Genomic DNA, 72089 nt, shown 5'->3' with positions numbered 1-72089 from the left:
TGGCAAAATGAGTCCTGGAGGCACAGCTGATAAACGGAATGGATGGGGGTAAACACTTAACAGTAAACTCGTCGACTAGTTCAGTGACGTGTGCTGGCCAGCCAATTATGTTAAATGTCTACCGTGTTAATATAATAGTGTGTTTGATATATTTAAGAAAATTTGACGACATTCAATAATCGGATATTTTAACGTTCCGTTTTGAAAATGACAACTTAGTAGTCGAAACTAGGCAAGGGGAAGTTCGACTGAGGAATTGTGGACGTGTACGTAACCTGTTATAAAAATAATTTGAATAATTTTTCTTTCAAAAATAGCGTCTATCTACTTAAAATAAAATTCCAAATTACTAATTATATTTTCACAAAGTTTAAAGATATTAGCTTTAAAACTTTGGACATCTTTCTATCAAGGGGATTTTCGGTTTAGTATTTGTGTAATGTTATTAGTGAATTTGTGAAATATGTCATATTTAATTGAAACCCCGTTCAATTAAAATGAATCCTTAGCTTTTAATTGATGTTACTCTTGCAAAGTAATTAATATTTGCACAATGAAAGTTCGCAATAAGGAAACGTCGCTACTTAACAACAATATTTTGATTAAATCTTTTCAAATGAATGGATTATAGTCCCATGAGACCTAGTTCATTCTCACTTTTTTAATCCATGTAAAACATCTTTACCATTCAAAATAATTACTACAGTTTTGTATGGAACAAAAGTAAACTAAATTGTTTTTAATCGTAAGAGAATGATGGCTTTAAATGATTATTTTCTTTTTCAAAGCTACGTACGATTTTGAACAAAAATGTCACGTTGAGGGAAACTACTCAGTCATTAAAGATCAAAGTTTCTAGTACAAATTTTACTGAATTAAATATTAACATTAAATAATAATAAATATTCAATCCACTCGCAGGACTTTAACTATCTGCAATTAGTTAAAATCAGTATAATGTGTTTTACAGTAAAACTATTTGCAATTAACTATGTATTTTCAATCGTTTAAGATTATTTTTCAGTATTTTAAGATGAAAAATCATGTCTCGAATATATGATGATTTTACGTTTCGTAGCAAAAAATCTTGTTACCAACAAAATTTAAAGTTACGTACGCAATTGTGTATGAGAATGCACCCCAGTACATGATATCATTCTATGATATGTAAGTTTTTTTCCACTCCAAACACGTAAGTGCCACAGCGGTGTTCAAGTTCCCATATTCATAGTGTGGCTGATTATTATACATGAACCCTTTAAAAACTATGCCTCTCAATGATTATGGACGTAAATGAATTCTTGGAAATCAACATAAGTATTATTTTGTTTTTAGACATCAGTGGCAAACGATGGTTTGCAATAACAGATTTGCTTTGCATTTAAAACCACAAGCAGCATTAATAAATTCTCTTTAATCACAAGACCGAGTGATCTGTTAGTGTGACGTAATGGGTTCCTAAGCCACATGATGTTTAAGTCGCGTATTCAGTGTGGTAATAGAATATGATTAGCTTTATGTATTTATGCTACATTTAACATATATTCACGTGTTATTTATGTGCAAATCCCTCTACCATATCGAAATTGCATCATCCTTTTACTTGTTGTCTTGTAATAACAGTACAAACGTCTACTGTGCATCACACTTCTCCTCTTTTTGAGACAACTTTTCACTCAATAACCAAAAACACAAAATATTTCTGTCATGCAAACACATTTGACGATTGTGTAGGGTAAAAAAAGTAAATACAAAAAGTGAAGGAACCCCATTATTATGTTGTTATTATTATTTCTATTATTATTATATGACATTATTATTTGTTGTATTATGTTATTATTTTACTGAAAAAAGGTAAATAGATTTTTCCTACTACTGCAAGGAAATGATCATACTACCACATCTATGAACAGTACGAAAAATAGCTCATTTTCACTTTACTCATTTCCGCTCCTGCTTGCGTGTGAGAATAAACTTTCCCGCTTGATCAGCTGATTTCACTGTTGGGGATTTCACTGATATTACACTAATATCCAGCCAGGAAATAAAATAACCTAAAAATCAAGCATAGCCTAAATGACATGTTAGCCTGTACAACTAAAAAGTGAATCTGTTTATTGTGATAAGCTAATTATGATGGTTGGGATACTCTTGTGTGTATTACGAGCACAGAAATTCATTGCCGCTCTCGAAATGTATGGCCGAGCTCAATTAACGCATCGAGCGGCACCTCTACAGTTCTCGAGCGGCAATGTCGTACTTTGCGCTCTTAGTACACACATATTTCATACACATATTCATACACATATTTCGGACACATTTGACGAGTAGGCCTATGTAAAGTAAAAAAATACAAATGTAAAGGAGCGTATACTTATTGTGCTGCATTATTTTACTGAAACATTGTGGAAATTAAGCTTAAATAGGGGTTTCCTCCTACCATGACGAAGAAATTATCGTACTGCCACACCTGTAAACAGTACAAGAAATATAGCTTATTTCCGCTGAATATTCCTGCTCACTGAATCAGCTGATTTCACTGTTGGTGTTTCTGCAAAACACTATCAACCAAAGCAAATATCAAAGCCTAAAAAACACAACATAAATGAAATTTTATTAACAAAAAAGTCAGTCTTTGTGTTACTATAAGCTAATTATGGTGGTAGGAAAAACCTTGCGTGTATCATGAGCACAAACATTCGTTGTACACTAAGCTAAAACTTCGTGCGGCCATCTACAGTTACCGATAAGCAATGACGTACTTTGCGCTCTAAATATACAAACTGCTATTCTGTTGGTGTCAACTTATTGATATCGAAATCAATTTCCCAGCAGTTGAATAGTTAATGGACACTTGCAAGAAGAATTTCTTCTTTGAAGTAGGTTAAAAGTTATAAAATCAATGCTGATAATTTATGTAACAATTTTTATCCACACCTGGTTCAAGCCTCACTACTTAGCACAGTTCTCAAGTTCAGACGAGTTGTAACCATGAAGAACGAGTTAGTGAAGAAATATTTTCAGTTAATCTCAATGGCCATGTATGCTACTGGTGTGTTGCCGGGCGAGATAAAGCTGAAAACCAAACTAGGAACTTACTTGTTCAACAGATGGTGGCCTCGAGTGTTCCTATTGATTTGGATACCTTTAGTTCCGATGGTCACTATCAAGGTGTATCAATTTTTCAAGAACAGCGAATGGGAGGATCTTATGGACACGATGCACATGTACATATTTGGCTGTAACACATTATATGTCATGTATGCAATTCAAAGAACTCCTATGCTGTACAAAACCATTATGAATAACGTGATAGAAAAATTTGGCAGCTGCGACGACATCACTTTACAGGATTTCAACTTGATCATAGTTTTGTTCATCGCCCTTTGCTGCTCCTTTTCAAGCTACACAGCTGTTTCGTTATACTATGCAGAGGTGATGGTGCCAGTTTGGATCCCATTTGTTGACGACGGTCAGCTACATTCTCCTTTGATTGTTGGGTTTGTATTAGTGTATGAGATATTGTGCGGGATTGTCATGGTTACTGTTTACGGCGTTTTGTCACCATTTGTCATCTTAGTGACTTCAATCATCATAAAGGAACTCAACTACTTGATAGAGACTGTGCAAGATTTAAAATTCTATCACTTTGAATCCAACAAAAGTTTAGTTGGAATTACATTTTGGAGAGATATTTTCTACACTTTCCCAAGGGCTCTGGGAATTAACGGGTTACATAGTTTTAAAACACTGATAACGGATCCAAACAATTTGGAGAATAGTGTGTGTCGTGATACTAATACATATATCATTTCTGAGTCAGATGGTAAAGAATTTATCAGAAGATTTGTAGCTCATCATCAAATGATCAAAAGGTAAGTTTTATATTAAGTCATTATTAATTTATTAGCTACTGTACCCATGCTTCACATTGTGGAGAAAATTATTTAGAGAAAACTAACCTACATAAAAGAAATGAATTTAATTCTATGATTTCTCGATGACCGGTTATGGTCCGGCAACTACATCGTGGTCACCAACAGTGTTTTTGTTTTTTTTTTCTCGCAATTTACCAACAGATAGAAATAGCATGAACTAATGTTAATCCATACCGAACCTCTTTTAAGAACATAAAAGTAATTAATAAAAAAATCTGACAAAAATATAAACAAACAAACAGAGGGTTGTGTTACTTGGTATTAAATCCTACGCTAAGAAGTTAATAATTTGTTCTGTTAACTCTTTCGCACTTTGTTTCAGAGTAATTGCTGAAGTGTCGTCAATTCACTTCAACATCTTCCTGACACAAGCTATTATAACTGTTACCCAATCATGTTTTGTAGCTTTCAATATGTATTACGTATGTGTTTACAGTATTCCTCCTTACATAGTTGTATATAGTTTTAGGAATTTTGGATAATTATTTACCCTTTATTTTAAAATAAATAATCGTTTACTATTATGTTACAAACGTTAGGATACAGTATTAAAACATCTGTTTGAATTACTAAAAACAAATAACATGTGGCAATTGGCTTAAGGAATGGAAAAAGAAATGATTGAATAACAAATATAACATTAATATTACATGCACGGTACAGATAAGATCAATTGATAAAATAGTATGTTTTTAAACCCACATAAAATTAATAAAGTACAACAAATACTCTAGGTGAGATATATAGATAACAGAATGCTTGGCCAAAAAAGTTAAAAACCAAGCATTAGTATACAACTAATATCCACACTTTGATTTTAGTAATAGCTTCACTATGCAGTTAATTATAGTTAATTGTTACTTAGTGATTACTGGTGTCGAAACTTCCTTGATGATTTGTAGGAGTAATACTTAGTACAGAAAAGTATTTCGTTCAATTAGTTCAACGCTTGGATTTAACCTAACCTAAAAACGTGTTGTATCGTGTTTACAAGACTTATTATTTTTGCTATATAGTAACTGTATGAAAATGTAATGTGTTAATAGCTACACAAATAACTATTCTACCTACGACCAGGTTTTAAAGTAGCCCTTTCAGTTCAGTTCATAGAATTGAAAAGATTCACTCAGCATTGTTTACTTACTTAACAGCATCGTTGTTTTACTTAACAACACGAGTAACGGGCCAATGTGGTTCAAGGATTAAGAGAAAAGAAGTAAAATTTTAATGTTACGAACGTCAACTAATCAGCTGTTTACCAATTTAATTGTTAATGAATGTTGCAATTAGTGTTTGGTACAATAATTCGTTGCATCACTGAGAGGCTATATACGAAAACAACCTCTCTTTAGAAGTAATGAGTAGTGGTTGTTAGTAATTTAAGTACTGTCATAGGTAAAGTAGTGTATGCTGCTCACGAAAATAAGGCTAACCTTAAATTTTCTACCCGTGTCGTCAACACTATATTTACGCGATCTTTGCTTAAACTACTATTACAACAAAATAAGTCATACATACCATAAGAGTTCAGGGTTACTGTAGTTCGACAAAATAAAATACTGAACAATCTAAAAAAATAACTTGAATTGCATTACGAGAAATCATAACAATGTTTAAAAATTTGCAGACGAAACGCTTAAACAAAGTGATAGCCAAATCTACTCCAGCGTTTTTCCTGTCTTATTACATGCTGTACATTTACTGCTGGAACGGCCAACGACTTACAGTTACGGTAAGTCAATTTATTACAACAAAATAGGTTTGCTATAATCATTCCATAAAGAAATATGTAGTCAATTATCTTCATTAAAATCTTTGGCTGTTCTAAGAGGTTACCTCGTAAAAGAATTATAAAAACAAAAGTTTTAGCTTTTGTGGACAACGTAATGGAAGGTGAGCTTTCGTTTGCGATGATAACTCAAAATATATGCTATAATTTGAGACATTGTTTCTTAGCAAAGCAAAATAGAGCAATTTCGTCCCCATTGGCCTAAAGGTCACTATCGTCACTATTGGTCACTAGGGCCTAAAGCTACTCCTTGGCCTGAGCTCAAGTTTAACCAACGCCAAGGCAAAGCCAAAGTCTCACAAATGGGCAAGGTCCGAAAGATACTTTTCATTGTTCCGTGGAGAAAGTAGCTTTTTTCGACAACAGCTGAGATAAATAAATGTTTCCCGAGATGTAATTCAGAGCAAGGTAAAAACGATCAGCTGATTTTCTTGTTCTAAATTTACTTTCCCTCGCTCTCAATAAGTTCTCCATTTACCAACCACGCGCGCTAGCGTGTATAAAATTTTTTTTATTAAGTAAGATTATTTTATTGTTCGTCAATGTAAATGTAAACAGGAGTAGATATAAGCTATTATTGTTGTGATTTATCATAGTGTGTGTTTACTGTACAGTAAATAACCTTAAATATATAATTTTTTTATTGATAGGTTTGTTCGCTGTTGTTGTGCTTGTACCCATTTGCTTTATTTTCTATTACACATTTTAATTAGGAAATATAAATAGTTTTATTTTACTGAGGCCTGTTGTAATTCTGTTTTTGAGTATTTTTCATCGTAATGAGAATTAACTTAATTAAACTTTTACCGAAAGTAACTTTCTGGCACTCGCTCCAACAGTCTTCACCTCGTACTTGAAACTCGTTCTACACACTGCGCCGTATTTTAAATTTAAATAATTCGATACCCTTAAAAGTAAAACATTATTTATCTTTGTTTGAGCTCCCAAAATACTCTTCTTCTTGTTTTGCTATTACATACGTAAATGCATAAACATATAATGTACTTGAAACAGCCATTTTTGCTGCAGTATGATGAAAAATAATTATTGTTTTACAGTGTGAAAGGCTGTTTCGAGCCCTGTACGAATGCGAGTGGTACAACTTCCCTCAGAGCTTCAAGACCTCTCTACTGACTCTGATGGGATTTTGTATAAAACCAGTCATGTTTACAGGAGGGGGAATCTTTCAAGCTCGTTTTGACACTTTCTTGACTGTAGGTATTGTATTAGTCAAGGACTAAGAAAAATAATTTTTAAGTCGTTAGTTTTGCATAATTGCACCAATAATAACATTTCCATTCTACAGTTGTACTTTATATTATATGAGAGCGATGTAATAGCTATTTACATTACAAGTGTAGTAAGAGCGTTTTTACATCACGCAGGTGAATGTTGTGCAACGAGCGGAAGCGAGTTGCATAATTCACCTAAGAGATGTAAACACGCTCTTGCGTAACGTGTAACGTACAAGATTTTACCTGGTCCGACAATATACATGGGTTTACGTACAATATTTGTCATTATCCATTTCACTAATCGTCTAAGAGTAACGTTCTTTGACAAACAAAAGCTAGGTTAGGAAAATACTTTAAAGCATAACAATAACATTCAAGCGCACAGCTGATTTCTAGCGTTGAACGTCGATGCCTCCATAGAGGTATAATTTTTTAAGTTAAGCACTCAATGTTATTTAAATGGGTTTTATTACATCACCGAGTGAGTTTTTTTCAACTTTACATCACTCGAGAGGTAAGGAAGTTGTATACATCACGCTTGGGATAGGGAAGTTTAACATGGCGGGTTAGGTAAAAATAATAATAGATATTGTTTGGGCGGAGTTGCGGTATTTGTGTCAGACTGTCTACTATGTCACGTGAAACCTGACCTTGACATTGAAACAGCTGACTGCTTACATTTATCAATAATTGTTTCCCACAAATGTACACTCGATGTGGCAGCGGTTTAAATATTACAGTATTTTGCAGTAGACGGATTCGTAAATAAAATAATTTATTTAGCCAGAATATTAACAACACAAGTTGCATTAGCTAAGTCAAAGCATTATTACAAAAACATGCCTTATATGAGGGGCTACATATACAGAGATTTACAAAATGGCTTATATAATACTTACAAATAACAGCAGAGTCTTATAAAAAAAAATTACAAAGTCATTCCTAGATGTGAGGTCAGTTAAGAATTCCTGGACGCTGTAAGAGGAAAAATTTATCAAAAGAGCTTTTTTTAATTGTTATGAACATTTTATTAGTTTTTAAAATTTTAAAAGGTTTGGTTCTAGCTTGAGAAAGTGGAAGTGAATTTAAACTTTTAATGCTATTGTACTGTAAGTGTCTTTTTTAAAAAGTTTTAGAATGTTTAGGGATTGTAAGTCAATGTGTGTAAGTTTCACAATGTGTGGTGGTTTTTGACAGAAAAGATAAGGATTCAAAAATAAAAATAAAAGGAAATGTAAACATTTTTTAATTTGCAAAATATTTACGGGAGGACTTACGCTTTTGCAGAAAGGAAATAGTCATCACAGCCATTTTTTTTTAGTTTAAACAAAATTTTGGTCTGCTCACACCCACATCCCCAAATAGGATTGGCGTATGCTAAATGGGGATGAATGCAGGGAGGACTGGAGGGCTTTTTAGTATGCAGTTAGCAGTACCTTCAGATTTTCGTTGTTCTTGAGGTTACACAAAGCGAAAATACCAGAACTAAATTTCTTTTGAATATCTTTGATATGGTGATAAAAATTATAAGTCTCTCGTCTAAGGTCAATCCAAGGAACTTGAAATTCGGTGCAAGGCGACCTTCAGTTTCGTCGAGAAGGATACTTAAACCACTATTCTATAGATTTGGTAAAAGGAAGTTAATGAGTTGTGTTTTTTTGTGTTGATTTTCAATAAGCTGTCACCAAACCATTGAATTATTCTGTTTGTTAAAAAAACTAATTTGTTCTAAGCTTAGAAAATCAGAGCTAGAAATCGAGAAAGGGTTGATTGCTAGCATCGCTCTTTTTTGGGGATGTGTAGAATGCATCGCTCTTATCTTGGGGATGTGTAGAATGCATCGCTCTTATCTTGGGGATGTGTAGAATGCATCGCTCTTATCTTGGGGATGTGTAGAATGCATCGCTCTCATCTTGGGGATGTGTAGAATATTGTGAAACATTTAGGTGACTCCGTTATAGCCAACTGATACGTCCTTTTACTACCGTAAACCCCAGAATATCTGGGAATCTATCAGTGTGTTGAGAGCCTATAACCAGCAGATGGATTCGAAGCGTTCCCAACCGAGTTAATGGCCTTAAAGGGTTTTTTTTTGTTCCTTGTGCCAAGTCATTTACACCATTTACATCGCTCAACTGATTTCCAAAACACAATCCAAAATGGGAATCATTTCTGACCGCAATTTAGAGAGGTTACCAAGAGAGTTACAGTAGTTACTGATCTCTGTTATAAGCTTCACTTCTTATGTTCCTACCCTGTTCCACTGGTTGTTGTAGAGCTGACTGTGAACAGTTAAAGATCTAATAGATCAAATTGTAGAAGTGTTCCTGTACTAAACTATTGTTTACACTTCGGGATCATCATCGTGCAAGTCATCAAAGATCAATAAATGTTACCTCTGTCAATGGTTTGTTTCTACCGCTATAACTATTACAAATTTTTTTGTCCTAAAGTAAAAAACTTAAAATACAAATTCGACATGCCAATGAATTTTTTTTATTATATTGATTTCAATCGATAGCTTTTATTAGGATGTGGTCATAACAACAAAGGATCAGTTAGCTTCAATAACGTGAGACAAATCGTAAACGAAAAAAACATGAATAAAAAGGTAAAAAAATCATTCGTAAACTTATTTCGTTGAAACATAATATCACAATAAATCATACTTTTATCTGTTCCTTAATTTAGGAACCAACTTTTAAGACGCAATATATGCGCTTCATTGTAACCTGAAATATTTATAAAATACAAAAATGGTGTATGAATAAAATATTCGTCCCACACAAGCAATTACAATTTATGAAATAACAAACAATTGTGGGTAAATAGTGATCTTCAAATGCGTGCTCCTAGAAGTCAACTTACATGAGTTTGATGCTAAAATGTTAAGTTTTTAATAAACAGTTCGATAATCTACTGATAGATTTCGCTCAAGTATTCGTAACAAAACATGCTCCTTGAAACTAGTACTTCCAAATTCCATTATCTAAATCATTGTTCTTTTCAACGAAATGTTTTATTTTACAGGCTTTGCAGCAATCGTTTACTTACATTTTACTACTGAAGCAGCTAACGCCAGACAAGAAAATGTAATGTGCTACCAAGAACCAACTCAAAAAATATTATTTATAGATTGTTAACACACCAAATTAAATATAGTAAAGCTGGATTGTTATTGTTATTGATGCATCAGCATACGTGGCTGGGTGGTTTTTTATAGACGGTTTTAATAATCTAAACTATATAAGGTTATGTTTGTATAAAATCCTTATATAATAATACAAATTATATTTAAATTTTTCATATTTTTATTTAAAGCTTTTTGTATATTTATAGAGTTTACTATTTGCGAAGAATGTAAATTTAAAGTTAAAAATTTGATGAAAAAGCACGTTCCTTGACATTTATATAAAATAAATAATATTAAGTTTGTCTGAGGTCTAGGTGGAATAAATGCAATAAATAAATTGCATTAAATATGCAAAAATTGCATTAAATTGCAATAAATAAATGGAATAAATGGAATGCATGCACTTTTAATTAAGAACCTACCATAAAGAAATCATTTATAAACTAATTTTTTTATATACATAAACTCCTAATTAATTGCATAATGTTTTCTACAGACGAAATAGTGTTTCTGGGACATGTTTTATTAATTACACTAAAACATAAGGAATTTATTCAACACTTACCCGTTGATATACAAATGTGTAACTAACAAACAAAATGTATCATTATTAGTGATGTTTGCTGAAACGAGAAAATACAAGTAAAAAACTTATTTGTCACACAAAAGTTTTACGAATCGCCAAACGAGGTGTGCTTGATATTGAAAAAATGGGCAAAAAGTTGGCTTGATATTGAAAAGGTTAAGAGTAACGATTTTGTGAAGTAGACTTTCCGTTGTAAAATATTTACAAAAACGCTTACATTCTTCACAAAATGAAATGTTTAAACTTAATTGCAATATTCAACATATATATTTACTGACTTATATAAACTTTGTCTGTGGAAATAAACCAAAATTCACGTAAATAACCTTTTATAAATCTACCCTTGTCCTTTGTTCAATGCTCCGTCGTCTTAGAAACCTTTACTGTAAAAATAGCTATAGATATTAATATATATTTTCAAATTTATTTTGAACCATTACACAGTATTCTCTCTTAACATGTTTCTGAAAGTATGGCTGTAAATAGTTGTAACATACCTTCTTTTTTCATGTATTACAAAATACATATTTTATTTCTTATAAATGTAATTTTTAGTGGGCTGTTTGGAAAATCTCAAATTTTTTTGAATCATTTCCTGTAGTGGGACTCGTAATAGCTTAAAAAAGCATAGCTCACTCGTTAATCCACTCTCACAACATTCACACCGACATTACAACCAGAAAGCCATCAAGTACATAGTAAATTTAATATCTTTTTATTTGGACGAATTCTTTCATATGAAATCCCTAAAGATACTTTATAATTAATATTATTTTAACACACTAAGATCAAGTTTTAATATCCGAATGTGCCGTTGGGAACTAAGAAGAAGAAAAACAGAATGTATTAATTGCATTGAGAGTCCCAATTGCAGGGACAACGCTGCAATGTAGCTTAATTATTGCTCAATCAAGGATATTATCCAATTACATTATTCAATTTAGATCCATCTAAAATAGATTACAACTATATCCTCATTGGGATTACTACATTGATATTTAAATAGTTTTGATTTATTAGGAAAGTTCTTTGATAAATTAATTGAACTTTACTGATATTTTATTACTGAACCTGACGCACGGAATCGATCTCAATCTAAACACAGGAAAATAGGCTAAGCTTTTTATTAGTATTTTTTACTAGCCGTTTTCGGGGTTTTGGTTTTGTTGGAAAATTGAAATGGTGGGAGGCCTAACTGAGTCCACAATTTACCACCTCAAATAGTCAAATGTACGTATTTCACAATTCCACACATCTTTTAATTATTTATTATTCATTCATGAGGTGAGAAATAGATAACAATTTAATAGACCTCCATTTATAGATATTGGAATTTATATAGTTTTGTTGACAAAACTGTTGAGTTTAATTTGAAAAAAAAATATATTAAAGAAAGAAAACTTAAATACATAAAAAAATTTTAAAATAGCTCTTTCATAAGACATGAAATATTTTTATACCTAGCTATTTAAAATTTGGAATTTTCAGCTTTTTTTGTACTCTTAAAGTTTGAGGTATTTTTATTACACGAAAATGCCCTTACTCCAAGTTATCTAAAAGAGTAGCTCAACATTAAGCTTGGATACTATAGTAAACGTCAAAGTCCTTTTTTTTTTAACTTTTTGGCCCAACCTGTAAATCGGTTAAAGATAATTAAATTTTTGCACCAAAATGATCGGGGCAATAAGACCTTTAAATTGATGTATCACACGACCCATGTTTACATATAAAAAGCACCCCTACCCCCTCCCCAATTGGGTCCTTTTGGGGAATTTTCCAACATTTAAAATAATTTTATTGGATTCGGCAAGGCCAAATTAAGTGTACGGTAGATGAGAACGAACAAGCGTTAAAAGCCATACGTTTATACACGACAGATACGGAAAGTTTTCAAATGAACACCCTGTATAATGAGCTGCACGTAAAATGAAGAGGTTAGGTAAAACATATCTATTTTATGAGACATTGACTTCAACTAACAGACTTTTTTGCTTGACTACTATCGCCTTTGTCGTACGGTTCTTTTCACTTATTAAATTTAAATGCTGAGAGGTTTTTTTAACGTTTTATTGAGCGTAATTATAAAATTGAATCACGTGTAGTACACACATGCACCTCTTGTCATTCGCACTAGCACCCCTAATAAGCTAGTCTAAATTTAAGGGAAATCATTAAACTAACGATAGCAGATGAGTATTTTTTCTAAACAGCAGGTTCAAATAACTATTTTTTTCTTTCAACATCTTCTCTTTGTTACGAAGTACGGGTGTAAGGGTCAATAAAGAGAGTTGCAGTAACTCAATGATTCGAAGAACCATTAGAAACATAAGTTTGGATGATTCTCTAAAATTATTGAGGAAAATTAACTCTTCAGAGCAAAGCGATGGTTTAATATGATTTAATATAGGTTGTTTTGACGGCAAAATTCCAAGTTCTGTGTAAGTAATTAAAACTTGACGTTGTCAAACAATTAGGCGTCGAGATGAGAGTTTCTGAAGTATTATAATCTAGTTTTTATGAGCAATAACTACAATATTGTGTACCAGCCAACAACTCTACAACTTATAAAACCTAAATTATAATGCACTTAGCTAGAGTTGGAATTTAGATAGGAAAAACTAAATTCCTGTCAAGAAGAAATTTGTACACCACACTGTTATAAAGAAAATCCTCAATTTTCTAATTTTAATAAGAATAATTATAAATTGGGGAAAATTCAATGTCCCTATTGGAGCAAATATGTATAATCTCTAACCTACACTTTTGTAAACTTGAGCAAATAAAATTTAGTTTGAGTGTCCTCAAGTTTACCACTATTGCGAAACGTCTGTAAAAGAAAAGGTCGTACTCTAAATTGTCAAAGCTGTTTTGATATACGTGTTATTACAACTATTTTTTGTATTTCCGGACCAGATATTTTACTAATAAAAAAGTCTAGTAGATTTTTTATGCCTATTTGTACAACAATAAATTATCTTACTGTTAACTTCCTACAAAAATAGTAGGAACGACTAGAAATATTGAGGAATCCTAATTCCACTTATGCATACCAATTTTAATCCAAACAGATTCATTAGAGTGCATTCGTAGTTTATGTACTTAACCATCAGCATCTATGTGTAACTGAGCATTTAGGTTTACATCATCATATATGTGTACCTGAGCATTTAGGTCCACATCAGCATATATGTGTACCTGAACATTTAAGTTTACTTTGGATATGTATATCTGATACGTTCATTCAAAACCCATTATCAAAGATAGTAAGGTAAATGTTTTGAGTGTCTTATTGTCTATGTCTGTGGCATTTTCAAAGGAGGAATCGAATGTATACACATCATTAGGGAAAACACAAACATCTTTTCCCTCCCTAGAAGCAGCAAAACTAAGTACGTTATGCCAATAAAATATGGAAATCCAGACAGAGAGCCTGAAATTCGCCTAGTCTTGAGAAGATATTGTGTCATACCAATTTATAAGTAGCTGTGCAGGACACTGACTTAAACAAATATTCTAATACAAGATAACGGTGATATAGCCAAAATTTGCTTGGTAATCCTTTCTGCGTTCATAAAAATACAAATTCTTTAAACAAAGAGTCCTTTGGTCGATTGCCTTAATAATCCAGATCTTTCAACTAACTGCAGACGAGTGTTGGACATATTTTGACTAGGAAGTCTAAAATGCCTCAATTGTAATGATTGTTTTTTATCTTTGTAAACCCTTCTAAGGTAAGGTAAAGCGTTGCCATTATGTTGAGTTTTCCTTCCCTTTGATAAAATTATACTGATTATAACTACTGTTGTAGAATAATGCAACAGTAATGACGTAACTTTAGAGTGTTTGTTGAACAATTGTTTAATGAAACTATATTATACTATAATCCTGTACTCACATCAATATTTCACATCTGCTGTGGGCTTCGAGTAAAATTTAAATAGAGACGGTAACACCAGTAAATAAAGCTGTATCTACGTAAATAAACAGTATTGTAAGTTTAAAATAACTCTAAAAACAAGTAAGCAGTTCTACATAACAAGGTAAAAGAGAAGTTAACAGTATACAATTCTGAATATTGTGTACTTTCTGCTGACCGTCTTTTCCTAATTTGTATTTTTAAGACAACGAGATTATACGAAGACAAATTGAAAATAAAGATTTACTTTTGAATATAATTAGCCTAATTTATATTCAATTCAAATTGATTTAAGAACTAAGGAGTGAGATAATAATGGCTGATCGGGTATCTGCTAAAGCTTAAAACTTGGGAAAAGTTAATCCTAGAGTAATAATTTCTCCTCCTAGAATTACTTTAAATTCTATCAGCGTTTAGTCGTTTAAAATTTAAGTGTTGTTTAGTTTAGCGCTAAGAGAGTTTATTAGTTACATCAAAAGTTTTAAATATAAATTTTTTTTAATACACTATAAACTAAACTAATTTACACGGTTCTTAAAACTTTAAACTTTAAACTTTATCTTAGATTGTTTAGTCAATATATATGTATCTTTTAGTATTTTAGTTATTATAATTTACACAACATTGACTTTAAACATTAATTATACAGGTCCATAGTAGTAACTTTGCAAATATTTTAGTTTAATATCATTTGACTTCCCTCTTTTATAAAAAATATATTTTAAACATCAGTAATCATGATTAGTTAAAGATTGCCCTCCCTTTAAGTGAAGCATCTTTGAAAGAGATAAGAGCAAAGCTTTGTTAACGATTTATATCCACATAAAACAACGAAACACATAATTCTAAAACAGCTAAGCCGCTTTTGGATGTAAACATAAAATAGTGGATTAATGTCTTACACAGCCTTCAAAGTAAAGCTTTTACAAACCAAAGGTCTATCGCTCCCATTTGACGACTTTACTGTGGGCAAATTGGACTGACTGTAAACAGAGTAAGGTCATTGTAAATTCATGAAGATAAAAAAAACTAGATTAATTATATATTCTATTTCCGGGGATCAGTCCTGGGACCATTTTTGTTCATTTTGAAAGTCTTTCGAATCGAAAATTGAATAATAATATATGTATTTTTGCAGAATATATTAATCCAACGATAGTTGGGAACAAGTAAATTGGTGCTTGATCAATTATCTCTAGCAACAGTCTAAGTATAAGTAACTTAAAACTCTCCCCGATAACAAATAATACCACAATTAATTATCAGATATCCTTGTGAAAACGACGATTCAAGTAAGATTTCAAAACCAACTGACTGCCTTACAAATCTGTTAATCTGGTTGAAAAATCAACGTCCCTTGGTATTCTATTGGAAAGAAAACTTTTCTGAGTCATATTAATGAGATCTGTTGAAGAAGAGTCTTTGTTATGAACTGATTTTCGTCTTTTTGTGACATCAAAATATGCGATCGATATTATTAAATATATGCATAATCGGGTATGATCCTGAACTTTATAGAACAACAACCTAAACTATATTCATATCTCCATAACGTTTTACATAATCAGACAAAATCAGGAATATAAATGCTTTAAAATTACATTTGATGACCACTGTAAAAACAGTTTATTATGTTGGGCATTATGAACGTTTATAGTCCTTACATATAACAAAACTACACTTCATGTTAAATGTAATGGTTCAACCTTGACTGGGAACATTGGTACATCGTACAACACAAGTAACCGACATAATAATAAGCATAAAATGATCTTTAAACAAAAGCCAATACATTGGAATAAACTTTTCATCAATTACTAATTTTAAAATAATGAAACGGATAACAGCAGATTTAAACCTTTATAAAATTACATTTGACGAAATTTGCTCTATACAAATTAAAAACTTTTATATTTTAGCATTTTTTAAGGTTTTATTCCTCCGGAATACACAAATTAAATAGAATAATAGTTTTAAAAATGTCGTACAAATAACTTTAAAACTTCTCAAATGCGTCACTGAAAAAGGAGACCCTTCAGACAAAATAGGAAGATTATTGTTTGTTGAACACTTGGCTTTGAAACTTGATCTGCGGGCTGCACCAAGAACTCTGTTATAACAATCAGAACATTTCTTTACAATTCAAGAACTCAATTGTTTCAGACATGACGTTCTTAGATCAAGACTGGTTCTAATAAATAAAAATCCTTAACCATTCAACTATAAGTTATTCAAGTATTGAATACAGAAAATATTATCACGCCTTTGAACCTAAGAATTCACGCGCTTTTGAATAGAAATAGTAATTAAAATCCATATTTTTTAGCCCCTGAGCTGATCTTGTGACTAAATCAATAAAGGATTTAGTCACACATATATGAATGATGTGTAGCGGCCCAGTCAGCTACTTGCTCTTGTGCGGATATGTCTAATCAACAGGCCTGTTTAGTAAAAAAACCCCGTTTATGTTTATGTATGTGTACGTCGCGTGTGACAGTTTGTGTTTTTGTATATTAACGACGCCACTTGGCTGAACGTCTGATGATGGCATGGATATGCTGAAACGGCCGTAACAATGTTTCAACTTCTATGAGCTGATTGACGAAGGTAACCTTATTTATTGATTTAGAAATAGTAAACATTTACAGCCTCAACTCTCATTCGTTTACTGTGATTTTTAGAGGTGAGTGTAAACAATATAAGCTGGAGATCCCTAAGAAAATATAATTATTGTTATTACAATATAGACCAAGCAACGTAAATAGATATATTAAAGAATCTATTGATCGATGGGGTAGTACATTATTACTTGTTTAAATGAATTCACTTGTATCAATTTTTCTTGGATTATTTCACCATGAACACAGGAGTTAATATATTAGACAGCAAACATAAGCCCTAACATTACAATGTGAAAAGGATTAGGTTTCGGATTCTAAAATCATTAAATAATCCAAACTTTGTTTTATTTTTAAAATGTATCTGTAAAACTCGACACGACTACCATTGACTTAATAATAGTCAAAGCTACTACTTAAATCGGGCATTGAATCAGTACATGTATATTTCTGTATGTATTTAATATATTTATATATATATATATATTTATTTATAAAACAGTGAAAATTATAACTGTAGAACCACCCCTTCACCTTTTTTTAGGACCTATATGGTGTGGTATCAATATTGAATTCAGCTACCAATTGACGGAAAGTAATAAGCGACTTATTTCACCTGATTGATCAGTGTTACTTGACTATTTTTATTAAACTCAAAAATATTTTGTCAAAAGACAATCTTATCTTAGTAACTATTTTGAGAAAAATATTGTTTGTATAAAGATATTTTTATAAATGTTAATAAGTAGATATTGGTGTTGAAATCATATGAAAATTAATATCATTACAAAGAACTTGACAGTTCTTAGAACTCTTAAACAATCTAATTTTAAAAAGCTTCCAACACTCGGATGTGGAAAACAAACATGTTTCTGATTTGAAATGTATTCCAGAAACCTGGTAATTATAAAAAGTATAAAAACACCCATTCTATAGTATTTAGAGTGCATCAAAGCTCATGGTACAAATATTTAAGTAAAGCTGTCAAAAGCCGTCGGTCTTCGCTTAGTTGATTCATCCAAGTAATTTATTTTGCACTGCATATCTCTCAAATAAAACTGAAAAAGTACTTGTTACGGTAAACTAAGCTCGCTTTATATTCTTTGTTTGAACAGTATTGCATCCTCTATGGACCCCTGGGGCTTGTCTAGTTTTTTCATTTCAAAAGTGTTTATTCAAACACTGTTTAAGGGGTGTTTGCTTTTATTGAAGTTAACATTGTTTGAGCTGGATTGCGGTTTGGAGTGGGAGAATTATATATGGAAGGTTCAAATAAACAGTACAATAAGTAAGACGAAAAACCAACGCAGCTGTAATAATATAATAACAGGGTACCATGTATTACTTTGCACTTGTTGTAAGTTTGCTTTTATCTTGTTTGTAAACTTATTTGGCTACCATTAGTTTAATGACTGCCATCCAATACGTGTATTGTACATAGGGCTTACGATGACCAACTCTTGATTTTTCAGTGGTTAAAGTTCTTGCCAATGACAAGGTGTCCGGATCAAACCAGAAAAATATGAGTGCCCTTTTGATGGTTCGAAACTGGAGATGTTCGTGATTATTGGGCTTTTAGTAGTTAATGGTCCTAATTAAAAACAGCTCATAGTTTGTAACAAAGCTACAAAGATCATCTTACTGTTACTCCGTTTTAAACTCACTCCGCACTCATATTTTGGCTCATAGGCTTTGTGTCCATTTCAACTGATAATGAAAATAATAATTATAATATAAATATTACTAAATCATAAGTCTCAAAACAAATGAAAACATAAGATCAACCACACACTGTTAACTTTGTGTGAATATATCTTTTTGTAAAAAAATTTAAGCAATAATATTACGTATAAGATCTTATATGTATCAATGTCTGCCGTTTTATTTGTTTACTATACTTCAAAATGTCACAAAAGGGACACTTTAATTCAGAATCTGACTCTAAAAGATGTTTCTGATCGGGGCATGCAGGATGGTAGAATAAGCATACATGTATTTTTGAAAGAGGTTGGACATTAAGTATTTATAGTATGAAGATAAATAAATTTAGGAAACTAAATTCATCCACTTTTACACTATCTAGTCCCAGATACTTCTACAAAAAATTGGGAAATAAAGCTTTAACCATTCACAAACTGGCCAATACAACACACCCTCTTTCTCACTCAACAATTCTATCAGTAAGGTTGGCAACAACGTCAACTTAACTATCGTTAATACTACATAAGCCACAGTAAAACGAGAGGACAACTTCGTTTTTCAAATCAATGTTTATTTTAAATTTATACAAATATTTCACACAAATCACAAGTATAAAATCATCAAAACATTGTATTTACATTGCATATTGTTGTTTATTTTACAGCTTAGAAAACACGTTTACTAGCACAGGGTGTATGCAAGAGCTTATTCACAAACTCTGTTACAGCAATATAAACAATATACTGAAATTATATATATTTTAAAGATTTAATGTTTTACTATTAAGAGAGCAAATGTTAAACGTGAGAATGTTATTGTTAAAGTCTTATATTCAACCATACACTAAATATAGCATTGCAGGCATCTTGAACATCTTTTGTCCCTTCTTTTAGGTACTCAGCAGAAGATTATTTATTCTGGCTTATTAAGCTTCAAGAGTATATTTTCAATTAAGACATTTTTTTCTACTTATTTGCTATATGATTGACATTTCTAATAATAATTGTAAATCGTAGGAAACTGCATTCAATAGCATTTACATCATGCCTCTATTTACGTAATCCGTATATAGTAATATTTTTAATTTATTTTCATATTCTCTAACGTTCGATGTATAAAAAACATGGATACTATTTCAATAGATGTTTCATTTTTATATAATTATACAAGAATTTGGGACAATACAACGTCTTAAATTATTTACTCATAACTTGGAAACACGGATTGGTGTATTTAATATAAAACAACATACACAGAATAAAAGGCACATCGTACAATTCTTTTTAAAAGGTTAATATGTGTACAACAGTTTTGGGGGAATAAACAGATAAGTAGTTTTTTTACAAAAACAAAAATTAGGATGACACATGTCATTATTATAAAGTGGGTTTAAACTCTTATAAACCTAAATATATACAGTACTGCTAGAAATTTTTTAATCTTACCCACATTTTAGTTGGATTTAAACAGTCTTTTCCTAAACTGAGCGAGGTAAAAACGGCTTTGAACTGAGTTTCAAACTGTATGTAACAATCAATGGTTACATTTAATCAAAACAAAATATTTAATTAGGAAGATTAAAATCACCTTTTGAATATCCAGTATAGTGATTAAAATTAGCTATACTATATAAATAATAAGAATAAACTGTGTTTTAAGGCCTTAACATTTTTTGTAGAGACTCTTGCTGATGGTAATTTTACCTTTTGATAAACTGTCAAGTATTAGAAATATGTTTTTAAAGCTACTAGGATTTTCTTAGTTAGAGCTTTCTAGCTAGGGTTTTCTTAGCTTAATTTCCTATAGTTTGCAAGAATTAATTAATATTTAATACGTGTTTTATGTATTAGGTAGTTTTGGGAAAATTATGTGATATCATTCAAACTATTGAATGTCACCCTTATGCCAAACTTACATATTTAATTTTGCAATAATTTGTTGACTAGGAATTTTGCATTAAATAAATACCCATCCAAACCAACACTCGAGCTTAAAACACTTATTGATCTTCATTTTTATTACCAAACATTTAGATCGACATATTGTTGTTACTCTCATTGTAGTTCTAGTCCTTCAAACCCGTAGAGTTCAAAAAGACGTACAGTTCAGAATTGAGCCTATTTCACGTCCTGGATCACTATGACATTTCATTATTTCCTCTTTATTGTGTATCCTGTCCAGATGGAAGTGAGAAACAGCTGGCTTCTTAATCCTGTCCTGAAAAAATGTTTCGATTAATAGAATTTTAACTTAATTATATTCTCTTACCATTCAAAAATGATACAAAACTAATTTTACCTTATACTAGCTGATACCCACGAGCTTCACTCCGTTTTACTTCATAAGTATTAATAAAACTATTGATTGGTTAAGTTAAGCTGAAATAAACAAAAAAGAAATACAAACAAATAATCACAACTGATTTAAATAAGGTAAATTGAAAGAATTACAAACAAATTAGTTCAGCTGTGGTATTTTTAATATTAGGTATGTGGAAAGTTCCCTTAAGAAAGGATTACGACCTTAAAGGGCAATTTATGAAATAATGGATAGTTTTGTGCAAAGTTTCTCGTCATGATAAACCTTTAAAGTATATGGTTTATGTGACTTGTAGTTTTCTCAAAGGTTCATGAGTACTGTGTGATTTATATATGGATACTGTTTTTAATGAGTAGACATGCTGATGCAAAAACATGTGGTCAATTCAGAACAGGTTTGAATCGGTTAAAAATTAAAATATTGCTTAATCTCCCTTTTTCTGTTACTAAATAACCTCAATTGGTAAAAAATACAATACAAAATATTGGGTTATTTTAATTTTTTACTGTTAATTTATACGTCACATTTTGTGTTGGCTAGAGATGACTGCAGTGGACCATTACCATCTAAAATATCAGCCCACGATGCAAATACTTTGCATATACCATGGTCGGTGAAAATAGTCAAAAAAGGTATAACGTTAAAACACTATACCTTTTTTTATTTCATGTGACTCATAACAATATTAACCAACATATTGTGATTTGTGAATATTTCAGTCTTATTTACTAATAGAAAATAAAACTCAATGTATCAAACGTAGTTTAAATACCCATTCAAAGGCTCTTTTTTTCAAAAGCATAGATTAATTAACGCAATTTCTCCACTCTATGGTATGTGTTTTACTTACAGTTAGCCTACAGTAAATTATTTTACTCACTGTATATCTAGCAGTGCAAGAATGACTCCGAGCCTCGACGAATGAAGCTGAAAACAGGAATAGAAATTTGTTTTGTGTTCTTTAGGATGATTATGGCATATTTGTGTTAAAAGGATATGAAGGTACACATTTGAGTCAATGTGAAGTGTTTACCTGGATAATATTGTTAACATGTTTAAAGATCATAATGAGTTTGTATGCAATTTCAACTTTACTCAACATGTTTAAGCAGAGGGACATAAAATAATCAGTTAATGTAAAAAAAAAAACAATACGTCCATTAGGTAAAAAACACAAAACGTAAGAAATTATTTTCTTTGAGGCTACTCAATATCAGTTAAAAGATATAACATTGGAAAATTCTCCTGCATGGATTTATGATGCTTATAAATCAGATGAGAATAATTTAAAACATTTTTTTTTTGTTGACATTAACACATTCATGAAACATCGAAATGAAACACTGAAATAAGCATACGATTTTGCAATAGGATGCAAAGTCGACTTTGTGTTATACAGGGTCATCGAAAGGGGCACGTGATTTCAAAGCTTAATAAAAAATTTCCTATAAATAGTAAAAGTTAAACTTATTATTAACGTTAACTTATGGATATTTAATCAATATCGTCCGCGATGCTCTAAACATGAGATTCCGTGGCCGTTGGATTGGGAGGAATGGTGCCGTTTTGTGCCACCTAGAAGTCCGGATTTAACGCCATCCGTATTTTACGGACTTTTTTATTTGGTTACCTTAAGAGTATGTAACATTAAGGTATGTAACAAACATTTTTGAGTTTCTGCATGTTTTAATGCATCTCTGAATATTTGACTATTTATAGGGACTTTTTTATTCAACTTTGAAATCACGGACAGCTTTTTTGATGACCCTGTATAACGCTTAATGCTGGCAGTGCAAAGAATCTACATTGTCATAAGAAATTAAAAACCCTTCGGTAGGCAAAGTTTACAAGTAAATTTTAGGAAGTGGTTGAATACTTTATATTTAGAAACTAATGGTCATAATTTAAGTGATTGTTAGACATTCATGATAAATGTTTATGTTTACGTTTGCTTTGTAATATTAATACAGGTTTTTTCTAGTAATTTGTCAAACATCACTCATATCCATACAATAAAAATACAATAAACTACTAAATAACAAAAATAGCTACTTCCCTATAGGGAAATTCGCTAAAAATATAACAATAACTGTACTAATAACTAGAGATAAAATGTACTCACTATTGCTGGAATTTTAGAACTTTTAAAATAGTTTTTTGTTTAAAATATGTTAAATAAAAATAACATATTTAGATTCCTGGATTTCGGGCGTGAATGCTATAAATGTACGACCATCCCCTACATTAGGCAATTAATATTCAATTTACAACATGGAAATAATAAATAAACAATGTGGTAATTACTTGTAAATTAGAAAATCCCACGCATTTTACACTAGGCAACCATTCGACATCGGTTAGTTCTCGCAGTTAATTAGGGTGTTGTATTTTATAATTATATCTATTTGTAATCATGTGAATAACCAAGCTAATGGTTGTACATTTACAATAATAGCACAACAAGAATAAAATAGTGGATATATTACGTATGTACTGTGACTAAAATAATTTTGTTTAGTCTATGAAATACATTTTTTTATTTAGTTTTTTACACTTAAATTCTAAGGCCTCGCCAAAAAAACTTTGTATCAAGAAAAAAGGTTTATTTTATATGTCTTAAATTTATTATGTCTTATTAAATAATAATAGATTTTTCTGTAAAATTTTAACACAATATTCTTTAATTCTAGACCCAGAACGCATGTGTTATTCAAAGATAATTGGGAAATAAGATACGCACCTACGGCTTGCGAATGTAAATAAATATTAAAATAGCAGATCAAACATTGTTATGAATTGTTACATTTTCTTAACTGTGATACATTCTGTGACGTACGTTTTGTTGTCGAAGGATCAGTTACTGTGTAATATTTACTGCACGACTTCGGAAACAGCTTTTATAATCTCCACTTGCCCTGAAGGGACTGAACAGTGAACAATTGTGTTCAGAATGCTTTGAAATCGCTTTTGAAGAATTAACGTCAAAGATATACCGGTAACATTTTCTGCAGTAATTTACTTATAATATATCACATACTTATTATTTACTACACAAAAATAATGTTTATGAATCAAAAGTAATGTTTACTATATTTTTGTTATTTTGCTGACGTAAACAAACAAAGATTTGTTATAGTTTTGTCAACTGTTTAATAATTTGCATCAACCAAAACTGTACAATCAATGTAATTATTAAAATTAAATTAAAAGCGTAACCTAAAAAATTTGATGAGTCTTGTAATGTCCCTAGACTGTTATAATGCAATATCCAATGTCTTTTTCGCCACAATGTGACGTTTTTAGCTGTTTTACATACGTTAATTGGTGGCTGAAAGTTACGTTTTGCTGGCCATGCCTTGCTGTCATCGTCATTTGGGGACCGAGCCGGTTTTTACATCCCTAGGGCCGCAAAATCTGCTGCCCACTTACTTTCTTAAAACATGAATGCGTATTAAATACACAAATCAGTATCCATAGCATTGCAATAGAATTGTTCTATTGTCACCACTGCCTAGCAACTATTTATCATTAATTTTGCTGATTCCTCAAATTATTTCTTCACTATCTCGAGCCGGCAAAACCTAATTTTCGGCCCTAGGTACGAAATATACTATTTCAACCAATAAAATAATTAGTGCCTTTAAGGGCTATTGCTGTCTCTTCATTTATCAACATAAAAGTTCTGATTTTGGTTTATACTAAACGAATTTTAAAAATGTTGAAAAATTATGTAACAATTAATTCTAGTGCTACAATTTAAATATTTAAGCAGGACAACTGTGTTCGGCTATATCTTGTTATCTAATGATTCTGGAATTAAAAAAAAAAACTTAAATTACAAGTTCTTTAACTTTATTGGAGTTTTATTTTAAACTTTTGCTACACTAATGGATTTAGCCACCATTTCGGGAAGGGTAGTAACATTTTTCTAGCTGTTTGTAGCACTGTAATACCATCTCCAAAATGAATATCCATCCAACTAGAGGTTTTGTGAAAAATAGTGAAGCACAATTAGTTTTCACCACACAAAGAGGATAATCTATGTCACGAAAGTAACTACGTATTTTTTATACTCATTACCTTGTAACTTAATACAATAGAGAGCTTTTGAATTTTACTATAATATTTTTATCCTTTTATAGCTTTTTGACATTTATAAAATCTAAATTTAAACTTACAATTTGGATACAAAAGGTACATGAATCTGTGATCTGTGATCTTACAATTTCTAATTAAGGTAGATGTCAGTTAATAAGGGGGGGGGGTAGTACTGTTATCATAAAGCTATGAATAATTTATGCTATACAACAAAATTATTACCTTGGGTGGTAAAAAGGCAGAGGCTTAGACCGTTCCTTTACTAAAAAATCCCTTAAAATATCAATTACATAACACAACAATAATTAACCTGTTCTCTAAACTACTAATGTCAATAAAACATGTTCTAGCCAATTTAGTTACTATGTTAATATTTGTATGCCATGGTAGTAAACAAATAAATACAGAACATAATTTTGTTGCTTTACCTGGAAATGATTTGTTGATACTGTTATTGTTTATATTCAGTTTGTGACCCGGACTCGGCTGTTCCGTGTGAAGCGGGTGTCCTTGAGCGTCTGTAAAAAAAATAAAATCATTTTACATTTTTTTAAATCAACTCTACAAGATATATATATAAAACATAGAACACAAACACATACATACAAACATAAACACAACAACAACAACAAACAAACATATAACAAAAAACAAAATATAAAAAACATAAACGGGGTATATATAGATGTATATATAAAACAGGAGGTGATATTTTTTTTGTTCTTAATATTGCTGTGCAGAAAGTAACATAACAGAAATACGAAAACATATTTGCCCTGGTACTTAGGACTTCTTTTGTAGTGACAACTACTTGTATGAAGCATAATGTGATTATCTTAACCATATTTTTTCCTTTCTTTGTATGCATATAACAAGTTTAGAGGTTTGTTGAATTTAATCTTTATTAAGCTGGACTACTGTATTATTATTATTCTCATCAGTCATTCGTTAAGTATATACAGTATATGCGTGGCTGTAGTACTGTAATAAGAAACCCCAAACACTTTAAATTGCTGTATATTGAAGAGTTTATAATTACGTCTTTTGAAAATATAAAAGTGAACTACAAAACATCGCTAGCTAATTATCAAAAGTTAACTGTTAAACTGTTTACCACAATTTATTTGAAGAATAATATTTGCTTTACAAATATAAAACAAACTATATTATGTTACAAGATCAGGTGTATAGTACTAGATACTAACTATTTGAAACAAGTAATTAAATTGGAGAATGTTGTTAGTTTCACTGTCAATTTTATGTCAAAATCTAGACTATAATTAACATAACGAGCTTATATGCATTATGTGTAGTATTAAAGTCATTAAATTCAACATAACACCAATTTTAATTAAAATTATTAAGGTGAATATTTTGTCTTAGTTTTTTTAGGGTATTTAGAGTTATAAGATTGTTAGAAACAAAGTAGGGCCTACTCATGTTTGTAATATTAAGTTAGAACTTAAGTTCATGCTCTATAACGGAACTAATTGTCGTTGAATAGATTACTCTCGTATATTCTGAACTAGATGTATAACTTAGGCCTATAGAATATCCTAACTGAAAATCTGCTTATAGAAGGTTTTAGGCGCGTGCTTAGGCTTACTAGGGAGGGTATTAAAATGTATTGTTACAGGTACAGAATTTCTATACGCAGTAGTTATGGAGCTGAATGAGTTCAATGAACTTAGTTATAGCGTTCCAACAGTGCTTAACGTCACGTTATGCGTTACATCAATTCATCAATTGTAATGGTTAATTATTAGTTATAGTTAGTTTATGACTCAGTCCGATTTATAGATATTTATTTGTGTTTTTTTGTGGGTTTGCTATCTTAAACAAGTAGTGCACTGTCCCTGTTTCCCATTAAATACAAATTGGAGATACAATTATGGATCATTTTTCACTCCTCAATCGTATTACGAACTATACTGATGATAAAACTAGTTTAAAGATGTTATCTTAAAATTTACTATACATTTATAAAGACTTTTATAAATGTATAGTAAATTTTACTATACTTAGTATAGTTTTAAAATTTGGGAAAGTTAGCCACATGAACAACGGTATTTGAAACACTGTTTAAAAGGTCTTCATATTGTTGGGAGATGAAAGGAAACCCGTTGTTTGCTAAGATATTATATCTAGGAAACATATCTTTCTCAATTAATTGCAAAATATTTGCCTAATCTCTGAGAGCTCTCAGTTAGTAGACTTTTTATAAACAAGTTAAACTGGTCTAAATAAACATATAATGGTAAAAAAAATGCGTTTAACAGCTTTTTGTGTTTGCAGATTGCTTGCAATGAAATATCACTAGTAAATTTCACTAAAGTGTAAACAAAAATTTACTTATGCTTAAGATCAAAAGACAGTTTATTTCAATACAATCATTTCCACCATCAACATTTATTTGATGAAAGCGTTGAAAGGTGTAATCAAATAATTCTCACGTTTAAAACTTCTCGCGTTAGCACTTAACGTTCATTAAAACATAATAAACTTCCAACGGTGTTACTGCGGTGTTTCGCAGTGTTATTTTGAATAGAAATCCGATTCATAGTCTACTGCACATACAAGTCTACGTACCCTAGTTTAGTTACTAGTTAATAGACTACCAGTATTCCCTTCTGAGACAATTAAATCTGGTTATTTAATACACATTATAATCGCTTAAGCCGTTCATAAATACTAATGGATGCAATTTTAATGAGTTTTATAGGTAATTTTTAGTTTTGAGGTAAACTTATTAGTCAAATGAAACTTGATCCAAGTTTTTGATCCCTAATTAGTGAAGTAAGTATACAGGAAAATGTCTCAGCTCTGTACCTCAGGCTCGAAGTTATTTGAAAGAAGATGGCAGTTTTCACTTTTGTTCCTAATAAAAAATCTGAGTCAAGCAAAAATGTTTTTTTTAATTATGCATTTATACCTTAGCAAGCCCCTGCAATCACTCTATTTCTACACAGGTTTTTTTTTCAAAACCATCAGATTCAAATAATAGGTACTAGAACGGTAACTAACTCATACCCAAATCCAAATCGTGGTTAGTTGGTCTAGTTTAGTTTAACATGTTGACTAACATTTTACTCGGATGACAGTTAAGAGAAGGAATGTAGAGTGACGGGTAAAAAAGTAGACACTTTTAATTAGCTTAAAGCAATTATATCGTCCCCAGTCGTGCCATCCTAAGGGAATTCGGCACCGAAACGCCAAAACATTTTCAAACTTTTATATTTTTGTAGAAAGTATTTTTATTACTTTATTATTTTAAAATACAATACAAATGTTAAAAATTGTTTTAAAAATTTAGAAATATATTTTTGTATATCTTTTCATAATGCTGCACTGTTTTTGTTGTATTAAGTCTGTTCTTTTATCATGTGTTTAAATATGTTTGTTGTCAGATGTTTTTGTAAACATTAGTTGAGTTTGAAAATAGAGTTTGTTCAAGCAAGATGTGTGAATAATATTCTTGTATAAGAAATAGAACATGGTGGCAGCTTAGTGGATTTTTTATCGAACAAAGTCTAAAACCACGCATGATGTCAAGTAAGGGCAGAAAAAAACGAAATACTCGTAGGCAAAGGTATGAGGACAATGAGGAGGATGCCCAAAGTGAATTCAACTACATGTCAGAAAGGGATTCTAGAAAGACTGAAGGTGAGTCACTAGGTTTTGCATTGGGACAGACAAACCGAGAAAATAATGCAGTAATGTGTACTCCTACTCCTATGATAAATCTGACGTTACCAACTCCAGATACCTTCTCTTTTACTCCGAATGAGTGGCATTCCTGGAGGAATCGCTTTCAAAGGTACAGACGGGGGTGCGGTCTAGATAGCACTTCCGACGCTCGGCAAATCGATGTACTTTTGTTTACAATGGGTAGTAGGAGTGAAGATATTTTCGATTCGTTTTCACCAAAACCGAATACTTATGACGAGGCTCTTCGGGCCTTTGATGCATACTTTGTGCCAAGACGAAATATCATTTATGAGAGAACAAAATTTCTGAGACACAAGCAAGGGAGTGATCCATCTGAAAAATTCATAACAGATTTGCATGGTCTTGCAAAAACGTGTGCATGGGGTGAACTGAACGATGAGATGGTGCTTCTGGTCCTCATTATTGGTATGAAAGATGAGGCTCTAAGTGATAGATTCCAGCTGGACCCTCAATTGACTCTGGAGAAGGCGATTAATACCTTGCGCCAACACGAGGAGCTAGAACGCCAAAAACGTGAGCTCGCCAATACTAATGTTTTTATGGTGAATCAAACGTCAATACAAGTCGGTAAAACAAATCTGTCTGAAAGAGCTGGTGAACAGAAATTCACCGAGGATGCTATGAGAAAAAAGTGCAGGAAATGTGGTTATAACTGGCACGGATCACTGGCCGAATGCCCTGCTAGGAAAGCCAAATGTGACAAATGTTCCGAGATTGGACATTTTTTTCGATGTTGTCCCTCCCGCGAAAAGTGGATGAGAAAAAACAAAAACGTTGTTAAGGAAATCGAACAGCAAGATTCAGACAGTGGTTATCAACAGGTTCCTGAGATTTTCATAGGGAATATAGACAGCAGTGACAAAGCCTGGGTCCAGGAGGTAAAAGCAAGCTGTGGAAACCAAGATTTAGGTCTTATAAAATTTAAACTTGACACAGCAGCTGATGTAACCATGATTCCAGTAGGAGTTCTTGGTGATTTTATTAAGACTCTGCCTCTAGGAAAGTGCAAATCCCCTGTGTTTAGCGCAAAGAAGAAAGAACGAATCAATATTTTGGGAACTTTAAGGCTAAAGCTTGAACATAAGGGTGTATCAGTTTATGATCTTGCGTATATTTCTGAGGAGATCACTGTTCCACTTCTTAGCAGACGTTCCTGTGAAGAGCTGAACCTGGTGAGGAGAATTTTTTCTGTAGATTCACATGATATTGACTGGGCTACTAAGTATCCTAATTTATTTCTAGGGCTGGGAAATATGAAAGGAGAGTACAAGATTGAAATGAAGGAGAATGCAGTTCCTTACGCTATATCCACCCCCAGGGTTGTACCAATACCTTTAAAAACCAAGGTGAAAGAGCAGTTAGACGATATGCTTGAGAAAGGAGTGATTGTTCCAGTTGAACACGCGACTGATTGGTGCGCACCAATGGTAGTTTGCGCAAAAAAGGGAGGTGGGGTTAGGATCTGCGTAGACCTATCCAAACTCAACAACAGTGTGAAACGTCGGTTTTATCCTATCCCAAAGATCGAACTTTCATTGGCCGAGATCGCGGGAGCCAAGTACTTCAGCAAGATCGATGCGAATTCCGGGTTCTGGCAACTGAACCTTGCAGAGGAGTCACAAGATTACACAACATTTATCACCCCTTTTGGGAGGTATAAATTCCGTAAGTTACCTTTTGGAATTACGTCCGCTCTTGAAGAGTTTCAGCGCCGCATGTCAAAAGCTTTAGAAGGGGCAAAGAACTGTTTAGTGCACATTGACGACTGTCTGATATGGGGAAGAACGAAAGAAGAACACGACGAGTGTCTTAGGGCCGTTCTAGAGAGAGTGCAAGCTAATGGAATCACCTTGAATAAGCAGAAGTCGGAGTTCTGCAAGAAGACTGTGACATTTCTGGGGTTTGTGCTGTCTAAGGACGGAATCAAGCCTGATCCAAGCAAGGTACAAGCGATTGTGGACTTACCAGCTCCAAGAAACGCTAATGAAGTACAAAGATTCATGGGCATGATCACTTTTCTGGCAAAATTTATTCCGAACCGCAGTGAGATTTTGGAGCCAATTACGAGCTTGTTAAAGACTAAAAACGATTTCCTTTGGGGACCAGCTCAAGAAAACGCTTTTGTCACAGTAAAACAGATTTTATCATCAGAGCCATGTTTGACTGTTTACGATCCGCAAAAACCCTCGATTCTTTCTTGCGATGCTTCAAAAAAAAGGTCTTGGAGCGGTTTTACTTCAAGTTGAAGGAGAAAACAAGAAACCTGTGGCATATATATCTCGGACTCTAACGCCTGCTGAAGAAAACTATAGTAACATTGAGAGAGAAGCGCTTGCGTGCACATGGGCAAGTGACCGTTTGAAATGTTTCCTGATGGGTAAAATGTACACAATTGAGACCGACCACAAACCGCTTGTCTCAATTTTCAAAACACAAAATTTGGACGAGCTCTCACCGAGGCTACAGCGGTTCCGAATGCGTATGATGAGATACGATTATCGCATGACCTGGACCCAAGGAAAAGACCTTGCCATAGCAGATCTACTATCAAGAAGTCCTATTCCGGCTGACGAAGATGGCGAATTGACCGAAGAAGTGGAAGCCTTCGTCCACGAAATCAGTCTAATTAGTATAAACACTACAGATGAAAATGTGACAAAGGTACTTCACTCACAAATGAGAGATCCAATCTGTGCACAACTTAAGTTACAAATTTTAGACGAATGGCCTGTAAAATCAAGTTTACCTAATGAGATTCAAGAGTACTTTAATGTGAAAGACGAGTTAAGTTGTATTGATGGGCTATTGCTTCGAGGAACTCGGATGATAATACCTCAAGAACTACGAGCGGAAATGCTCGAGAGGCTTCACAGTGGACACTTGGGAATCACAAAAACAAGGAAACGTGCTTTGGGAACCATGTGGTGGCCTGGAATTTCTCAAGAAATAGAAAGGAAAATCAAATCGTGTCCAGTGTGTATTCAGAACTCAACTAATCACAGTGAACCATTGATTCCGAGAACTGTCCCGGATTACCCGTGGCAAAATGTGTCTGTTGACTTGTTCAAACACGAAGACAAGTGGTATATGGTTATCGTGGATCACTACTCAAGATACTTTGAAGTCGAGGAAATGCATCGAATGAGGGCTTCAGATGTGATTCGGGTTTGCAAAACCACATTTTCACGTTTTGGAATTCCTCAACGTGTTTATTCAGATAGTGGGACACAATTTCACCATATTGACTCAAGTGAATTTAAATTGTTTGCAAAGGAGTGGGGGTTCTCCACATTCAGAAGTAGTCCCCACCACCATCAGGGAAATGGGGCAGCTGAAGCAGCTGTGAAAGTAGCAAAAGGGCTAATGAAGAAAAACAAGGATGAATTTGAACTTGCCCTACTTTCTTACCGGACCTCACCTCTTGAAACCGGCTTTTCCCCATCTGAACTTATGTTTGGAAGAAAATTAAGAGACAATCTACCATCTACTTTGGTTGGAAATCCTGTGGAAAATAAGAATTTTCTTGAGAGGGAGAATAAGTACCAGAATAAGTACAAGATACAATTTGATAAACGACATGGAGCGAGTGGTTTAAGTGAATTAGAAGTTGGAAGCATGGTATGGATCACAGATCTACGTCGACACGGTAAGGTAGTCAGGAAATTGAACGAACCACGTTCCTACCTTGTGGAAACTGACAAGAGAACTATTCGCCGAAACAGGAAGTTCTTAGTTCCTGCACCGTACTACGGAAGAGATGGAATTCTTTCAAACTGTTCATCCATGGTCCTTAATCGTCCATGCAACTCACGTGATCGTCCAGGAGCTGGCACAGTAACCCGTTACGGAAGGTCCATTAAGAAACCGAGGCGGTACTGAGGTTCATAAAGATGTGGACATCTTGAAGCGGGATGTTGTATTAAGTCTGTTCTTTTATCATGTGTTTAAATATGTTTGTTGTCAGATGTTTTTGTAAACATTAGTTGAGTTTGAAAATAGAGTTTGTTCAAGCAAGATGTGTGAATAATATTCTTGTATAAGAAATAGAACAGTTTTACTTTTAGCTCATCGTTATGAAGATAAATAATATGATAAATATAAATAATATAAAATATAAATGTTATATGCAGCAGAAAGTCTATAAAAATGTGTATTAATATAGTCTTAAACCTTATATTATGGTAAATTACCTTTCTGTTCAATTAAATTGAACCATAAAAAATATTCTGTCAAGAAATAGAGCGTAACTTTCAACTCGCGATTCCCGCAAATCAGATTTTAGCCATTTTTATGACTTGAAATTAATACATTCAACAAATGCTTGTACTACATTTTTACAATAAAATTACGATATAAATCTCTAAATATTTAGGTAGAATCATAAACTTAAATTGTGCATATAAAAATTGTAATACAAAGTTTCTTGATTACATAAAACATTTACTTGTTATGTTACAGTTATAATTTAACCCAAATATTTAAAGGAAGTTATAAGTTACAGAATAGTGGTTTATTTATGAAAAGATAACAATTAAAAATCTGGATTTACATCAAATTTTGTAAGGTACTAATGGTAATTCACAAATAAAACCACTGGTGGGAGGGGGGGGGCTATGGACTTTGGGATTTCTTTTCTTCATAAAAAAGCTTTTATGTGTATATGAAACAATCATGAAAAGTTCCGTAGGGCTTGTGGTAATAATAATGAACTAAGCGATTTCGGTCCCGAATCCCCTTAAGTCCTCAGTTATCATAAAAGTTAGGTTATGTTGGTTAAGGTTAAATAGGTTTAAATAAAATCACTTGCGTATTTATCGTATGTAGTTTTAATGAAAAAACTACTGGTCCAAAGCCTTCTTACACATACATTGAACATTACAAGTTTATGCTGTTTACGTTCGATTCCAATTCTAACAAGCAATATTTAAAAGACTAGTAGTACATACCTGTAGTTTGTCTGTTAGATCCAGAGCATGATTTGCAGTGGCACCAGCACACAGGACAGTCGAAGGCATACGAGCCATACACCAGGGGATTGACGCAAGAATTGGCTACCGCCATGACAAATAGGGCATCTTGGACCCAGGAGTCAACTTTCTCAGCCGACTTCCGGTCAATGATGTACCTAGGGGTAAAAAACCATAGTTGTGTCAAAATGTAAAAATAGTTTGCGGACAATAGTTAAATTGTGTATATTTTCTTTGTAAAACGGAATAACCATATATCTTAAATATATGTTTAGGGTCAATCGAAACAAAAAAAAAATCGTTAGGTAAAAACAAATTCACATGACTCGATGTTAAGCTCATCACTACAACAACAAGTAAATCAAAGATTATCTTCGATGAGAAGGTTTGACGAGATCAAGTGGCAGATTAAGTGAATGAAATTATACAGTATTTCCGTAAATACTTCTCTAGAGAAATGCAGTTGCTCTAACTATAAGTATGTACAAACCACATAGTCATGACGACGTAAGGTGTCCAGCACCAGACGAAGGCAGCCACTATAGTAACGGACATTCGGATAGTCTTGGCTCTCGCTCTCTCTATGACAGAAGTATCATTCCTCCGCAGTCTCATCCTCGTCCTGGGTCCAGTACTATTCTCCTCGGGACGCTGCATGTCGTCTGTAAAATTGTTTTGCTTTAAATAGGTTGGTGGTAAATTTTAACCTAGTATTTGCTCGTCCACATATGCCTTTGGCTTTGGGTGGAAAGTGGATCTTCCTCTCTGCCAATATTAGAAATCTACTAAAACCTCGTTCAGCTATGAGCATCTGTTACCATTTATCCAATTTTAATAATAAACTTTAAAAGCGTTCCCAGTGTTTTAATACATTAAGTTTGCCAATCCGCTACAGTTTGTTTGTAAACTTAGAGCTTGAAAGTAGAATATTGAGTGAGTAAGTAAACTTTTAAGGTAAATAAGAATAAAACAAATAACATTTCCTTACTTTCCCTCTAAATAATTACATCCTCTGTTAAAAGTGATGAACAAACCAATGTGTTTGAAAACCATTTGATGAAATTGACTTTACCTGATTGCACTCACTAAGCAGAATCCATTAGGCGAAACCTATGTAACTGGAAATAGAAGCCATACGGTTGATTTATATTTAGAAACTGTTAAAACCATTATATTTACACATCATAAAGAGTATAGACTTACCACGATTTTCTCTCGTCTTTGAAAGTATTTTGAAGAGTATACAGGTGTAAGCAAAAGTGATGACCACAAGAGGTAGAAAGTACATGACTACTAGACAGAAGAAGTTGTAGGCCTTCTCCTTGAGCGGTGTGGAGAAATAATCGAAGGAGACACACTGAGAGAATTCTGGGTATTCTGGATGTTGTGCCACGTGAAAAACTACACTCTGCAACAATTTATTGTGGAGATTGGTAAGAATAGAGGTTTATAAACCAATTCATGTATGATGGAAAGACGCAAATTTATGTTAATAATTGTTTAAACTTCAATATTTATTTAAATTAGAATGTTCTGTAAGGCTAAATTATTTTTTTTCAGATTCAGCATTGTACTGTTGATTCAACTACCCCAACTGTTCCAATATAGAGGGTGTTCAAAAAAGAAGGGGACCTGACTAGCTTAGCCTTATTCTACCCCATTTACAACTAAAAATCGTAATATTTCAATTACTTTTAATTCTATATTTTTGAACTTATAGGGAATTAAGTAGTAGTAATAAAAGTGTTTGAAATATTTATATTACTATCTTTGTTTCGGAGAGTTAAACAATTAACAATAATGAATAATTTCATAGTTCATCTACTTGAATCAATATGTATATAATTAGGGGTAATATTAACACTAAGACGTTCATACGATTTAATATGAAGGGGTAGACCAAACCATATCGTAATTTTGTTTGGGATTCATGGCCTCCACACAAAAGAAATTACTAACTTCGTTTTATTTATTGTGGATTCCTTCCTCCAATATTTTCTATTATAAAATATGATAAATAAAGTGTTATAACGATTAAAATATTCTATTAAGTATAAGTCTAAATTTGTAAACTGTAGGTTACATAGATTGTCAAACTGGAATAAGAATTACTTTATACAGTATACTATACATTTTTTGTGTGTTTAAAATACATCGTTTAAAAATCTTATGAAAGTGTAAAATAATAATTTAAAAAGGTAAGTTAAAATTTTTTATAAACATGATTGACTTAATCTTAAGCAAGATTACTCTATAAATAGCTTACAGCTTCAAGTCATGAATTAAAAAACCATTCAACTTAAACCTGAGTAAAAAGCTTTTCCCAAACAGAATTTAAATACCCCCGCCACAGCAAACCTGCAGACTAAGCGAATTTCCATTTGCCTGTTTGGATTGATACTAAAATGTCTCCTTGAAAATATCACATTCCTTATTTAAATAGAATCAGTTTAACACATACTTAGGGTTGCTGCAACAGGGAGGGTAAAAGTGTTTTTTATGTAAAATGTTAATAGTTAGTAAGAAATAAAAAAATTTTCCAAATTAGAGAAAAATATCTTCATAAACAAGCAAACTACAACAGTTTACTTATTCTCCTTAAGAATAACATGGGAATTTTAAATTTACAATTTTTTTGGAATTTTATCCGTAACCATTAGGTGCATTATAACGCTTCAATATACTAAATTATTTGTTTTTGTAAGCTATACAAAATAGTTTGGAAAGAAATTACGAAATTGTATGTATTTTGAGTCAAAAATGGGAAAAACCCATTTTTACCCCATAAAACTCCCCATAAACCCCCGTTCCCATGGTCCGATCATGCTGGTTTGCGAACTCGTTCGAATAAATGTAGGTTTACACGCTTGTACCTAATTTCATTAAAATCAGATTGTTTTTGCTCGAGTTATCGCGCTAACGGACATATATATATATATATATATATATATATATATATATATATATATATATATATATATATGAATTTGAACAGATGGTGTTTTTGGCCTCTAGGGACCTCTAGGGTAGTTGGCAAAATCTCAGTACGTAGCTGTAGGCTGTTCAGGTCAACAAGAGATCGCCTTTTACTGCTATCGATATGAAGAGCAATTAATAAATGTCTGTTTCATAGACGCCACTTTGCCATCAAACGAATTTTTCACAAAGAGAAAACCATTTTCTGCCTGTTAACCAAACCTCGCTGATTGATGAATCAATTCCATTTAACAATGTCATTGTCAGAAAGGTTCTGTATTGTTTATTTTATTTTTATTTTATTACAGTTTGGATTAAAAGCTTGGAAGGACTTCAAGTATCTACTGTGAAATTGCTTCCGTGTATTACATAACAATTGAACTACTTGGAAGTCCCCAAAAGGTTCAAAATTTAATCATGTTTTTTTAAGAAAACTAGTGGTATTTGTTATCATTATTAATGATTTCTATTATTAATATAGATTTTGATAAAGGTTTCCAGAACTCCAAAATTGACCTGTTTTAAGTTGCATTCCATGTCCGGAAATCAGACTTCGCTTTTCCAAAAATTAGCCACCGATATGGCTTTGTCAACAAAGGCGTGCAGATTATAGTATATATCAGCCAAATAAACAGTGTACAACTATTTGACGCTTAACAATAAATTATTGAGTATCTAGATTGAGTTTTAATTGAACAATGCTAAACTACTGACTTCAATCATTTTTTAGTTGCTTTTCACAAATTAAAAAAGGAACTTTTAATTCTAAGCAAATTCGTAAATATGTAATACAGAAAAAAATTTAAATCTTTAAAATTGGATATTAATAATTGTTGATCACAAAATGTTTGTAGGTTGATCATTACGTGTGTGCAGCTCAAAAGTTATCAGTTATAGGAAGTTGTCTACAATCATTTTTATGTCACAAGCATGTCGTAAACATCCCTGCGGCTAAGTTCATGGCATCCCACTGGCATAAAACCCAAACTTATATTCCTTTGATCCTTTTAACATTGACAGGATATATCCACCCACATTTCCACTCAGTAATAACAATGTATTTTAGTCAACTACATTTCCATAGGACCGTGTACCAGTTTGTTTAGCACTTGTGTAATATTTCTTTAAGGATAACAAGAGAGGATCGTTTTACCATTTTATTGGGGGTGTAAGATCTATCAAAATATCCAAATAACATTATTGTCGACACTGATAAAGGGATAGGTAATAAATTAGGTTGTTAACCATCTTACTTTACAGTATAGTTTGTTTTCAAGTCAAACTATCTACCTTTGTAAGTGGGGAAAATAAACTATATTTTAGACTAACCTCTATAAAATGTAAACCAAGCACAAAAGCAATTATCAAAATAGGTACCTGGGGAAGAGAGCAGACTACGGAGGCAGTCCAGGCCCCGACCAGCATTAGTTTGCCTCTACGTCGTGCTACTGTGACCTTGAGGGGATGTAACACGGCGAAGTATCTGTCCAGGCTGATGCAGACCAGCACGTTGGAGGACAGATACAGACCGAAGGCTCGGAAGAACAATAAGAACTTGCAGGCGAAGTTACCAGCAATCCATTGGGTAGTGATCCTCCAACAGATCTCCAACGGGATCATGAAGAAGGTGACGATCATGTCGGCAATGGAGAGATGAGTCATCATCAGTGTTACTCGCGACTTGCGACGTCGACTGCGGACCAGAGACACAAACACTGTCACATTGCCTACTGAGGCAACCTGCAACATAGGATGTCATCTTGATCGCTTTATTATGACAGAAAATTTCCTTGCACCCCAACTTTAAGTATTGTAATACAAAGTGAGTGTTATTTAGAAAGACATGATCTACGTAGCATCTAGGATCAGCCGTCACTTTAGCTAGGAAAATAAACAAATATCAAATAAACTATGTCCAGTTTTTAGCCATGAAAAGCTATGGTACTAAACACCTTTTCAGTGTTGTGTACCATTGAGTAGAAGCTATGAGGGACTCCAACTAAGTAATAATAACTAAGTAACTAAATAATAGACGTACTATTCTTGTATCAAACCTAAGACTACTGAACAACCTACCCAATGTTCGTACTTACCAGAAACAGTACACTGTAAATGACGACGACAACTAGAGAGCTGGAGTTGAACTTGAGTTCTGGTGGAAGCTCACGTATGAGGGTCGAGTTATTCAGTTCATGAGTTAGGTCTGGGTCTGTTAATCTCCTTTCACTGGTCATGAAGGACAAGGAAGGCAGCGAGGGTTGATGCCAGGGGTTTCCGCTTTCCTAGAACGAGTAATAGAGGTTATTTACATAGTTTTCCCAACTTTTCGAAATTTGGAGTATGATCCCATCTGCAGATGACAAAGTACGTAACCACATTGAAAACAATATAATAGTAACAAACGAGATTAGAGAACACAGTGAAAAGGTAAGGTGAAAAGGATGGTAGCTTTAGTGAAACTCAGGTCAAGCGTCCTTCTGGCAAAAGGTTAGATAGAACGAAGTCATCCGGAAATCTCATTTGGTACGAGATTCATATTGCGTATATTGTTTTCACATTGTGAGAACAAGTTCATATACTTTTGTTTGAATTTTGTTTTATTTTTTACCCAAATAAGGCTCTCTAAGTTTTATTTTAACAGATTTAACTAGGTTAGTGTGATAATCATGTTATACTGTATTTACTAGCCTGATAACAGAATCAAAATCCAGAGCAAAAAAAACATGGAGGTAGGGTAGTATACGTAGTAGAGGTTATTAGTAAATAAAATGCTATTGGAGTAAAGTAAAGAAGATTTTTAATCATTTACATTAGGTAGACCATGTAGTACAGATAATTCAAAAGTAATATACTATCAGATTTCATAAAAAAATAAAACTCTTTTGAACATATAGAACAAAGTAGGCCTAGTAGTGGTTTTGGTTTTACAACATTAAAAAAGCGCTATTATAGTGAAGAGTAAAGCACTGTTGGATTATATAAAAGAACGTGTTGAACAAAAATTACAGGTTATTGAAGAGTGATACTGTAGTGAAGATAACGTGTGCAAACTTGTATAGACAAGGTCGTGCGTAGAGGTTGACTAAATGTGTCGTCATACAGAGAGGATTGCCGGTTACCAAGATGCATGGAGTAAAATATCTATATAAAAAAAATGTATATCTTGACCGGTTACTACTCGAAATTGGCCATGAAAACTGAAATGACTTTTTATAAGGGTATATATTGTTGAAACTAAATAAAATAACTACTGTTGATACAGGAAAGAATAATTGTATTTAGACATTTTTCTATGTTCACATCTACCTACAAACTCATATTATTTGTTTATATGACAAAACTGCATTAATAATGATATCACAGCTGTAAAAATAACATAGAGGAAAATTATTGAAATGACAATGATAATTACATATCTTAACATATATAAATATATATTTTTGTGGAATACAACCCTTTGTCTTAGTTGTCATCGAGGAAACTTCACAGTTGGGATAATATTTTATCAGCAACAATAGGAAATAAAAACTTCCTTTATAAGTTATATCAGTTAGTTATAATCAAAAATTTTACAAAATAATAATACAAGGATAACAGACATTTACAATCATCTTTTGTTCTCAGACATGTAATTAGTTCACTGAACATGTAATTATAACTAAACCGTATTAGTTCTATTGAGCTTTGTTGTAACTGTTAATTCAGTAATCCGTAAATAGTCAATTAAAGTTTAGTTAATTGGGCCATGTCGAATAACGTGTGATTAACGCTCTAGCTTATAACCCAATTACGATACGTCTTTGCCTCTTGCAGTTTTACTACTCTGCTGGAATTCTACTCGAAAGAAGAATTATTTGTTTTCATTCATATTCCAAATCCATTTTATGTGATTAAAGAGTATTTTGATGTAAAAACTTTTAACAAAGTTAACACATCATAATTCACAGGACAATTTAACAGAGATACCAAGTTTATTTGAAAGCTATAATGCACATTTTGGACATAAAAGAGTATACTAGTGTCCCTGTTGCTTGAATTCGAGCAATTTCTAAGTATTACAGGTGTTATTATAAAAACAAATAAGTCGTTATTTCTGATGATTTTAAAAGATTCGACTCAAAGATTATGTAAATACTCAAGATGTACAAAACAGATCGATAAAATCAATATTTCTTGTAAAAATCTTATCATTTTTCAAAATCTGATCTTGCTTTCAGTGTTTTCTATAAATAGCCTTACTCATATCCGCATTAGGTTGTCCATAATAACGATTGTAAATATAAAAAAAATGTATTTCTACTTCTTCTCCTTGGTGGGGTTCTATGACTTTCCTATGTTTCCATAGTTTGCAAATTGGGTCTTTCAATGATTACTAAGAAAAATGCAGCACAGTGTTAATTCAGTTTTCTTATTAGTCAAATCAAATGATCTAGGCTCTCACGCTTTTTTCCATTGTAATATTTACGCCGACCCAAATTCAAATAGTAAATATTTAATTTCAACCAAGCAGTCAGTATGTTTTAGCAAACTGTCAGATTAGCAAACTTATTGACTGTTTACAATTAACATATGTTCTTCTTCTCACTTTTAACTTCTGACAACAGAGCTGGAGTTTCATTACAATGTTTGTTTCCCATGTTAATCTTATGGAGAAATACGAAACTTTATAGGGCCCCAGGGCCTCACTCTCTAATAATTTCCCTAAAAAGAAAGTTACAAATTCACGTTACACTCTTTCCAATGACACCAAAAACATGTCAATCGGTTCAGTAGTTTTGAAGGAGTAATTGTCACAAAAAACCCTGCTTGCGTATTAAAAAATATAGATTTTCATGTTGAGGCTGTTTACAAAAATCTATTTCCACCACACTGCATTACAGAAAGAGAGCCTCTTAAAAAGGTATGCAGATCACAAAATTTACTAACTATTATTCTTTTTACGTTGAGGTAAAGTAAACCAGCAATACAGCAAAGAAATGTATTATAACATATTCCAATCGTGTATTATTGTAATGTAATAATAGATGATGGAATAATCAAAAAACGTTCAACGTGTATTCATGCACAATTAAACATATGTAGATGGGATGGTAAATGTATTGGTTTGTCATGAATAAAGGGTATATTGATGTGTATAGTGGGGTGGTGGGAACACAATAATTATATGGTAATTTGGTAGTCATATACACTCACCATAAAGTGGGAGAGTGCTTGGTTAGTGAAAACGCCAATATCGAGAAGTACTTTATGTCAGTTTAAATTCAACTTGCTAATGGAACTTCCACTGAAAATTTGTCCATGATCATGTTACAGCTTGTAAAATCTGTCGATTAAACATATTGTGTTTCAATCAATTACGTAGTTGCAATTAAAATACTACAAACAGTGAATCTAATTCTTTATAATGGGTTAGTTTGAAACATGTCACGACACTTTTCAGCAATTTATGTATGTTTCACAACAGTGTAAATACATAGGATTGCAACGATGATTTTTTAAAAATTTTTATCTTTACTTCTATATCTTGGTTGGACAGAGAAAAAGACGCAATTCAAGACTATTGTTCAAGTCTAATCAGAGTTTCTGAAAAATAACCTATACTCTTTTGTGTGTTCACTGTATGTATCGTGCAAATCAAACTACTCTTAGTTGTAGAGGCCATAATTGGGAACACATAGTAAACTCTTATAGTAAACCTCTGATGACTAGCAATTATAAATGTCTGAGAACTAAAGTTATATGAAGAAATGAGTTTGTAAGATAAAACTTAATAAGAGAACTGAACATATCTTTTGTTTCATATATACGCATAGTCACTTAAGGGAGTTTGTTCAAAAATTTGATCTCGTGTTTTTTGTTCAAATGTACTAAAAATTAGAGATAAATATATAAGAAATATTTTTATGTCGAATTTTAAGAGAGATATAGTGCCTGAAAGTAGTAAATTTGTCATATTTTGGTACCAATTCACAAGGGGGATGGGTAATGCGATTCTCACCAAAATTGGCATTCAGGTGTGAAAAATAAGACAATTATCACTAGCTATTTAAAATTAATTTCCTTTTTTATTTTTATAAATTAAAAAAAAATAATAATAATAGATTAATATTATTTTTTAATTTTTAAAAATAGCTTTTGTCTTTGGATAAAATTCCTTTATAATATGTCGGAGATTTAAAAAATGCAATAATATGTTAACTCGTTTGGGCTGTGAACTCGTATCTTTGATGCCTTGCGCTGGCAGTGCACTACTCTTTGAGAGTGTGTACACTCACGCCGAGGAGGCTATAGAGTACAACGGTAATTGTTTTCTGTTAATGTTACATAATGTTAATGTATTTTATGGCCGTGGCGTGAGTGTACAGACTCTCGAAGAGTAGTGGGCCGCAAGTGCTAGGCATCAAAGGTACAAATTCACAGCCCAAACGAGTTAACATATCGCATTTTTTTATTCCAACATACAGATTAATTTTACCCAAAGACAAACAGCTCTTTTTAAAATTATTACAATTAAAAAAAGTTATAATAAAAAAAAATAGTTTTAAATAGCTAGTGATCATTGTCTTATTTTGTCACACCTGAATGCCAATATTGATGAAAATCGCATTACCCATTCCCCCTGTGAATTGGTACCAAAATATGACAAATTTACTACTTTCAAGCTCCAAATCTCCCTTAATATTCAACAAAAAAAATATTTTCTTATATATTTGTAACAAAATTCGAAATCAAGTTTTCGACCAAACATCCTTAATATAATGAGACGGTTCCAACCAAAAAAACGTAAAAATAACCTTAAAATGGGACACGTATCAATGGAATTAAAAACCAGGAATTGAAATAGCTTTGTACTGCCAAACCAATGAACTGTATGAACGAATGAAAAACACTAAATTGACTTCCAAGAACATTTCTGACGAGACATTGCCATTTTATTATATAGCTTTACAGGAAATGTTTTTGGAGTACAGCAAATTTTTCCTCTGGTCATTATAGGCAACCTCATTAGTTGAATACTTCGAAAAGTCTTTGTTAGAAGGTAAAAATATAAATTACAACACAATAAGAATAAAAAGGTGTTCCTATTCCTGCACAAAATCAATTATTTAAACGATATCCTCTTTCTATAATCGTATCATCTCTAATATTGTTTAACATGTTCCTAGAACATTGAAAATTCGTGAAAAATATTTTTCTGAAACCAAATCTAATTTAATGGTCAATGATTTTCACTCCAAATAAAAATATTTATGATGTAGCTTAATATAATACTTGTAAACAATAGAGCCTACCGGATTTATTTTAGTTATTTTACCACCAATTTACGGAGTTCAAATTGGTGTTTCCGATTTTAACCTAACAAGTATAAAGTTTAGCAATTTATTTTCAATCCATTTTATAGAGCATAAAAACGACAGAAGTAGTGTATTGAAGTATTGTTATGCATTAAATGGTTAGAGGGAAAACTAACAAACAATTGTAATTAATTTACAATTTCCATGACTCTATTAAGCCCATACAGCTAATGACAACTAAGGGACCTACAGTTTTTTTAGTGGAATCCGAACCACATTTTAGCCTTGGTATTTACGAATTGGTCTAATTATCAGGATAGTACAGTACTGCGGATAGTCGTATTAGACTCACTAGTGCGGAAGTTAATCCACACCAGGGAGTAACGCATCCACATTGCATTCCTATAAATATCCACAATCCGTGACCTACTAGTAGCTGGATTACAGAACTACGCCACCCATCCCAGTCATAGGATTTGTGATGGGGATGGATTATGTAAGGATTGTGTAGTCCTTATCTTTGATTCTATTTCTTAGTTATGTAAAGATAACGATGAAATTAAAAAAGGAGTTTCACGTCAATATTATAGTTTGTGAAAAATTAACCAACTCTTTAGTGTGTTTACCGTACACACATCAACATCAACACATCAAACGATTTGTTTGTTTCTTGTTATCGTCTGAAAATGTTTATCGTTTGTTGCCGCTAAGGACATTGTTTATTCTGCAGATCCGTATTTACCTCTTCTATTCTTTACGCACTAAAAATGTTTTACATAATTTTTTTAGTTATTTGAGTTCTATTTTGACTTAAATTCTAATACTCGAATATTCGTAATACAATTAATTTATTGCATGCCTTTAGGCAAGACTCAACTACACAACTAGTGCTTTAGATTAATATTATTGGGAATGAAATATTTAATATAGCTACAAGTCCAAATAATTTGTGTATTATGAGATGTGCATCCTAATTCTACCTAAGAAAGTCGTGATTGCCAGCCTACAACGGACCTAATATAAACCATATTTCACACATTTTAATTGTTCTTAAAAGATAGTAGAAAATTATATCAAAAAGAATTTGAATAAAATATCACATACGTATTTTATAACTTTGAGTAATGCCTATTTTTGCTTATCCAACCTAAATGTATTTAATTTAATTTCTTAATCTTGTGTGAACTTCCAGTGCTAAAGTTTGTGTAATGCTCTTAAATGTATATAATACAGGATAAGCTGTTTTGACACTTACAAACTCTACTAGCAGTTAATTTACTGATCATACAATTTTATGTATTGCTGATATAAAATGTTCTATTTCTTAGATATTGTTATTGTAGATTTATTAAATTTAAAAATTATCACCAAACTATTGTCAGAGTAGAAAATTAAACCTTTTGTCTCAAACGTACTTATAACTACTCTTGAATCCATTGAAGATTGTAATAATTGTAATCCATTTTTATAGCCCCAGGATTGCATTTTATGACAACAATAGTTGTAATAATTGGATAAACAAACACACTTTGTAAAGAGTATTTGCCAGACCAAAATGGTCAGTGACAGTCCTTAATTGGTTTTGGTTTTTATAACATTAAACAATTTAATTTTAACTTTTGTGTTTCATTGACTGTTCTAAAAGCTGTTTTCAAAGCTATGAAACGTTTGACTACAATAATGTAATTTCATTAAATGACGTAACGTGAAAATATATCGTTAAGAAATGTTAAAAAGATATAATTACAATATTACAAAGGTTAATTTATAATTACAAAGTACGACGAATATGGTTCTAATATACATACAAGTCCATATAAAAGTATATCAAATCCTAATTAGGTTTATGTTATTTATAAGTTTTAGGGTATTATTTAGTTTAGTTATTTGTTTAGTTATCATTTAGTTTATATCTAGTTTGTGGGTATTTTAAGTTATTTCTAATTTTTAGTAAATGAAATTTAAAAAAAATTTACCAAACGTTGTATCGTTTAAATGTAGTTTGTATATTTAAAAAACACATATGATACACGTTTGATAATATTCGGGGTTTAAAAATCAATCCCTTGAAAACTTAACAACGAATTATTTTTATATAGTATCGTTAATTGATTAAATAGTGATGGCACCTGGATATAGAATCGATTCCGCTTAATTTTGAACCAACGCTACTTTCAGGCCTCAACACTAGAATTCACTTGGCTAAGAGGTTAGAATAAAATTTTTTCTTTCGAGTTTTTTTTTTTTTTTTTTTTTTTTTTTTTTGTAAACGCATTCAGGTTTAAAATTACTTTTAAATTTAATGTGTGAAAATACCTTATATATTCGTTTTTAGGTATTACGCGTTTACAGCAAAAAACTGGTATTGGAATTCAATGTAGAATTTTTAATAAATCCTCTATATGGCAAAATGGTGCTAAAGACATGTGCGAGTTATTTAATTCCATACGTGTTGAAAAGAGATATGTTTCAATTACTGTTGCTCTGTTATGCATATAAAGAATGTGAGGAATACGAGCCTTTCAGTCGTTCCAATCTGTAACCTACTGCTTCGGTATCGGAATTCTGAAACATTAATAACATTTTATCGTTTTAAAGTTGGCGCAAATAATGTAGAAATACCACACTTCTAAGGGATTTTTCATTACAGTTAATCTATTGGGCCATTGATAAGTAAGATATATCTTTATACCTCTCATATATATACATGTATATATGATATATAGATACGTACATAATATATTATATGATATCTTACTTGAGTAGGCTAAGTGTGGGACTTGTATCCTCGAGCATGATTTAAAATCCAGCCAATCCCACTGGCTATTATCCATATGATAATGCCGCCAACCGATGGTTCTAACACCGCCATAAGCATTGGGTATACCACATTTTAAATATTCCGTTTGATAATATTAAAATTCTAGATTTTTTAAATCTATTTGAGTCGATTTACAGTATCCTCAATTACTGCAAACAGCGAGAGAGAACAGATTTTGAACCAATATAATGAAAAATTACGTTACCAAAAATTTTAAATTGTATTTAAAAAAAACTATAATTAATATTAATTTTAATTACAGTAAAATAAACTTATTATCTATCAAAAAGATATAATCCAATAAACAATTTATACTTATGTACCTAAAAACTTTCTAAAGCTACTTGACCCAAGCACACTATTGGACTGATAAGCTAACAAAGAAACACTCTGATTCCCGTTGTGTAATTTGTGTAACTAGTGGGCGAAGTAGCACTTTGCTGCACACGAGAGAAATGTTTACGCACGAGCCGTAGGCGAGTGTAGAAAAATTTAAAGCAGTTAACCCTCGTGTTACACATTATATTTTTCCTACAGTTACTATAAATCATACTAGCCACCATACCCGTGCTTCGCAACGGAAAGAGAACGCTTAAGAGAAAAATTATTACTGTATTCCATAATCCACTAAAAGTATCAACTTAAAATATTAACTGGCTACTTTATTATTATCTTTTGGGTCTTATACGACTTATGGTTTTTCGGTTTGATAAACCTAAACTAGAACCTAAAACCGCTAGTCAATAGGTCATACAGTTAGTTACACAACAAGTATAATTGTTTGTTTTTCTAGATTTCTAAAGAACATCATAGGAACATCTTTCTTATATTCAAACACATCCTAACTACTTAGACTAGTTTCGGAATCGAAAATATCTTTCGGTGAAATCGTTGAATGATTAACAGTTATTTCAACAATTGGATGAACAATCAGATGCCCTTACCCATCCATCTATCTAACCAATTAAATCGCTTTATGATTAAATTAATTACTACTGAGCAGTCTATTATGTGTATGAACACACTAATGAATAAATACCCCCGCCGCAGCAAACCTGCCGACTAAGCGAATTTCCATTTGTCTGAATTTATTTTCAGTTAAATATATTTTAATAACATTAGGTTTAACGAGTACCTAGGTTTGCTGCTACAAGGAAACTAATAAAGTGTGTTTTTGAGTAAAATATTGATAGCTTAGTACAAAATAAATAAATTTGCCAAGTTTGATCAAAATATATCCATAAACAAGCAAACTACATTTGACAATATTCTCCATAAGAATAACATGGGAATTTTAAATTTAAATTTTTTTAGATTTTCTCCGTTACTAATAATCGTACAAAAATACTTTTATATACTAAATCATTTGTTTTTTTAAGCTCTTTAAAAAGGTCTAAAAAGAAATCGGGAAATTTTGTGTTTGAGGGTCAAAAGTGAGAAAAACCAATTTTTACCCCATAAAACCCCCCGTAAAGCCCCGTTCCCATGGTCCGATCGTGCTGGTTCGCAAACTCATTCAAGTTTATCCCGCTTTACACCTATAAACCAAATTTCATCAAAATCGGACAAAATTTACTCAAGTTATCGCGTTCACGGACGTATATATAAATAAGTCTATATATATATATATACATATATAAAAACTTGAACGAATGGTGTTTTTGGCCTCTGGGGACATCAAAATGAAAAAGTAAATCGGTCCCGGGTCTAGGTCTTACCGTGCCACCTACGGTAATAGCTACTTCCCTATAGGGAAATTCGCTAAAACTAGTGAAAGTTTTTTTGAATATACGAACTATATAATAACTGATAACTTACATAAACATACAAGGGCTTAAAATATAGGTTTTACTGAAAACTCTGCTGGTACCATGTCAATGATTATCTGTTAATTAAGTTAGTTAAATATAGTTTATGTGGTTTGCCTAGTTTACTTGTTATAAACATGATCAGTCATCCAATCTAATAATTTTAGATATAATTAGTTCCAGATTTTTCATCTACTGAATCCATGTTTTTAGGATGTATTGTATTTTTTTTTATGTGAAATCTGAAATAAAAATAATCTTTGAATAAATGGAACGAAACATACATTAGATGTTACGCCATGCAAATAAAAAGTGCCAACATAACGAATACTTAAACTAAAATGATTCAATTAAACCATGTGACGTAAAACAAATCATTCCATTTCGATATTAAGAGTCAAATATTTGTATTGTTTATTTATTAAAATCCTTAATTACATGTATTAATGCAATGTAATTTCTAACTGAGACTTTTATCATAACATTTTTTTTTATTTGACTTTGACTTTTGTCTTTTGGTACGGTAAATTCAATCAATTATTTGTGTTTTGAAATTATGTTCAGACGTTGTATGTAATTTATTTAAATAATCGATTATATTGATTAAGTAACGAAACCCATAAAATAACGTAAACCTATGAGTCTCATGGAATTCAATATATTCCACAATCGATGACCCTGAAACAAATACTTGTTCAAGACCGACAACAAATAAATAAATGATGTTAGTGGAATAAGCCTTCGAAGCTAATAATAAGTTAAATTGTAGAAGTTCCAAAAAGAGAAAGTTTCCGAAAAATTGAGCGTCTGGACGAATCTGAGGTTTCCTAAAGTGGTTACAAAACGACGATATAAAAATGTTTGTCATGCTATTTAAATCACTTAAGAGGCTTTTAAAAGCAGCTACCCCTTGGCATTTATATTCTTTATAAAAAGTCAATATTCGGTTCACGTAAGAGACTTTTTCCTTTGTAAATTATTTGGGCATCTTATTTAAAACTCATAAAAAAATTGAAATGACTATAAATCACTATTGTTTTTACGTATGATTCCAACAATACGATCTGTATAAACATTGAAAACTGAATTTAAAAAATTCAATAAGATAGTTTCTACAAAGAATGAGTGGTAAGTGTTTCTGATGATAGTGAGCAAGTATGAGGTTTGTTTTTTACTATCATAAAAATTTAAAATAAATATATCATTTTATAATATTAATCAAGAAAAAACATTGATATGTTTACAAATCAGCTTTCCTGTTCTAAAACGTTACGACAAAAATAAATACAGTTAAATAAAAGTTGGATGAATATTACAGTAAAAGGTTTGAGATTATTCGTCAAGGACACTTAAATGTTTAAATAAATGTACGTATTTACGTGATTTGATTTTCAGAACTGAAGGATTTTGTAACGCAACAAGTCAATTTGTATGATCCTGTAATTCATTTACGGTCGAGCTGGTTCTCTCTATGAAAATGTTTGTGACTATTATTGTAATAAACTTTGAAATATGTTTTCAATTCTGACAACAATTATTAAGCAGCAAATATTCACACTGATTGCACTGGCCTTTTAATATCTTGGAACGGGTTTTAAAAGCTTTGTTTGTTTAAAGGACAAGCATTTATATGTTTATTGTAACGATAAAAACACCATTTAAAGCTGCAAAATTCGCAATATTTAAATAACCACAGTATATTTCTCCAAATTTAAACTCTTTTTTATTTTGTGGCATAATGAAATGGTAGTTTTGTGTAAGGGAAATTTTTAATGTTTGCAATTTAGTTATTACCTCCAACAATAACAATTATCTTATAACTGGTTTCATTTCATTACAAAAATAATATTGTTAAATTCATATCAAAATGTCAACACTTAATTTAACAAAAAATTTTCGTATACTCCTCCATTCTTATGTATGTCTTTTGGTAAATTTAAGATTAAGGCGATACGATGTAATGTTTTACGCTAAACTGAATTTAAAGAAGGATTATTGCTTATTAGAGTGTCAGTCCATAATAGGATATTAATTTGAATGTGTTTCGCTTGTTATTATATTTATTATTCATATTTACCTTGCAAAGGGTTACAATGTTTTAGGGAGTAATAATAATGTTTTAGAGACTTGTCAAAGATGAAATCGTAACGGGGATTTTCAGAATTGCTTGCAAATTGACCAGTTGATCAGTAAACTCTGTAACTAATATATCAACATCCACTACACTAAGATTTGTGACAAAAATGGTTAGCCTGGCTCAATAGCAATTTAAAGGAAATGGAGGTCTCTCTTTGTAATAGGAAATCAGGTTATGTCTTTGAATCAAGTTGATTGTTTCCTCATATTACTAACGACAAAATATAGCTTCAACTGAAAAAGTTCAAACGAAATTTGTTAATGCAATTTTCAGCTGTTGATTTTTTTATTTCCGTCTATAAATGGTTAAAATATGGTTATTATAGTTAATTTCCATTTTTTTCATACTGAGCCATTTGATTTGAAATATTAAGCACTTCAATGCTATATATTTTATAAATGTAGGACTCTTAAGGGAGTTTTAACACTATAAAAATCCATTATCAGAAGAGATTCTTTCCCAGAGATAATTTAGCAAGGGTATTAACAGCCTCCAGCCGTCAAATAGACTTGTGGCTAAAGTCACAAGAATGAAGGTCGTTCAAGTAATCGTAAAAGAGATTTTCATTACAGTTTCATTTGATGTATGTATTTTAATAAAACCAGCCAGCTGCTTACTATACTACGATATATTGATAATTTACAAAATATCAATAAAAATTACATTTCATAGTTTTATATTAAAATGACTTTAAACATACAATTAGAAAAATCAATACTTGTTGCATCTGGTATTGCGTGTGTTAATTATTAGTTTCAGTCCAACAACCTCTGATATATAAATATAAAATAAGACGTTGTTCACATTGAAAATTAAGTAAATATTGTTCCACAATTTCTTTTAACCTTGGAAATGAAATAACTTGATTTATAATTTGAAGAAATACGCTACGTAAAATGAATCAAACCCTTTAGGGCCTTTAAAAAAAGCCCAAGGACTGACATTTCACCTCACGAAATGATATTATTCCCATTTTATATAGCCACAACAAGTTTTAGCGTAAAGAAGTAAAGGCTTATAATTTAACGTTTTTTCGAAATTTTCCGATTTAGAAATTATTTTTAGACTCCATTCAAGATGGCAGTGGGATAGGTAAATACATTCAACAATAAGTGTTTGCTAACTGTCACCGGCCCGTGGAAGACTGTTGAGTATTTGTATTTAGTTGTAATGGTCTAAAAAAATTCAAAAACTAAAAAAAATGTACATTAACTTGTTAACATTTTGACTGTATTCATATGATTTAAATCCTCTACATAAAGTATAAATGTGTTTAAAGAATCGAAACCTAAAATAGGCCCTAGTCAAATCTTACCCTAACTACAATATATTTTTTTCATTGTTAATATGGAATTCCGTGTTAATGTTGAGTACTCGCAAAAAACAGCACGATCTTGATATATGTTTAAATGTACACAAAATACATCTCAGATATTAATAACTTTCAAAGCCATAAGGATAAATAAATGTTATATTTAATGTTATGAAAACATTTTGCAAATCCTACTAAATTGTTTGTTTCATCGAGAATGGAGACCGATTAACATTTGAGATATAAAAAATAAGAGACTTTTTATAGAATACTCACGTTCCAACAAAAAATCCTAGAAACGAAATCAGTTGTTATAAATATGTTTTTACAACTCATAAAAAATATTTTCCTTACTTGTATCCATGAAAAAGGAGATATTTACAATTTCAAAGATCGTTACTTACTGATACAGAAAATCTTATTAACCTCTTTGATCCCACACAGTAATCTGTTTCTTGATAAGCTTCTTTACCTTGAATTGTTGAGACGCTAATGAGCTGTTATGGAATCATTCACCCGCTCTCTACGAATGTTATCAAATGTCTTAAAACATCACTAATGTACTACAAAATAAAAAGACTAATTTTATTTACTCTAGCTCTTATATAACACCTAGTTGGGTACGAGTCTTATATATGCAAACATTTGGATTTGGATCGCTTTCTCTTTGAAGCATATGTGATTTTTTTATTTAATCAACTGGCCGTGACCAAAAATATTTTTTGGACTTCAGCAACTAGATTTGTAAGTGTCAAATAGATAGCATAAAGTATTTGACACTTTATTTGAAGGATACTTGAAATACGTAAGTTTTCCAGATTACCAACTTGTGACATACGATTAGTTAAATGGGAAACAAAAAAAGTGATCCAGTAAGTTAATATTTTTTATTCCCTGAGGGCCTTAATGAGATAGAGACTTTTATAACTCAAACATTAGCTAAAATATTACAAAAAAGTGTTAATCAAATCTACCAATGAAATGAGTTTTCAATTAGGTATTTAATAAAAAAGCAAATTGAATAGGACTTTAAACAAAAACAAACGGAAATATATTTTAAATGTTAACTCTCATGTAAATAAATAGTTGGGGAACTAAATAAATAACTAAATAAGGTAAATTATAAAATAGTTGTTAATCATGTAACGTACAAGAAATTAGTTGATTAACCGATATAATAACATATTATCTAAACAAGTAACTGTATAAGAAGTAATGAATTAATTTGATAATTTAGTATCAACAAACCAACGGTAAATAGAACTAAATTTTAGGTTTGTAAAATCGTAGAATCTGGTATTATATTTCCCAAACAATCAACTGTAAATAATGAATATTGGTTTCAACAAGCTCTAGGGCAAATTTTATAACCATAACATGTTGGTTAAAGCTAATTTTATAGAGCTTAGGGCTATACGTATTTTTCAGTAACCCTTACAAAAAGATTGATAGCCTGAATACTATGTATATTTTAAAAGCAACTAGCGGTGAACAAATTATTTCTTAAAATTTAGCAAATAGATTTGTAATGTGTCAAACCCTTTATTCTTATAATAAAAGAATCTTAAATATCTTAGGATATTTACGGTGTTATAAAATTTGCTTTGAAAAGTATAAGTGGTAATTTTGCAATAAGAATTTTTAATACATTTAATTTATTTTAATTTCAAAGTACTTAGTGTTATCTGGATTTAATTAATATTCATTCAAATCATGATTTTGTAATACAACTGTTAGATTATGAAAGCCCTTTTCAAACCAAATTCTTCCCCAAACAATTAAACAACTGAGTTAAAAACAGGCTTTTACATAAAAAAATCATAGTACTTGGAATATTTCAGTTACACCAAACCTCTTGATAAGCATATGAGATAAAGGACTCTTAATATTATTGTAAGAACAATTTCAGAACCTAATAAATACTATAATGTCTACAAATGGCGGTTAGTGTCTACAAAGTCATTTGCACAAGTTTCATCCATGGTTGTAAACATTTATAAATGTTTATCCATATATTAAAGGGCAAGCATGATTCTTTAAAACCTTTTCTCTCAGCTCGTGTGCATCGCAGGGAAAATCTACGCATACTGTTAAAAATAAATTTGCCTGTAGATGGGCAGAATCCCTTTATAAATTCAAATAGGCAAAAATATGCAATACAAATTAATTTTAAATAAAAAAAATAACATGTACTTTATGGGTTGCAATGCTGGTGACGAAATATAAACAGAAAATCAAAACAAATGGAAGAAATTCTAATCAAATGTTTTATTTACAGCGTGGGTTGAAAATAGAGAAGTTTGTACAATTCATTGTTGGTCGAGTTTTCCACCACAAGGTGACCTCTAATAAGCATAATTCGGGAGAAATACATTTACACGTCACCTATTTACATCTCAGATCACCAATCCAAGATCGTAACTGTAGAATATTTGGATACATTTGTCAGGTGGAATCATTTTACCAAATAAATCTATTTACGTGGTTTAATATTTAGAGCTCAAAAGGATTTTTGCTACGCAACACGTCTAGTGAGTTTACTCTGTGAGATTCATACGGATCAGCTGATACTGTATCATCATCGTGGTAAATATGATTGTAATATTTTAACATTTTTCCATTCAGATTGTTCATAGCAAATATTTACACTGTTTGAACTGGTCGTTTAATAACTTAGATCAGTTTTTATAAAGCTGTTTTGTATGAAGGACAAGGATTTATATGTTAACTGTATTGACCAAAACATTATTTAAACCTGCTGAGTTCGTAGAATATTAGCATGCACGTAATATTGTAATAAATTTAAACTCTTTGCCGTTGTTTAGGAAATCGAAAAGGTGGGAATTATGGAAGGTTAGCAATTTATTTATCAAAATATAGCAGTTTATAGACTCAGTACCAGAGGACCGAGACTTGCTCGATAGTGTTTAATTTAATTACAAGTTTAATAAAAGCACCTATGAAATGTATTTGGTTATAACTTGTCTAAGGAATGCCGGCCCTAGTCACTATAAAAAAATTTCCAATGACTTAAAAGAGTCAACTCAAAGATAATGCAATCAATCACTCCACTCCAGTTATCGAAACTGAAAGCGAACGCTCTTGTGTGTATCATGTGTTTACTATGAACAGCTGTAATTAATACAAATTATTCGTCTGTTTAAGTAAACAAAATCTGTTCTTCTTAAGAAGTACATTGGGATTTTGATGGCCTGTGGGGCAAAGCCCGATGACTTTTATTACAGCAATTGGTGAAAGGGGGCGTCTACACAAAAAAATATAATTAATTTTGACAAATCGTTTGTAAAATCCGTCCATTGTTAACAGAGGAGTAGTGTTTCGTAGAAATCGCCTTCACGTATTATATATAAGGATGTATTTTTAGCATTTCTATTTATATTATAAATACAAATCACCTTATTCAATTTAAGGGAGTATACGAAGTAAAATGAATAAGGCTCTTAAGAGGCTTCAAGGAAACCCCAAAGTCTGACATTTCATCGTATAAAACTCCAATATAACGCTTCTTTGCAAATATTTATTTCGTCATAATTTACACAACTTTCTTTATTAATGGTTAAATAAAACATTTTTTACTTTTTACTCATAAGTACAAGAGCACATCTTTGAAATGATATAGAACTAAATAGTGGGGAGGTACATTTAGTAAAATATGTAAAATTACGAAATTGGCTCACCCCGAAAGCTAACCAGTGAACACTACGCTAGATGATATTGTACGGTAGTAGAGATAATAATTTGACCGATGTTTGCTGTATATGAGTGGGACTCTCTTTTCTGGACGCCATTTTCCAAAATGGCGGTTGTTAATGTTTGATTCATTGAATAACTCGAGCAAAAATGCTCTGATTTTGATGAAATTTGGTACGTTTTAACTTACATATATTCGAGCGAGGTCGCGAACCAGCATGATGGGATCATGGGAACGGGGTTTGATGTGGAGTAAATTGGGGTTATTTTTTAAACCACAAAACACAAAATATTCCAATTTCCCTCTAAACCATTTTAAAGATCTAATAAAAAAAAACAAATAATGTGGTATGTTAAAGTTTTTTTGTACCCTTATTGTTTCCAGAGAGAATTTAAAAAATATATTAAATCTCCATGTTATTCTTATGGAGGATGTTGTCAACTCTTGTAGTTTGCTTGTTTATTGAAGCTTAGCGGGTGTCTAGCGCTGACCGCGTCAAACTCGGTGGTACACTTTTTTGTCCATATTTTTTAAAATAAATAATGTTTCGTCAAACTTTACAATACGTTTTTTTTCTGGCCGGAGAGTAGGCCTACATAGGCCTAGTCCTAAAACAGCCACCGTATGTTTACAGTCCACTGGAACTTCACGATCACGAAACGTCAAGTTTGACAAGGTCGTCGCCAGAGGACCGCCACTCTAAAATATTACAGGTGTTTCGTTGTTTGGATTAAAAACAATTTTAAAAATTAATCAAAACTGTGTAAGAATTTGACACATACCTAGCATATCAAATAGCTAGCGTACAATGATTTTTTTTAATTAATAAAGGATATTGAAACTAGTTTCAAAGCCATTTTAGAATGTATTGGAATAGGTGGTTGATTTTTTTTAGTATTTGTTGACTGGCAATGGTCCATGATAGCTTATTGTGTTTTATTAATTTGTGAAAATTTGAAGTGTAATAATTTAATTTATTTTGACTATATAGGTGTACAATTTATAAATGATAATAAACATATTATTGTATGATGCTTGGTTGAAAAAATGATATAGGTGCTTAGTTTCAACTACGGATTATGAAACTATTTTCTAAGCCTAAAATCCTTGTTCCAACAATCCGCAGCTATTTTCATCTTAAAAATAATATCCTTGTAGAAAAGGTAACTGTTTTATTTCTCTGGTTAATTGGTTTTCTGTGAATACATAAGATGTTCTATCGTATCTTTCTATCTTTCCTGTTTTATATAAGGTGTAAGTGGGTTACCACAAATTATTTATATTTTTGTTTGGTCAATCCGGTAAGTTATTTTAATTTTACATTAAATAAGATATTGAATATCCTTAAATGACTTATAAAAATTACGCAGAATAAGTACATTAACCACAAAGTCATGTTTATAAGTTAAAGTAGTTTCATTTAAATTAGAGATTTAATACATAGTAAACATATTCTGTTTCATCTTATTTACCAAAAATACAAACCTTTATTGTATTTGGATTTCGAAATTATAATTATAACATTGAGAAGGATTGATATTGAAATTCTGGTGTGTAGACGTTTTAATAAATCTGAAATGAGATTAAATGTAACATAATTTTCCACATCAGATATTTAATGCTATTTGGTTTGGCAAGATACGTAATTTAATACTGTTGGAATTTAGCATGAGAAGAATATGAATAGTAAGAGACTTCTTGAGGTTCAAAACTATCGCTGGTGTTATATTACAATACTCGGTTTTTGCCTCTTTCGTTAATTCTGTTTCTAAGAGTAAAACTAATACTGATATTACACCCTTAATCAAATTAACCTTGAGTTAAATGCATTTACAACTTTAATGACTTCAACTTGATACTTTGACAAGTTATTAACTTAAATATTTGTAGGTAATATCTTAGCAAATCCATTATTGCCTCAAACCTTCGAACCCCATGGATGGAGTTCGATAGAAAAATATAAAACAAATCTGTAACAATTGTACTTACAAATGTTGTGTTTTATAACAGTGCAATGACATACAAAATAAGTACTCAGGATATGTTCCAGTGTGTATTCTAGTGCGCTCGTATACTAAACATTGTTATAACTACCCATTAGCTTTAGGCCCAATAAGCGTGTCAACATTTACATTTAATAGCTGACGATAATTAACTAACGCTAAGCTTATTTAGTTACTTTAGTTTACCAGTTTACGCGTGACCAACCCTAGTCCCCTAACGCTAATTGAAGCGTTATTTACACTGAAAACCTGCTGAACATCATTTTAAGTTTATCCAAACACAGGTCGGAGTATATAACTTTCGATGCACCATTATTATGATATTTTGCGATTTATTTCAATTCCTTCAATAGAAGTCCAGCCATGAGATTTGATGGTTTGAGACAATCAACATTTGCACACAAATCGTAAAGGTAACAACTTATAAAAGCATCAAGTTGAAGTCATCAAAGCTCAAAGACGCAACATTTCTGTTACAATTTTTGAAATTACGAACTTGTACGTATATATTTAGATGAAAAAATTGCGATCAGAACTGCTCAATTTAATTAAAACTACACCTTTAATATTGTGTTTTTTGTATTCGCAGCTAAATAAATTTCAGAAGGATCTTGTCTGCTCCAAAATTATTTGCAATATGTTAACATAGTATGTGTATTTATACGACAACCTTGCATATTAAACCCTTTGCCAGATCATGAATATGTATATAGGTTATTTGTTAGTATGTCAGCATGAGAGGGGCGTCCACACACGCCAACTTCTAGTGCACTTGTATACATTAATTTTACATCTTATTTTATAATAGCAAAATCGTTGACACCATTTTAAATATTAGCATATTAATATACTATTTCAGCTAGTTCAGATCAAAAAGTGCAGTTTATGTAAAATACGACGAAAATTCTAATAAATCTAATTATTGTAAGTTTTAATCCAATTTGAAAAGGATACGTAGGTTTCGAATAAATGTGTCGAAGTAGTTTGATTATTAGAAGTCAAAGGTTATTTTAGACGGAAATATCAAGTAATGTACATCTGCAACTTCCATTTATTTTGTACGCTTTTTCCCTAAGATAATTATTACTTAGAAGTATTATACAATTTCAACCTTTTTTTACCTCAATATGCTTAAAAATTAAAAATTACTGTTTATTAAATCCTATGTTAGGGAAAATACTTTCACGAATAGTCATCAGTAATAAACCCTGTAACGAAACCTCTCATATATCACATGGGTTAAAAAACTGTGTAAAACAGTACGGCTGAACTGGTATCGATTACGAATGATTTAAATTTTTTGTTACAACACCAAGTTAAACCTTCTTAATTAATTTATCTAAAGCTTATGGTATAGAAATGCCATTAATTAAACTGTATATTACATTTTTGGGGCATTTAAAGTCCATATATTTTTTTACTTAGTTCGCATTTCGTAGTTATGTTCATTTTTTTTTATAAAACACATGTTCAAACTTTTCTGCAAATTCATATTATTTATTTGAATTTAAATTATAATTTTTGGTTTTTTATTTCTTTTATATTTATAGTTGAACTCCGACTAAAAACAGTTTACAGTATCTTGATCGACTATAACAAACCATTAGTATGCCACTACGTTAATATTGTCTTTGGCTTCTAAGTTAATTAATTCACAATGCATGGTGAAAAATTATTGCTTGATAATATAGCATTCAGAAATGTGACGTGGAGGAAAGATGTTAAACACCATCCTTATTGTAAATCAAATTTCCCAAAAATGATGAACTCGACTGTATTGCAAAAAACTTTTCAATAGTAAATGGTTAATTCTAATCAATGGTTAAATCAAGTTGTAGATCTCTCAATAAAAAACCAACTAAACATTCAGTCAATTTGGTCGAAGGTAACCCAAAGTACCATCCATATATAAATGCCAAAGTACCCATGATTGTTTCAGAAAACTAAAAGTCACACCCCCATAAACCATATACTTAAAATGTTCATCATGCCGAGAAACCTTGCGCAAAACTAATTATAATCTATTAATTATAATTATACCAATCATAAATTACCCTTTAAGGTCTTAGTTGCTTTCTAAAAGGAACTTTCCATATACCTAATGTTAAAAATACCTCAGCTGTAGTTATTTTTTTGTTATTTTTACAATTTATTACCTTATAAAAATCAGGTGTGATTATTTGTTTGTATTACTGTATTCTGTTTTGTTTATTTCAGCTTAACTTAACCAATTAATAGTTTTATTAACTCTTATGAAGTCAAACTGAGTGAAGCCCGTGGGTAACAGCTAGTTTCACTAAAGTTAGCAACTAAACTGTGAACTTACTTATGTGATCAATAAGTTAAGGTCTTGAACCGATTTTATGGCCTTTATACAGCTAACAAAGTTACTGTTTGGCTTCATAAAGGCTGTACGAAGTGAATTAAAGGTAATTGTGTCTTGAGTTCACGTCCCGTCGCTCCCAACTGAAATTCACCAGTGCAGTACCTTCTCGTATTGTAGGCACGTCTCTTGCTTTGTTTGTTAATTTTCAAACAAAGACCTTAAAAGCCCACGAGAGCACAAATCCAAGAAGAAGTTGCTAACGTCTTTGTAAAAATAAAAGGAAGCTTTTACTGTTTTATTGTGCAAGTGGCAGGTTGTTTTATATCAGCTTACATGCGAGTATTTACAGTATATTTATTAATTACTATACATTTAGTTATTTCAGTACTTATAAAATATTAAAAGCTTTATCAATCTCAAATACAATACTGGTTCAAAAATGTTCGACCATTTTTAAATCAACCTTGTTAGTCCTTATTTTAACCTGTTAAAAACATCCACCTGCAATTTTTAATAAATCGTGCTTTTTTCACCAGAATATAAAATATATATGATGATCATACCATTTATCACACCCTTAGTAACTACGGTATCGATTAAATTAAATACAAAATCTCATTGAACAGTTCAAACAGAAACAACTTCATTCACAAAAGCGATTAATAGTTTGAAATGAAAGGAAACCCCCAAATGGCTTTGTTGTAACCTTCTAACGTTACAAAAGGCAATTTTGTTTATCAGCCCACGCTTTATTATTTTTCAGTCTAGACATCTCGTTATGTGGGTTCCATCTGTATGTAAATCTCGTCAGCTCCGTCATTATAAATATTCAATAAAAAAATGATTACGCCTTGTAATATTTTATCTGCGACAAAATAACTTTGCTACTTAACTTAGTTGTTAAAAAAATCCTACTACAGACAAATTGTTATCTACTATGTTAACAAAAATACAAAATATATATAAAATTTTCGTATAACTGATCAACTCTAGTCCTTTGTGAACAAAGTTCCGAAAGTGGAACTTTTTTTTCCTAGGACGCTAGGCACGAGCCTGGGATTGTTTTTCTCATTACTTCAGGTTAGACCTAGGGGATGCGGCATTATTACTTAGATAACATACATCCATTGGGATTTGAACCCGGGACCTCAGGGACCGAAGTCCCGCACTCTAAACACTACGTCAGCTCGCTCTCCCCAAAAAAAGAAAGTAGAATAGTAAAAGAATAAAATCAAAGTTAACAATCTGTGAAACGTTTGGAAATCAACTAACGAATCATTCAATTGTTTTTCAAATGCTCCTTAGGTTTCTATTGGTACCATTTACTTAAGGCCTTAAAGCCCTTTAAATTCTTCAAATATCTTAAAAAATAATAAGCTCCTTTTTATCCTTTACAAATGTCCCAGAATATTTTCCTATCAGCTAACGTTTGATATATGGAAATATTTATGTCAATCGCATGTAAATTGTACTTCTGCTTTAACCTATACCCTAAATAAACATTTCTCCTTTGTAAGTCAATATCGTTAATTTTTATTTTTAAACATCAAAACATTCTTTGTCAACGTGACTCTATCCTTTTATAATTGAAATAAGTTTTCCTTTGAAAATTTGCCTTTCCTAAACATTTTTCCTCGTTACTGTGGAAATTTGACACAACTGTAGAATGAAATACAAACTTCCTTTTAACAACCTACTTTTATATGGCATTATTTATCTAAACCAATGAATTTCTGGAATTGAATAGATGAAACACAATTGGTTTCGAAGAACAGCGAGACTTTACTGTTTTGTTTGGTAAAGTTGAAGAATATTTATTGAATATCACCCACGCCTTGATACTCTTGTCAGCCAAAAGTGTCTGGTTATTAGTAGGTTTCATTTTCATGTAAATTTTATCAATTTTGTTTTAATATACAAAAAGATAATAATGCCTTTCTTAATATCTTAAGTAACTACAATAATTAACATCTTATCGGTATAAATCTGTCCTAATCAATACGTCACAAGTCATCTCCATAAATTAAAATTTTATAACTACAACTATAACATTTAAGGGGGTTTTGTCTTTAAGATGGCTCTGTGTAATTTTTTTTACTTTTATAGCTTTTATCTAAAAACTACATTTTATTTTTGTACTAAATTAATATGTCAACAAAGGTTTTGCCTCAGTACATGGTGCAATGTCTTATATCAGGGATAAATTGAAGCAAATGCACTTTTATTAATTATTTTGGTAACTTTAAAACTCAAGGAGAACAAAGAAGCATAGCTTTCAAATTTCTACACATCTACATTTTCACAACCATCTAACTGCTTAGTATCTACAAAAAAAAAAACACATAATCCTCACTGATACAGGAAACGAGAGTGTCGTTTAGTTAAAAACGTGACGAAAATCCTCTTTCATGGATTACTCTATTTCAGCTTAGTGATTTAAAGCCGATTACAATAGGACCTTCAATTTTAACGAATACGGTGATCCCATTTAATACTCCTTGAGTTTCTATAAAGTCTAGAAATATCGCCACCAAAAATATATTTCCTGGCATAAACCATACTATAGTGTTTTGTAATCAGACACAAGCAGTATATTTATTCCACATCATTATATTTTACTTACATGGTAAGTACCATAAACATGTATTGCATAGTGGCTACTTGAACGAGCTTCTAATTGTAAAAAAATACTAATATTGACGGTAAAAAGCACTTTTTAAAGGGTTTCCCCCAACAAACATAGTTACTAAAAAATCCTCAATCGGTTAGGAATATCTTTAGCTGTTACACAAGTTTCTTGTACCTATGAGTGACAACTTTAAGTGGCAACCTAGAAATGGTTAACAACATGTTTACGAATATACAGGCAAAATAACTAACTTATACCGTTGTAAGGTGGTTGTATGTATCTAAGCACCTCTCATGAATGTAGTTTAGAAGTTTGATTCGTGTTTCTCAAAGAGAGTACGAAGCTACGTATGAAGTTATTTCCCCTCATTCCACTACCAACTTTTACTTATATATTACGTGTATCTCCTTATAACTACTTCTTGAACAAACTTAAGGTTTTGCCATGCATCTAGGCCTCTAAATTTTCTAAAATAGTATATACTTCCCCATTAATCTTATTAAACCTTGATATCGTTAACAGACTGTTATATATTTTTTACCTTCGCCTATTTAGTGAAAATCAACTCACAAAGCACGCAACCCAATTATCAGAAAAAACAACATACCATATTGATTATCACTACCACTGCGAAGATTCCCTATTTCAAACAACTGGTTGGTGGTTCAACTAATTATACGTTCAATTCGAAAAGTCCGAAAAGATTATGAATTCAAAGTTAAAAAAAACTCGCAAATACTCGCAATACGGCGATCATTCATCTGCAGCCTTGAACCACACTTATGTTGATAAAGAAATGCGTAAACGTTGTGCCAACAAGTCAAATCTTTCTTCAATGCAGTCCATTACGGTCGGGTTAACACCCATTGAGCGTCGATTATTACAGTTTCTAGAACAGTCCTTTCACCAGGATTTGAAATGCAATCACTCCATTTTCACCACGGACTAAGGTACGCCCTGTCAGTTTTACCTGAACAACAACTAGCTCCACCTGCGCGGCAGCACGAGCAGATAAATTACAACAGACAGCAGTCCAACCATAACCAGCAGACTCATATTGCCATAATAATAAATCATTGAATCATGTCTTTAATAAGTTCCCTACAACGTTATCTAGTTTCCCATTTAACAATTTACCACATACTATAATTCAATCTCAAAACTTGCATATATTTATTGTCACATTTAACAGACAAGTATTAACAAATATTCTTTACCTACAGTCACCTGACAAGGTGGCCTTCCTTGCACTTATTATAAGACAGAAAATTGCTAATTGCTGCATCAGCTTGATTTGCCGCACACTTTTTACTTTTGTCGCACAGTTTTTTTGTTTTTGTTTTATTTTCAGTACAACAGTATTCCATCTAAACAACACAAAACAGCGTGGTTTTATTAGGCACGTCAAAATAAGTTGCAACACTTAATGATATTACGACTGAAAGATCAATTATTTTTTATATGCTTTATAGTAACTGAAGGGAAAAAATGTGCAACGCGAATGCAAACTGCCTTTGCTGCACTCGAGAAACTTTCCACACTCGCCTATGGCTCGTGCGTTTTTTTACAAAACGAAGTTAAACCTTCTTATTAAATTTATTTGAAGCTTATCGTATAGAAATGCCATTAATTAAATTGTATATTACATTTTTGGGGCATTTAAAGTCTATATATTTTTTTACTGAGTTCGCATTTCGTAGTTATGTTTATTTATTTATTTATTTTTTTACTAAACACATGTTCAAACTTTTCTGCAAATTCATATTATTTATTTGAATTTTAATTTATAATTTTAATATTGACTTCGGCTTCTATGCTAATTAATTCACAATGCGTGGTAAAATTATTGGTTGATAAGATAGCAATTAGAAATGCGACGTGGAGAAAAAAATGTTAAACACCACCCCTAATATATATCAAATTTCCCAAAACTGATGAACTCAACTGTATTGGAAAACATTTTAAAGAATAAATGGTTAATTCTGATCAAGTTGTCGTTCTCTTAAATAACAACAAACCAACTAAACATTCAATTTGGTCGAAGGTAAACCAAAGACGAAAGTTAGCAACAAAACTGTTAACTTACTTATGTGATCAATAAGTTAAGGTCTTGAACCGATTTTATGGCCTTAATAAAGCTAACAAAGTTACTGCCTAACTGCTTAAAGGCTGTACAAAGTGTATTAAAGGTAATTGTGTCTTGAGTTCACGTCCCGTCGCTCCCAACTAAAATTTACCAGTGCAGTACCTTCTCGTATTGTAAGTTCACCCCTTGCTTTGTTTGGTAAGTTTCAAACAAAGGCCTTAAAAGCCGATGAGAGCACAAATCCAAGATGAAGCTGCTAACGTCTTTATAAAAATAAAAGGAGGCTTTTACTGTTTATTGTGCAAGTGGCAGGTTGTTTTATATCCGCTTACATACAAGTATTAACAGTATATTTTTATTTATTACTATACATTTAGTTATTTCAGTACTCATAAAATATTAAAAGCTATATCAATCTCAAATACAATACGGGTTTCAAAAATGATTGACCATTTTTAAATCAACCTCATTAGTCTTAATATAAACCAGGACATTCACCTGTAATTATATAATAGTTTATGCTTTTTTTACATTTTCTATTAGAATTTAAAATATATTGGGGGATTATACTCTTTATCATAATCTTTTTAAATACTTCATCAGTGAAACTATAGAAGCACACCGAACAGATTAAACAGAAACAACTTCATTCAAAAAAGCGATGAATTGTTTGAAATGAATGGAAACCCCCAAATGGCTTTGTTGTATAACCTTCCGAAGTTACAGAAGACAATTTCGTTTATCAGCCCACGCTTTATTATTTTTCAGTCTAGACATCTCGTTATGTGGGCTCCATGTGTATGTTAATCTCGTCAGCTCCGTCATTATACAAAATAACTCCGTCCACTGTGACAAAATAACTTTGCTACTTAACTCAGTTGTTAAAAAGATTACTACTACAGACAAATTTGTTATCTACTACGTTAACAAACATACAAAATATATATTAAGTTTTCGTATTTTCGTATATCCGAAAGTGGAACGTTTCTTGTCCTAGAACGCTAGGCACGAGCCTTGGATAGTTTATCACATTACTTTAGGCTGGTCCTGGGGGTTGCGGCATTATTACTTAGATAAAATCCATTTATGTATTTATTTATTTTGTATACGGCAAACACCATTTTACGTTTAACATTGTAATTATATACTGTACAGATGGCCAAAAAAAGATGACGTAATAATACATGCGACCATTATAAGTATCTGCTATACCTACACTCAATTAACAAAACAAAGTTTAGAAAATAAATATATGATAAATATCGCAGCAAGTGGCAAAAAAGACAAGTTAACAAGCAGGAACAATAATACAATAAATATTAACGAAGTAGAGACTATCGTTAATATTTACGGATAAACACATTTACGAATTTGGTCCATTGGTGATTTGGTGGGATTTGAACCCGGGATTTCAGGGACCGAAGTCCCGCGCTCTAACCACTACATCAGTTCACTCTACCCAAAAAAGTGGAATGGTTAAGTCTATAAAAGAATAAAATAAAAGTTGACAATCTGTGAAACGTTTGGAAATCAACTAACGAATCATTCAATTTGTTCGAAGGTAAACCAAAGACCACTCCACCAAATTTAGTTTTTGCATGACAAAACTGTTACCTTACTTCACTGTGATTGAAATTAGTCTCTCACTCTTTCTGATCATCGAAATTCGTTAAGGTTTTTGAACCAATTTGATGGCCATAATACTACTAACTACTCAATTGGGCCTACACATTGTATACATGATGTTTAAAGGCGAGTTCGTAAAAACAATGTTTAAGATTGAAGTGTTTGTTAACCGTAGTACGTTTAGTATGGGAAAAATTACTATTTACAGTTAACGGTTAAGTATATTTTTTGATTAATTTAAAGCACCTCTTTACTTCAATTTTATATCTGTTTGCCTAGTCATGCATACATATAAGGTGTTATAATTTAATTTACAAATATTAATAGTACGACCCAGTCTAAAAATAGATCATCCAGATGCAAACATTGTTTATATTTTAAACCATTTTACTGTTATAATCTAAATTTCAAATTCTTCAAGGAAATCAAGGTACCTCATCTTTAGCAACTTGTTGCCACCAACAAAACGTTAACAGTAAGCACACAGTACATAATTGTACTATAACGGCACACAACTTTAATTAACTTTATTTAGTTATAAGACATATTAACCTTAAATTTAGCTTTATTCCACAACGTAAGCCGAGATAAATATAACAGCATCAAAGTGCGTGTCACGTCACTCTAACACTGGTCATTAAGTGGGTTGTAGCCTCACACTGGGTTGACGTCATTAAGTGGGTTGTAGCCTCACACTGGGTTGACGTCATCAGTAACGCAGTAACTGACTGATAAAAATTTAAAATTAAGGTCAACGTCGTTTTGTTTCAAATGCTCCTGAGGTCTCTATTGGTACGATTTACTTAAGGCCTTAAAGCCCTGTAAATTCTTCAAACCTCTTAAAAAATAATAAGCTTCTTTTTATCCCTTACAAATTTCCCAGAATATTTTCCTATCAGCCAACGTTTGATATATGGAAATATTTATGTCAATCGCAAGTAAATTGTACTTCTGCTTTAACCTATACCCTAAATAAACATTTCTCCTTTGTAAGTCAATCTCGTTAATTTTTTTTTAAACGTCAAAACATTCTTTGTCAACGATACTTTATCCTTTTATAATTGAAATAAGTTTTCCTTTGAAAATTTGCCTTTCCTAAACATTTTTCCTCGTTACTGTGGAAATTTGACACAACTGTAGAATGAAATACAAAATTCATTTTAACAACCTACTTTGATATGGCATTATTTATCTAAACCAATGAATTTCTGAAATTGAATAGATGAAACACAATTGGTTTCGAAGAACAGCGAGACTTTACTGTTTTGTTTGGTAAAGTTGAAGAATATTTATTGAATATCACCTACGCCTTAATACTCTTGTCAGCCAAAAGTGTCTGGTTATAAGTAGGTTTCATTTTCATGTCAATTTTATCAATTTTGCTTTAATAAAAAACTACTGCCTTTCGTAATATCATAAGTAACCACAATAATTAACACATCTTATCAGTATAAATCTGACCTAATCAAAAGTAACAAGTCATCTCCACAAATTAACATTTAATAACTAAGCTAGGTTTTACCGGGGTTTACTTGTCTTTAAGATAGCTCCGTGCTGTTGTTTTTCATATTTTATCCCAAAAACTATAAAAAAGGCATCTTATTTTTGTATTAAATTAATTACCAACAGAGGTTTTGATGTCGTTAGGTTTATCAGCCTTACACAGGATTGCATTATTGGCTTTAAGTTTATTGTTTAGGCTTTTTAGAGCAACAATATCTTTCTTTTGAGACAAACTTAGTTTTGGTGTACATTGGTTATTTTTATTTAATTTTTCAGACATATTAAACCTAACGACATTCCTATCCTCCTCTTTGGCAATCATTTTTATAGCGCACTCAGCGTTGTATTTAATCGTTTCGTGTTTTGTGTTTGTGTTAAATGTATGTAACAACTCTGACGACACCTCAAGAAGATCCACTTTGAGACATTCTAAATTACTGTGGGAATTAAATACTTTGGAGGAGTTTGAAATATATAAGGACCTAAAAACCAGGGACAGCACACAAATTTTGAATGAAAAACTCAATTATGAATCCCATTATATTTTCAACACTCTACTCCGTCACTACAATAGTCCTATATCAGCTGTTGATAACGCAGACGACAATCCAGAGTCCACGTCGGTCCTTGATAACCTGGTTCAGTCTACTTCCAGTCCTGCCCGCGGCAATGTACGTGCATAAGTTGATAGGCCTATCTGTTACCGTGTATTTAATCGTTTCGTGTTTTGTGTTTGTGTTAAATGTATGTAACAACTCTGACGACACCTCAAGAAGTTGATCCTTTTTTGTGCCTGACGATGGTGGAATTTAATAACCACCGAAACATGTAGCAAGTTTATTTTCGACACTAGAAAACATGTCAAGGATTGTCTGACAAGGTACGTTTTTAACCATTATTAGTCATATTACGCAATCCTGGGGCTATAAAAATGAATTATAAAATGATTTAATTAATGGGACGTAGAACAAATCATTTAATTTCGATATTAAGAGTCAAATATTTGTACTGTTTATTTATTAAAATCCTTAATTAAATGTATTAATGCAATGTAATTTCTAACTGAGACTTTTATATAACATTTTTTTTTTATTTGACTTTGACTTTTGTCTTTTGGTACGGTAAATTCAATCAATTATTTGTGTTTTGAAATTATGTTCAGACGTTGTATGTAATTTATTTAAATAATCGATTACATTGAATAAGTAACGAAACCCATAAAATAACGTTAATCTATGAGGCTCATGGAATTCCATATATTCCACAATCGATGACCCTGAAACAAATGCATGTTCAAAACCGGCAAAAAAAATGATGTTAGTGGAATAAGCCCTCGAAGCTAATAATAAGTTAAATTGTAGAAGTTCCAAAAAGTGTAAGGTTCCGCAAAATTAAGCGTCTGAAAGAATCTGAGGTTTCCTAAAGTGGTTACAAAACGACGATATAAAAATGTTTGTCATGCTATTTAATAACTTAAGAGGCTTTTAAAAGCAGCTACCCCTTGGCATTTATATTCTTTATAAAAAGTCAATGTTCGGTTCATGTAAGAGACTTTTATTTCTTTGTAAATTCTTTTGGCATTATATTTAAAACTCATAAAAAATTAAAATGAATATAAATCACTATTGTTTTTATGTATGATTCCAACAATACGATCTGTATAAAAATTGAAAACTGGATTAAAAAATTCAACAAGATACTTTCTACAAATAGTGAGTAGTAAGTTTTTCTGGTGATAGTGAGCAAGCATGAGAGTTGTCTTCTACTATCATCAAAATTTAATAAATATTTTATTTTGAGAATATTATTCAAGAGAAAAACATCGACATGTTTACAAATCAGCTATCCTGTTCCAAAACGTTACGACAAAAAGAAATATAATTAAATAACAGTTGGAAGAATATTACAGTAAAAGGTTTGAGATTATTTGTCAAGGACACTTAAATGTTTAAATAAATGTACGTATTTACGTGATTTGATTTTCAGAACTTGAAGGATTTTGTAACGCAACAAGTCAATTTGTATGATCCTGTAATTGATTTATGGTCGAGCTGGTTCTCTCTATGAAAATGCTTGTGAATATCATTGTAATAAACTTTGAAATATGTTTTCAATTCGAAGAACAATTATTTAGCAGCAAATATTTACACTGATTGCAATGACCGTTTAATAACTTGGAACGGGTTTTAAAAGCTTTGTTTGTTTAAAGGGCAAGCATTTATATGTTTATTGTAACAATAAAAACATCATTTAAAGCTGCGAAATTCTCAATATTTGAATAACCACAGTATATTTATCCAAAATTAAACTCTTTTTAATTTTGTGGCATAATGAAATTGTTTTTTTGTATAAGGGAAATTTTCAAAGGTCTGGAATTTAGTTATTACCTCAAACAATAACAATTATCTTATAACTGGTTTCATTTCATTACAAAAATAATATTGTTAAATTCATATCAAAATGTCAACACTTAATTTTAAAAAAATAGTCGTATACTTTTCCATTCTTATGTATGTCTTTTGGTAAATTTAAGATTAAGGCGATACGATGTAATGTTTTACGCTAAACTCAGTTTAAAGAAAAAATATTACTTATTACTGCATCAGTCCATAATATCATACTAATTTGCATGTGTTTTGCTTGTAATAATATTCATTATTCATATTTACCTTGCAAAGGGTTACAATGTTTTAGGGAGTAATAATAATATTTTAGAGACTTGTCAAAGATGAAATCGTAACAGGGATTTTCAGAATTGCTTACAAATTGTCTGTCAGTAAACTCTGTCTCTAATATATCAATATCCACTACACTAAGATTTGTGACAAAAATGACTAGCCTGGCTCAATAGTGATTTAAAGGAAATGGAGGTCTCTCTCTGTAATAGGAAATCAGGTTATGTCTTTGAATCAAGTTGATTGTTTCCTTATACTACGAACGACAAAATATATCTTCAACTGAAAAAGTTTAAACGAAATTTGTTAATGAAATTTTGAGCTTTAAAATTGATTTCCATCTATAAATGGTTAAACTATGGTTATTGTGGTTAATTTTCGTTGTTTTCATATTGAGCCGTTTGATTTGAAATATTTAGTACTTCAACGCCATATATTTTATAAACATAGGACTCTTAAGGGAGTTTCAGCACTATAAAAATTCATTATCAGAAGAGGCTCTTTCCCAGAGATAATTTAGCAAGGGTATTGACAGCCTCCAGCCGTTAAATAGAGGCTTGTGGCTAAAGTGGCAAGAATGAAGGTCGCTCAAGTAATCGTAAAAGGGATTTTGATTACAGTTTCATTTGATGTATGTATTTTAATAAAACCAGCCAGCTGCTTACTATACTACGATATATTACTAATTTCCAAAATTTCAATTGAAATTACATTTTTTAGTTTTATATTAAAATGACTTTAAACATACAATTAGAATAATCAGTACTTGTTATATCTGGTATTGTGTGTGTTAATTATTAGTTTCAGTTCAACAACCTCTGATCTATAAATAGATCAAATAAAAAAATACGTTGTTCACCTTGAAGATGAAGTGAATGTTTCACAATTTATTTTAACCTCGGAAATGAAAGTAACTTGATTCAATTTAAAGAAATACGCCACTTAAAATGAATGAAACTCAAGAAAAGTCCAAGGACTGGGATTTCAACTCACGAAATGATATTATTCCCATTTTATATAGCCACAACAAATTTTAGCGTAAAGAAGTAAAGGCTTATAATTTAACGTTTTTCGAAATTTTCCGATTTAGATATTATTTTTAGAATCCATTCAAGATGGCAGTGGGATAGGTAAATACATTCAACAATAAT

At 31.5% G+C, this 72089-nt stretch overlaps 1 protein-coding gene across 1 annotated transcript; it reads right to left on the bottom strand.

Annotated features, from left to right (window-relative positions):
- Positions 1-21004: 21004 nt before the first annotated feature.
- Positions 21005-39268, bottom strand: LOC129003330 (adipokinetic hormone/corazonin-related peptide receptor variant I-like). Its single transcript, XM_054431623.1, has 8 exons — positions 39099-39268; positions 38383-38745; positions 35233-35437; positions 34520-34691; positions 34009-34187; positions 25762-25851; positions 22116-22162; positions 21005-21133 (listed from the first exon to the last, which is right to left on the bottom strand). Exons 1-8 carry the CDS (start codon positions 39237-39239, stop codon positions 21005-21007), a joined length of 1326 nt encoding a protein of 441 aa, XP_054287598.1. The 5' UTR covers positions 39240-39268.
- Positions 39269-72089: the final 32821 nt, after the last annotated feature.

The sequence above is a fragment of the Macrosteles quadrilineatus genome, unplaced genomic scaffold, assembly GCF_028750875.1.
Source record: "Macrosteles quadrilineatus isolate MER2022 unplaced genomic scaffold, UCM_ALF_1.0 Scaffold_9__3_contigs__length_116548681, whole genome shotgun sequence".
NCBI lineage: Eukaryota > Metazoa > Arthropoda > Insecta > Hemiptera > Cicadellidae > Macrosteles > Macrosteles quadrilineatus.
This window is presented reverse-complemented; position numbering and strand designations above follow the sequence as displayed.

Bases quoted from the DNA above. Each gene is read 5' to 3' on its own strand.
- LOC129003330 (XM_054431623.1), bottom strand. From the start codon at position 39,239: ATGACCAGTGAAAGGAGATTAACAGACCCAGACCTAACTCATGAACTG. The intron at 25,852-34,008 runs GTATGTACTACT...TTTTTTTTACAG, and splicing joins ATCTAACAGACAAACTACAG to ACGCTCAAGGACACCCGCTT. The intron at 21,134-22,115 runs GTGAGTAAAATA...ACATTTTTTCAG, and splicing joins CTTGCACTGCTAGATATACA to GACAGGATTAAGAAGCCAGC.